Source organism: Nicotiana sylvestris, chromosome 6 (genome assembly GCF_000393655.2).
Source record: "Nicotiana sylvestris chromosome 6, ASM39365v2, whole genome shotgun sequence".
In the NCBI taxonomy this organism is placed as follows: domain Eukaryota; kingdom Viridiplantae; phylum Streptophyta; class Magnoliopsida; order Solanales; family Solanaceae; genus Nicotiana; species Nicotiana sylvestris.
Genome location: NC_091062.1, coordinates 154,908,261 through 154,980,349, shown reverse-complemented (window position 1 = coordinate 154,980,349; position 72,089 = coordinate 154,908,261). Strand labels below are relative to the sequence as shown.

General features: G+C 39.4%; 1 protein-coding gene and 1 long non-coding RNA gene across 2 annotated transcripts; one reads left to right on the top strand and one right to left on the bottom strand.

Annotated features, from left to right (window-relative positions):
- Positions 1 to 1,420: 1,420 nt before the first annotated feature.
- Positions 1,421 to 6,139, bottom strand: LOC138872077 (uncharacterized). Its single transcript, XR_011400497.1, has 2 exons — positions 5,663 to 6,139; positions 1,421 to 1,681 (listed from the first exon to the last, which is right to left on the bottom strand). It is a non-coding gene; the product is annotated as an uncharacterized lncRNA (long non-coding RNA).
- A 41,909-nt stretch (positions 6,140 to 48,048) lies between these two features.
- Positions 48,049 to 49,085, top strand: LOC138871509 (uncharacterized). The gene is made up of 2 exons (XM_070149391.1): positions 48,049 to 48,845; positions 49,028 to 49,085. Exons 1-2 carry the CDS (start codon positions 48,049 to 48,051, stop codon positions 49,083 to 49,085), a joined length of 855 nt encoding a protein of 284 aa, XP_070005492.1.
- The last annotated feature ends 23,004 nt before the right edge of the window (positions 49,086 to 72,089 follow it).

The window sequence follows — 72,089 nt, the reverse complement described above, 5'->3', positions numbered from 1 at the left end:
ACTAGCTCTGCTGAAATTGCTAATTCACTATATTTAGTCAAAACTTATTACTATTCTTTTACTAATCACCTGCTAGCATCATGTTTTCTTGCTCTGTTTTGAATAACTAAAGTGAATCATAAGGTTTATCCTAACTTCCCTCATTATCTGACCACATTCTTTTGTCGTACCCTATCATTCTTTTGAACTATGTACATGGATCACACTTAGGGAAATTTTATCTGTCTTAAATAAAATTGGAATATCTAACCCCAAAATTTCTATACACTTCAAATTCACTACAGACTATAAACCTCCGGCGTAACACATAGTCACATCATGTGAAGTGGAACTGTCATATATTTTATCTCACAATAATAGCCACTTCGTATACAAATTCGCTGACATGGTACTTTCTAGTTCTGATTTGAATAAATCTGAACAAGTTAAAATCATTCCTTAAAATTCAATGTCGCCTGCTCTTGGTTCTCATGTCGTACATCATATTATTCTTAGATATATTTCCCTTAGGCTATTTTCTGCCCAAAACAATAGTGATCAATTCTATGCCTGCTGCGGTTGAATTCTTAACCTGTTACATCGTGAGGTCTGACATGCGGATACACTGTCATACACATCTGATAATCACTTCATGCACTATCCGGTGAGTCTTGGGTCTTAATACCTAAAACATGAGAAGATTTTGCTATAATCACTGTTACTTATATTTTCTTTTAGCACCCGTAGGCATCACTGTATACTCCTAGGTCTCTAGAAATTTTGATACACTAAAAAATAGAGGTCTGGTAACTGAATAACAAACAACTAGCATACTGAATAACCATAAACCTGCTAACTGAAAGACCGTATAACTGGTAACTGAGGTAAACTGATAACCATAAGACATGATAATTGCTTTTGTACTTTCTGATAAGGTTATGCTCTAATTTGTAACACTATCCATTGCATCCCACCTTTTACATCCTCTAGAGTCTCGTATTTACCAACCTGTACTCCATAATTATACCTCAATGGGAAATTATCCTCTCTAGGACTTTAGGTTTCTCCTGCGTATCTTTTGGGCATTCAATACGTTTGGAATTCGATTGGAAGAAAAGGTTACCTTTTGCTATAAGCTTCATGGCACGATCTAGAGTAGAAAGAAATCAGACAATTCTAGATGTCTTGGTAGTTAACCATTTATATGAGTGGCCGACACACACATATAAAGGAAACTCCACTAGACACGGCTTCATAGACTCCCTAGGACACTTGAACCTAGTGCTCTGAGACCAAGCTTTGTCACACCCCGAACCTAGGCCTGGACATAACACGACACTCGGTGCCTGACTACATGTGACCGAGCGAACCAACTGGCTGGATGAATCCACATGTGGTATCATAACATAATGAATGCGGAAGATAAACTAACACATGCTGATATACTGAAAGTCTGGATGATATAAATCAAAGTGCGGAAATACTAATACAATTCTGAAACATATTTGTAGCCAACATAGCTTAATATAAAAAGTCTGAGACTCTGTGTAATTGTTACTCTAGTCTATGAAGCCTCTATTGAAGTACTGAAAACATTGACTATCTATAAATACTGAAAGGTTGTAAAATAATGATAATGCCCCGAAAGAACTGGGATCACCAAATAGATGGTACGAGAATCCTAGCGCTCTGCTTCGTCGACCTGTAAATCGTTACCAGCATCGTGAGATGCAGGCCCAGAGCAAAAAGGGACGTCAGTACATTTGAATTGTACTGGTATGTAAAACAACTGAAAGAAAGAATTATAACTGCTGAAACTGAAACTACGATGATAACTGAGAATTTATAATTGATAACTGAAATGATAACTATTCAAACTGAAACTGAAATGATAAAGATAACTGATAACTGATAACTGATAACTGGTAATTGAACTGATAACTGATAACTGATAAATGATAACTGAACTGATAACTGAATGGTAACTAATAATTGAACTAAAAGGAAGTAAGGATATGAATACTCCCTCTTCAGAATGATGAACAACCAGTTTATCTGAATATTAAACTACGGCCTCAGGCCCAATATATATATATATATATATATATATATATATATATATATATATATATATATATATATATATGTGCATAAGATGCGGCCTCAGGCCCAAGTATACATATACATAACTGCGACCTCAGGTCCAAAATACATAAAGCATAAACGGCGGCCTCAGGCCCAAAGATGCATAAAGCATAAACTGCAGCCTCAGACCCAAATATAAGTGTTCAACATTCAGGGATTTAAAATCAGGAACTGAGAATCATACTGCAATATATGATAGTGAAATACTGAATCACATTGAGTTACATAATACTGGAATACTGGATCACACTAGTTACATAATACTGAAATACTGAATAGGACTAGACTGAGACATGTATTCTTGAACTGGTAATGAACACTAAACTTCAATTGTTTATGGCATACTGAGTAATCTATACTAAGACTCGAGGGAATCAAACCCAAGTCTATATTGGATACACACTAAGCTCACAACGTTCAGAATGAAAGTCATGAACGAGTTATGAAGCTAGAGAATAGAAGCTCTACAACTATTCAAGGAACTAGGCTTAACTATATTTTTGAGGCAATTGATACGTCGTAAAATAAACGTAGTGTAGGGAGAATCATTAATATTCCCAAACATAGAGAATTAGCCTTACATACCTTAACTTCCTTCTCTTGAGCATAATACAACATTAGCCAACCCTTTCAAATTTAATCTATATCAATACAATTCAAAGGAATTCCAAATTAGCAACAATACCCATGTTTTGGTCACTTAGGCATTTTATCAAATACTTGGTGAGTATAAAGCTTCATAATCCCTATTAATGGTGTTCCTAATCCCAATAACACATTCTCTTGCTCTTGGATAAATTCTAAAGTCTCAAATGGTTATAATCAATATTATTCTTTATCACTCATAAGGTAAACAACACCCTTAACTAACAAAGTTCCATTAAATAAACATCTTTCAATCTCTATAATAGTTGTTTAATCAAATTGGGAACTTATGGTTTCCAATCACCATACCAAAAGTTCCAATAATTATTCATACCCATATTCCCTTAATAAATCCATACATGAAAGTATAAGGGTGTAGGATTACCTTTTTGGAAGAAATCTTGCAAAACCCTCCCTTGAGTTCCGGAAGAAATCCATGAAGATCTAAGTATTTTATGTGTAGATTTCATCAATACTAGTGTATAAATGATTGAATTCACCCCAAGATAATGGGGATTACTTACCTTGAAGATGGGAGGGGTTGGAGGTCTTGAGAGGGTAGAGGAAAACCCTAAAATTCGTCCAAATGAAGTGGGGCAAATAACCCCCGAAGGTTTTATATCAAAATAGGGTCGGGTTGACAAAAAAACAAAAATTTGCACAGCCGCGGTGCATGGGGCGGCGTGGTAATGAAACATGTGTTTAGAACCGATATTTGGAGGTGCTCTGTTAATTTACACAGTCGCAGCGCATGGGGCGGCGCGGTAGTGTAAAATTCTGCGCTGCTTTTGGTAATTTGGTAATCTAGACTCAAAGATCTTTCAGTTTATAGGTTGTGCATCACATAAAACCTTATATAAATGTAGTTATTCTCGTCCAAAGTATAGTCTTATGTGTGCTTATTTAGAATTTTAGTCTATCATGTAATTTTCCAACTTGGCTTAGACATAGGTCTTTCCTTAGACTCCAAATCACTTATGATATGCCTCGTATACTTATTATCATAACCAATTGATAACCACCACATTAATACTCATTTAATTCATCCACAATTGATCAAATTTACAGGATGTTACAAGCGTGCACATCCCCGAAGATGAGAAGAGAAGGATTTTGCAACAGTTTATATAAAATTCAAATAACATCAAAGCGGTAAAAATGACATTTAGCACATTAGACCCAAACATGCAATAAAATCAGATAATAAATAAAAGCCAAGTATAACAGTTATTCTAAGCTCAAAATCTTGAACCCTGAACCAAAGTTCTGGGTTATGGTCCCCAGCGGAGTCGCCAGAGCTGTCACACCTCCTTTTTACATCCCAAGGGCTATGTAAGGGAGTTTTTCCAATTAAAGTGACATTATTCGAAATGGAATTATTTATTTAAATTATCAGAGTCACCACTTGGGATAATTTATTTGCTGTCTCAAGTCACCGGTTTATTTTAAGATCCCAAGTCGAGGAAATTTGGACTTTATTTAAAAGTCTGCGAACCAGAAATTCTAGATAAGGAATTTTGTTAACCCGGGAGAAGGTGTTAGGCATTCTCGGGTTCTGTGGTTCTAGCACGGTCGCTTAAACTATTAAAAATGGCTTATTACCTGATTTACTACACATTTTAAGCCTATTGTGCATTTAAACTTATTAACCACTCTTAATTATTTAAAACCACTTTTTTAGGATTTATGTAATTATTTTTGGAACAAGTTACGATTGTCGTATACTTGCCGTTTTGGAACACCCCACAAACCACGCTACATGAAATGCACCCGCGATTCACGACAGGTGTATTTTATATTATTGTTCGAAGTTGTTATAATCGGGTTACATGAATGCACACCCGAATTTGGGAATTAGGTATCATGACTATGCCACGGGAACCGTACCCATAGTCACAATGATTTATTATAAAACGCACCTAAAGCAAGCTACGGATGTTCAAGGTTGTTTTCTATACCAAGTTAATATTAATGTGAGGGCCATAGCTTATGGATTTTTATTTGTGTATGGCACACCTCTATTTTTACAAGGATTGAATTAATTTCATGAGGGCCATGGGTTATTAAAGGGAAAATGGCACACCTCAAATATTTTACAAGAATTAACTAATTATATGAGGGCCATAGCTTAAGGGTTTTGTTTGGCATGGCACGCCTCAAATTATTTCAAAGGGGTTTATTATTCGAAGTTGTTATAATCGGGTTACATGAAATGCACCCCGAATTTGGGAATTAGGTATCATGACTATGTCACGGACACCGTACCTATACTCACGATGATTTATAATTACACTATGCCTAGAGCAAGATCATTGTGGGAGGTTGTCAATTCCTATGACCACCTTCAATTTTAGGCCCATTTGAATACAGCTCATTGCAACTACTATGGAAATGGGTGAATCGGCAAAAAGAAACGTGAGCCAAGATTGAATTAAATCAAATCGTAAGCTCTCTGCCTAGCTTAGTGTTTTACTTTTGTTACACATGTCCAGAGAATTATTTACATAGCAAATACAAAAACTTGAAGAAGAAATAGGGTATCATGATAAGATAGACTTTCGATACATGAGCAATATATTTAAAAAGTGATGAGCAAATAAATTTCAAAATCCACAACTACAAGATCTCTAAAAAGAAAAGACTACTCCGAGTTAATATAACCTAAACATGTAAATCTTTATCCGATATTAATCATCATAATACATGTTCATACTAAGCCTTCAAAGAGTCAACTATAATTAAAGAGGAAAACAAAAATTAATCACACAAAACTACAAAAGAAAGGCCAACTGAAAACCAATCCTACAAAAGAATAACGAAAAGAAAAGTTCTATTCATAGAAATACCTGAATGATATCTTAATGAAGACAATTAAAAGAAAAGGTAAACTTACATCAATGTTGCTGCTAGTCTTCAACTCACTTAAAATAACGGATTACATTGGATAAAATGAACCAAAAAATCGAGACGGACTCGACCAAAGCTAGTAGAAATTCAGCATCAACAGTAGCGCCGACAGAATTGAGAACCAAGTCGGTTCTTCTTACTTTTTTATAATTCCTTTTGAAAACTGAAAATTTCAGATTTCTTCAACTCAATCATCCATGGTTCTCTCTGAAAGCGATTTTTTCTTTTGGTTGATTTTGCGTGTGTGTATGATTGATGTGTGTATGTGTTTTGAGAAATGGAGAAGCCAGTAGAAGAAGGGAGCTGGGGGTTCGGCTTTTTCCTTATGTTGTTCTTAGGTTCCATGCGCCGTTTTCTCTGTCTATTTTTTAGAGAGGCAGAGTTCTTCATCTGATGTTTTCTCTATATTCTAGGTCTAAGGGTAAGGTCCTATGGAATAGGGATTAGGTGTTTTATTGAAGAGGAAATTGGGCTGGGGTGGATGGAAGGAAGATTGGGCAAGAGATGGGCCCAAAATCTAGCCCAATTTCGAATTTAAACCCCCCCCCCCCCCCCCGACAGAATTGAGAACCAAGTCGGTTCTTCTTCCTTTTTTATAATTCCTTTTGAAAACTGAAAATTTCAAATTTCTTCAACTCAATCATCCATGGCTCTCTCTGAAAGCGATTTTTTCTTTTGGTTGTTTTTGCGTGTGCGTATGATTGATGTGTGTGTGTGTTTTGAAAAATGGAGAAGCTAATAGAAGAAGGGAGCTGGGGGTTCGGCATTTTCCTTATGTTGTTCTTAGGTTCCATGCGCCGTTTTCTCTGTCTATTTTTAGAGAGGCAGAGTTCTTCATCTGATGTTTTCTCTATATCCTAGGTCTAAGGGTAAGGTCTTATGGAATTAGGGATTAGGTGTTTTATTGAAGAGGGAATTGGGCGGGGGTGGATGGAAGGAAGATTGGGCCCAAAAACTAGCCCAATTTCGAATTTTAATCCCCCCCCTAAATGCCATTCTTTCTTTCTTTATTAGGCTTTGCACAATTAACCACTTCATATTTCCAATTTTAATTTGAATCCCATTTTTGTGTGGCCAAATTAATTTATCGATTTTGCATAATTAATTAACTAACCTAAGAATGCATTTTTTATTTTACTTATTTAAAAGATGCATTTAGCAATGTAATTGAATCCTAAATGCAAATTAAACCTAAAATGGCATGAAATTAAAATGTGATAATTTTTATTATTTTTCTATGATTTTAAAATATTAAAGATGCATGAAATGCAACTAAATAAAGAAAAATTCCTAAAAATCAATTAAAATTATTTTTGATTCTTTTGGGAGTTATTTTCATGTAGGGCAAAAATTAGGTGCTCACATAAGCGAGTTTAATTAACGACCTCTAAGCGTGTTGCTACCCGTCCCTTCCTTATGGTCTTGGAGGAATTTAGGACCTCTAAATCTGGACAGTTCTAGACAACCTAAGGTTTTTAAAAGGTAAAAATCTAGGCGACAAGCAAAGAACATATAGGACGATCAGATCGGGAAAAAAAGCAGTTAAGGCTCATGTTTACCTCCACATGTACATAAGCAAATAAGCAGCACGCCTCAAACACAGATTTTGAAGAAATTCAGAAATCCTAAGAGCATGATATCTAGATGAATGTTATAGATTCAAGATATGCATAAGGAAAGTAGCAGAATCCTAACCAGTTTGCCTACTGGTTTTATAGCTTGTTAAGCCTGGATAATTTCACACATAAACAGAACCGGTTTCACAGTTTTAACACCCTAAGGCTTGCCTAAGTACGTATATTGCAGTCACGATTCTGGGAAACAGTTTGAAGGTATTTTACCCTATAGGCGTGCTTTCTAGTGACATTTAACAAGACACTGTATGAGGTTCCAGTTTTAGAACTTAAAACGCATGGTAATACCCTATGGACATGAATTCTATCTCTAATAGGTGAAACTGCTATTAGTTCTCATTAGACACGCATACATGACTGATCCAGTGTGACAACCAATTAAACCTTCATGCATGATTTCTAAAGAGACAGACTTGAATATATGTTGTAACGAAAAAAAACTGAATCTTAATTATTTTAGTCCCTATAGGCATGATATCTAATCATGTAAAGCAAAGTAGGCAGAACTTATTTCAACCAAAGCAAACCCTATAGGCATGTTATCTAACAAATACATTTGAACCAAAATGAACCCTATAGGCATGTTATCTACCCAGCTTTACCCACAGCACCATATAACTACCCTCTATTTTCACTAGTCACCCCAATATCTGTTTACAATCAATTATTATAGACCAATGATCAAATGAATTACCTAAGTAAAATATAAAATTAAGGTAGAGGGAGCCTGAAGTATGGCCAAAGCAAATCCTGGTGTATCAGGTCTTCAATAGTCTCAAATGCCCAAGATTCATTGTCACATTTGTGTCCAAGTGTGTCAGAATTCCCTAAGGACCTCAAGGATCCCCGGCAGTGCTCACACCCAGACTTTCTCAAATAGAGACTAATTATGTGCAGTGTGGAAGAGTCAGCCCTGATATGCCAGAGTTCAGAGAGATCTCAGGGACCTCTAAGCAATACGCATACCAGAGGGGCAGGACTTAATAACCTAAGAATAAGTGAGAGTGCTTGACATGATTTGAAAGAGTTTTGGTAAACACTATAGAGATGATTCCTAGAGGTGAATAGATTTTCTGAAAACCAGTACTAATTTGGAGGTAAAACAACTTGAGAAAAGTATGAAAAAACACTTTTAAGTCAAACAAAAATCACAGAACAACCATATTTAGAAACACTTGACAAGCAGGTTCCACACAAGGAGAGCGGGGTTGGGGACATATAGAATACACCTTAGTGTATAGTGGAGCACATAAATAACAGGGTGCATAGAATTCTCAAGAGGTTCTGCAGAACTAATAGGTCAGCTATAAGGTAGGTCATTGAGACATGGAGCAAGGATCACAATAAAGCCACATTGAAAACATATGAACACTGGACAGAATCAACAACACAACTAGAGATACCTGAGGGACTAGATGACTTAGCACGAGTAAAATAGAATGGGCAAGAACTTAAATGGACAGTAAATATACAGTAATCAAATAAGGCAAGAACAACTAATTAAGGTCATAAACATGGAAATAATCAAGAATCATGCACACGAATTTTTTAACAGAGCAAATCACTCAACAATTCTGGAAAGAACATATCAATTCCATAAACAAAATAGGTTGAGTAAACTTTTAGGAACACAGAGAAATTAGATGGAAAATAATTCAAAAAACCTAATTTAAAAACACTTAAAGAAGGAAAATAGCCATGGAAAACTTGAAAGTACGTCAACACACAGAGATTCGAATAACAGAAACCATAGAAATTGAAACCTGAAGTAGCATAATGTTTAAAAATCGGTTAGTAGTAGAGAAGTAAAAAACCTAAAAGAATAGTCATGGAAGTTTGAAAATACTTCAGATACCCAGAAGTTCGACCAACAAACAATAAGAAAAACAAACCCTAATATAAAAAAATATTAAAAAATCGATTAATCAGTAAAGAAATAAAGGAGCCTTAAGGAAAAAGCAATGACGAACTCAAATCGCTCCAGATCTACAAGGATCTAGACGGATTCAAGTCCAAATACTAAGTTTTGAAGAAAAGAGAAAGGGTAAAGAGAATATGGCCTTTGAATCAAAGATTTGAGCTATGAAACTTTGATATAAATCACTCACAGACCATAGACAGACTCTTGAAGAGTTTTAAACAAGATCTGGACCAGATCTCTTCGAGGTCCTTCCACAAATCCATACAATCAAGCAACCAGGGGAAATAGGAGACAAGTAGAGGCCTCGTACAGCCATGGGAAGCCATAGATCGAGTAGGAATCAAAGGGATTAGGGCTGGTTTTGGGTGGCGGTGGATAGGGTTTAGTCTGGTCTCAGAGAGAATTAGAGAGGGGAGGGTTTCAGGGGCGGCGGGTGTAGGCAAATGACTAGGGTTTGGGGGTCATTGGGACTAAAAAGGGAAAGGGGGAACTATGGCCATTGATCTCTATGATCAACGACCAGGATTAAAAGAATTTGGGGTCGGGTTAAATGTTATGGGTTTGGGATAGGTAGATTTGGGTTGGTGTGGGATTGAATTTGGGCATTTAATTAGGCTAGGTCCAAAATAGAAAAGGCTATTTGTTAAATACCTCTTTAATTGATAAAAATAATTTCTAAAAATAGTTAATAAATTATAAAAAATGATTTTCATGCCTATAAATGTTTTTAAATAATTACTTAATACTTTTAAAATATAAAAGGCTATTTTTCGGTAAAATAATATAATAATGCATGCATAGGCTATAATTGCAAAGTAATTGCAATTGCATCCTAAAAATACAAATGTGGTTATTTGTGCAATAATTGAAACTTAGTACAAGTGCAAATGATAAAATTAAGCCACAAAATTATTATAAAACTATTTGTGATGCAATCAGTGATTGTTTTATAAATAAAATGCCGGGATAAATTAATAAAAAATATTTTAAAAATGCATAAATTGTATGAAAAATACTAATTGATGCCAAGGCACAGTTTTGAAAATATTATGGGAAAAATTGGGTATCAACAATTATAACCCCTCGTAACACAGAAAAGTGGCTCATAGATCACTCTAGAACATGAATAAGCTCAACAACAATCGAATGGCATATCCTTCAACAATAGCAGTTCGGAGTCAACAAATTCGACCCGGTGCAGAACACACCTCCATGTTGGGCTTACCAATGAACCCCAAATCTGCTCTGGTCCCCCACGATAGATAAATAACCCTCCGAAAGTCTACAATGACTGAATCACAACACATACTAACCTCTGACTAACCTTGGCTACTTTTTACGGTCCATAACCTCGAAACAATCTACTCACGAGAACTCCCAGTCTCCAAATCCATAAAACATACGAATCACCATCTCTGATCTCAATTCCACCACCTGAATGCCCATACTTCTCCAATTACACAGTCACCCCACGAGGAATACTTCTAAAATTCTTCTGTACCACAAAGCAAAATTTGAACTCCAACAGTCGATCAAACAAGAGAGTGCTGCAATACTAATGAAGTATCCATAACTCCCACACATCACCCTTTCTGAAATGTATACTCTCATCAAGTCATACCAGTTAGTGATATCATTTACCTAGTCATCTGAAACTATCCATGCTGCCTAAACATTTATGACCTTCGTTTCAGAACTGAACCATGACCTTACACATGCAAATCTCAATCCTAATATAATATATCGCATATACCATGTCATCCCATGATAAATATAAGAACTTCATAATCCACTCCGAGTCACAAGCAACTACGTACTCAACTAGCCAAGAATTTTACATTTGATCCCATCTAGGAGAAAATCACTATACATCACATACTCCCCATGCCAATAGAAGATACACCTCTCTAACCGTGGTAGAAACCATCAAGAACTCTTCAAATCCCATTTGTTCAAAACCCAACCGTCAGGACTGAATCCTTCTAACCCAACAAAGCTACGCAGGTCACCAAAACTCAAGAGCATTGCCAAGAAACACCTGTAGAAACTCATTACCTCATAAACACCCAAAGAACTAATCATACTCATTACCATGTTTATCCCACCTACTGCCAAGCTATCCTATCTATCCGAGTTCCTTCTAAATTGCATTCACATTGATACTTCTCCTTGCCATAATACCTCAATCCTTAACCCAGACTCACCGCACGAGACCCTAACTTAAAATACACTGCCCTAAGGCTCATAAGCCGTTGAATGCTCTCTTAAGAACCCCAAAAGTACCACAACCGAGATACCCAATCCGAAGAGACCTTCTGTGAATTTCAAGTTGTTCATCTTACTTTCCTAATACTGAAATGTAGAATCCACAACGATGTAGAAATACTGCGAGCCTCGACACCATCCAATGTAACTCTCAGCTTCTAGCCACATAAAAACCCGCAAAAATTCTCAATTGCCTTATATAAATCTTGAATTCATTAGAACCGTTCTCGAGAGTTATCCATTTTGCTCAAATCTCAACTAGACTAATCAAACGGGCCGATCGACCTATGCCCCATTAGCACTCCAACACCCAAAGATGTAACCCCACCTTAATACAACTAGATAAATTTCTGCTCCACGCACATTATATCCTTCACTAATAACAACTCAAATCATTCTATGATTCTCATATACTCATAAAACCTAATAGAACTCGTATCCAGAAATTCCCTTTACTCGAGTCATCCTTGATCTCAACCTCTGCAAGTCATAACTGATTCACCAGTATACCTCAAACTGAAACTAATACGACACTTAGCCGTGCAATCAACTTATCAATAGCAGACTCCCCCACTTGGCTCAAAGTCATAGATCAAAACACATAAAAACTCATAATGCCCTTACTCTATCACCTGCCATAATACCATAGTGAGGTTTAACTAAATCCTTCATAAGCTCATGCAACACAAACCATCTAGTATTTCAAATCATCTGCAAATCTCGCATTCCCCCTCGTAACAGTCAATCCCACTCTCATAAGCGGTCCAAGCTCAAATTGCAACACGTATATTTCTCTGGTAAACGAGGACTCCCAATAAACAACATAGGGATCACACAAACCTCAGAACACCCCGCAAGAGATAACACACCTACTCCGCCTCAAACTAACATCTCTTTATACCCTTCCACCATTATAAACATCACGCAATCACTAAATCTTCTTGGGTTTGAACTAATAACACAACATGAAAATATACCTCACTCCATTACTATACTACATTAGAGGTCCTTCAACACACCCATAGCTCGAGGCCATACACCAACTCAAGATAGAAGTCAAACACCCAATAGTCCTTGCTACATCTTCAGCAAACTTTTCTTGTCACATTCAAACAATATGAACATAACTCGCAATCCAATCATACTCACCCCATAGTCATCCAGTCACAAATCCCACCAATAAGGACACAAATGGGCATATAAGTCCCAAATGCACATGCTCACACAATCGGAATCTCAGTGCTCAAGCTACAGTCAAAACTTGGCCTCAAACCCTCCAGACTGGCCCAACATCAACATATAGAAATCACATCTCGCACCTCATCTAAGGAATCACAAGCCGCCAATGCACAACTGATACCGAGCGCTCATGTGCGCGCACGAATGCGTGGAAGGAATTCAATGAGTTATACTTCAAGCTGAATCAATACCGCATGATAATGATTCAAGAATGTGGAATTTTCTTAAAGGTTATGCAGCCTCTCAAAGATAAGTACAGACATCTCCGTACTGATCCGCAAGACTCTACTAAACCCGCTCATGACTCGTGAGACCTATGTAACGTAGGCTCTGATACCAACTTGTCACGATCCAAAACAAACTCTGTCATGATGGCGCCTATCGTGGTACTAGGCAAGCCGACATATTACCAAAACAAAACAAGATTTTCAAATTCTAGATAATTTCCAAAGTTATTCAATATAGAAACTTCATAAGGAGTGTAAATAAAAAACAAAAGTGCGGAAAAGAAAGCCTGACATTGGGGTTCACTAGTCATGAGCATCTACTATAACTGTTTGACAATATCAAGACTAACATAGCCTGGAAATAACTAAATACAACTAAGGGAAGACAAAGAGAGAGTAAAGCAGAGCTGCGATTGTCAAACAGCTACCTTGCTAACTCTGATGGATCTACCACCGAATAATCAACATCCATTACCGGGTCTAGAAATACTTTGGTTTGCACACAAGGTGCAGGGAGTAACGTGAGTACACCAACTCAGTAAGTAACCAAAGTAAATAAAGACTGAGTCGTAGTGACGAGCAATAAAACATATACAATTCATATCATGAAATCTCAGTAGAATACAACAGGCTTTTAAAATCAAGGTTTGAATCAACTCAGCTCGTTTAAATCTAGTTTCAGTAAAACCGTTTAAAACATCTTTCAATAGTTTTCAAACAAAGTGATGAAACGATGGGTAAAAAAATGATGAAAACATAAACAGCCCCTTGGGCAAAACATCACTCGTGAACAGCCTCTCAGGCAAACATGAATCATAAACAGCCCTCGGGCAATCTCATAACAACTCATATACAGCCTCTTGGGTATACCTCGCAATCACTTGTAAACAGCCTCTCGAGCACAACATGAATCAAGAACATCACCTAAAAGCAAAACATCATATCAATCACTGAGGGTACCCGCGCTCACTGGGATGTGTAGACTCCGGAGGGGATCCTACAGCCCAAGTGCTATAACATGCCACCTCGTGGCATAAATCAATCAAGCCCTCGACCTCACTCAATCATGAATCAGTAAACATGCTGCGACGTATAGCCCGATCTCATAAATATCCTCACAAATCAGGCCTTCGGCCTCACTCAGTCATAAATCAGTAAGATATGTTGTGGCGTGCAGCCCGATCCCATAAATATCCTCACAAATCAAGCCCTCAGCTTCACTCAGTCATAAACCTCTCAAGCCACTCGGGCTCTCGGTAAAAATAGGGTACTCAACCCAAAACAATTTTATATGCATCAAAACAGAGTAATAAAGACTGAGTTATGAAAACAATAAGTATAACATGACTGAGTATAGATTTCTAATCGAAAACAGTGAGATGATAGTAAGAAAAAGGCCCCTAAGGGTCCAAACAGCTCTGGCACAAGGTGCAAGTATGGCATTCAGCCCAATTTATAGAAATTCTATCTAAAACACATAAGTATCATATAGTTTCATTCAAATACGTAACTTATAGTTGCCATGGGATGGACCAAGTCACAACCCCCAATGGTGCACGCCCGTCACCTTTCATGCGCGTCACCTCAAAATAGTAAACGATACGAAATTCGGGGTTTCATACCCTCAAGACTAGATTTACAATCGTTACTTACCTCAAACAAGCCTATTCCAATACCGAGCAAGCCAAGCGATGTTCCAAAAATACCATATCGCGTGTTCCGACCTCCGAACGACTCGAAACTAACCAAAAACAACTCAAATTCATCAAACAATGCTAAAGCAACCAATCCCAATCGGAAAAGGTCGAATCTTTAATCAAAAGCCCAAAATCGGCCAAAAAGCCCAACCCGAGCCCGCTTCTCAAAACCCAACAAAACTCATAAAATCCGATAACCCATTCAATTATGAGTCCAACCATACTAGTTTCATCTAATTTCGACTCCGAATCGATGTTCAAAACTTAAGAATTCACTTTATGAAACTTTAGGCAAAACCCCTCAAATTTCACTTTGAAATCATCAATCAAATGCTAAAAACGAAGATGGATTCATGAAATATAACCAAAACCGAATAGAGAACACTTATCCCAATTCATACGATGAAAATCACCTCCAAAATCGTCCAAATCCGAGCTCCCCAACCCAAAATATGACCAAATGAACAAACCCTAGTTTTATATTTTTTTTGCCAGCTATTCTACCTCGATTCTCATTCCAAATGATCCCGAAACTTGCTTTTGATGCCTCCAATAAATTTCTTATGAAATTTTAGTCAAGTTAGGCTCTTGATCACTCCATTTGACCTTATATTGAAGGAGATATGTTGGTTTCAATATTTGAAAATAGTGCAGATTTTTAAATACGAATTCAGTGGCAATTTCGTAATTAATCTGAAAGATCTGGCAACCCAATTCTTAGTAAAATGACCATAAAATCCTCATACGATGTCCAAAGTCGACGATTCTTTTTGCTATAGCTCCATAATTATGATACGCGTCTAATGCTTTAATAAAAACAAAAATTGAAACTCATTTGCTTAATGTAGTACCATTTATGCTTGAAAAACAGTGTCGAAACATTAAAAAAAACGAGCGCAACACAACCCAAACCTATCCGAAACTCACCTGAGCCCGTCGAGACACTGTTCAAACATACCAACAAGTCCCATATTACAACACGGACCTACTCGAGGCCTCAAAACGCACATAACAACATCGAAACGACGAATCATACCTCAATTCGAAATCAATGAACTTGAAACTTCAAACTTCCACAACTGATGCTGAAACATATCAAATCACATCCGATTGACCTCAAATTTTGCACACAAGTCACATTTGACATTACCGACATGATCCAACTTCCGGAATCAGAATCCGACCCCGATATCAAAAAGTCCACTCCCAGTCAAACTTTCCAAAATTCCAACTTTCGTTATTTCAAGCCAAATTCTACTACGGACCTCCAAATGACAATCCGGACACGATCCTAAGTCCAAAATCACCCAACGGAGCTAACGAAATAATCAGAAATCCAATTCGAGGTCAAATTCTAGAAAGTCAAAACTTGGTCAAACCTTTCAAATTTAAAGCTTCTAGCTGAGAATCATTATTCCAAATCAATTCCAAATAACCTGAAAACCAAAATCGATGATTCACATAAGTCATAATACTTCATACAGAGCTACTCATGCCCTCAAACAACCAAGCGAAGTACAAATGTTCAAAACGACCGGTTGGGTTGTTACAAATAATTTGACTAATTATCTGATTAATACATATTTAAACCTACTGTGTATTTTTACCTTTCTAACCGCTTTTAATAGAGTTTTGATTTCTTTTAGGATTTATGGAATTTATTTGAATAAGTTATTATGGCGGGCGCTCGTCTAGTTTTGTACATATTGCGAATCGCGTCACATGAAATGCACGCGCGGTTTACAACATGTTTATTTTTATCATTATTCGAAGTTATGGTCCAGTCACATAAAATGCACACCCGAATTGGAATTTATGTATCGTGACCATGTCATGAGAATTGTACCCATGGCCACGATGATTTATTAATCGTGCCTTAAGCAAGCTACTGTGTTCAAGAATATTTCATATTCCTTAGTCTTGTAAACTCATTGGTTATGAAGAAGAAGTATGGATAAAGTATATAATGTTTGAGAAAGATCCAAAGCAAATTGATAAGAACATTATTGAGATAAAGTGTCGATTAATAAGTTTACACTTGAGGATTGCGAATCTGGAAAGACACTATCTTAATTTAGTTTATTCAAATGCTTTATGAAATCTTTACTAGCTTACATGATTGATTTGAATTTATTCTCAATATTTGGATTCATTTGTAGTGAAACAAGGCAGGCTACTAATGTGATATTTTTAGCAATATTTATATTTCCCATAAACTTCACAGTAGAAACTGCTAAAAAAAACTTAATCTAATCTGGCCACATTACACGCTGATTCTTCTGGAAAAGAAGCAGACAATGGCTTCTGTCTAAAGCCCAATCTTTTGGTCCTCCATTTTACTGAGCAGTACTATTTTACATTCTATTCTCCTCCATGTCATCTTAAACACAAATCATTAATTCAAAGAATAGCATGTTACCTGAAAATGATTAACTAATCAACAAGCATTCAGGCTTCAACAATTCGAGTTTTAATTCAAATACACAGTAATACCACGGATTAACAGAAGAAGAATTCCGGGTAACTTCGAAACCTAAAACATGTTGAATCTATAAATCCAAATATAAACAAACATAATAACTCAGTTTTATTTAACTCTAACATAGAATTACAGTTTCAAACAGGTACATACCTAAAAAGCAGAAGAACATCAGAAGAAATGGACCAAAACAAAAGTTTGAGTTCAGCCACTAAACAACCGATTCAACAACAGAAATCAACACAAAGCTTCAACTTCGATTTCAAAAGCTTCTTTCAGTCGAACAGTTTTTAGAAGTTGCAAAAATTAAAAGAAAACTACAAGCTCAGCTTAGATAACTTGCAGAGATCGCTTTGTAGTTTAACCCTTTTGTTTCTACCATTTTTTCTTTAAATTTTGTTGTTTTCGAACTGAGGTCCAGAGCTTCAATTTCGGACCTGTTTTTTTTTTTTCGTGTGTATTTTGAGGATAACAGGTGAGGATTTATGTGTGTAAATGATAGTGAGGTTAGAATGGGCTTGAGTGATAGGGGAAGAAGAAGAAGAAAATGGCTGCTATATTTTTTTAGTATAGGGGAAAGGATGCGGCGGCTAATGGGTGAGAGAGGAAGAAGGGTTGCTAGGTTTTTTTTTTAATTTTTGGGGAGGGTTCATCTGATATCTTCTTTTAGGGTTTGGGAAAGTGAGTGTTTTAATTGGGAGGGGGAGCGGTTGTGTTATAACCCATGTTCGTCCTCCGTGAACTATCGTGACGGCACCTAGACTCTACGATTAGGTAAGCCTAACAAATACAGAAAAAGAACCAAAATACGGAAAAACTAATAAAAACTGAAGATAAACAATTATAGAAGTGTTTAAGATGCTGCTCGGCATATACTAATACAAGATCTCAAAAACTGAACAATTCCCAAAACCCGAAATCTCATGAAATCACAAGTTATGAATACTACATTGTGCTCTAACTCCAGAATGTCTAAATCAAGATAAATACAGAAGGTCTAAAACTATAAGAGAGAATGGAAAGGGACTCCTCGGTCTGCAGACACGGCAGATATACCTTGAAGTCTCTAGAGGATCGCCTCGCCTCAAGGGTAGTGGGACTGAGTCGAAGTACCTGGATCTGCACATGAAAAACATGCGTAGAAAGGGCATGCGTACACTATAACGGTACTCAGTAAGTGCCAAGCTTAACCTCAGTCGAGGAAGGTCAAGGCCGTACTGATTATAGCTGAAAAATGAGGTAAAATAGTATAGAACGACAATATAATATAATTAAATGCTAACAGAAATAAATAACACAGGATAATAAGAATAACAACAACTATGGTAGAGACAAAATAATCACAAAAGGAATACCGCTCAACATAGAGATAACAACCGGGGATCTCTTAGTATCCCGAGGATGTCTTAGTGTCCTCAATATGTGTGCTGGGGATCTCTCAATATCCCGAGGATATCTTAGTATCCTCAATATATATGTTGGGAATCTCTCGGTACCTCAAGGATCTCTTAGTATCCTCAATATACGTGATGTGGATCTCTCGGTATCCCGCACTATAGTCCAAGTCAATATATGTGCAGGGGATCTCCCGGGGATACCGTCCTGTAGTCCCAAAGTAAACACACAGCAGCAATATGAAGAATATTCAACTAAATTCAATCTCATACCAAGGTAAAACAGGTATTTCTAACCTAAAATGCTATACATAATCCAAATAAGGCAGTTTGAGCAAGTAAAGCAATTAAGTCAATTAGACATGCTTTCCTAGGCTAACAGCAGGCTTAAATTGCAAGTAGTATAGACAGGAAAGGAAACACAATTAAGGTTACTTAAATAAAATGGGATTTTCAACAATTAGCACAAGTACGCACTCGTCACATCGCGTACAAGGCATTTTAGATACCACCAAATACCAAATCCTAAGGGGAGGTCCCCCCCCCCAAGGTTAGGAAAGCCACATACCTCGAACCGGCTCAAAATCAATCTGAAACCATGTTCTTTCCATGACTACTCGACTCCAAATAATCTATTCAATTCAATTGCATAATGTAAATATAACTTCAAGTAACTTATTCCACAAATAAATTCTAAGCTAATACGCGAAATTAGGTAAAATAACCAAAATGCCCCTAGGGCTCACATATCGAAATTAGGTAAAAGTTACAAATTATGAACCCCCATTCACTTTCGAGTCTAACCATATCAAAATTATCCAAATCTGATATCAAATCCCCAATCAAAACTCAAAATTTATGTCTAAGAACTTTTCCAATTTTTTCCCAATTTCTCACCCCAAATTCGAAATTAGATGATGAATTCATGTTTAGATTAATGGGTTATAAGCAAAAAGGAGTTAAGAATCATTACCTAATTGATATCTTTGAAAATCCCTCAAAATCTCGCTCAAATCCGAGCTCCCAAGCTATAGTTTTGATAAAAATTGCCAAACCCTCGACTTCGAAATTTTATATTCTGCCCAGATAATTCCTTCTTCGCGGACGCGGAAGGACTCTCACATTCGCGAAGCACAACTTTGCTTGGTCTAGTCTTTTTTCATCGTGAATGCGATGTCCCTGTCGCGAACGCGGTGACCATCTTCCCCCTACTACGCGAACACATGACCATCTTCGTGAATGCATAGGTATAAGACCTCACAGCCTCGCGAACGCGGGAACACCTTTGTGAACGCTAAGCATTAAATTCCCACCAGCCCCAGCTCCTCTTCGCGAACGCGAGACCCTACTCGCGAACGCGAAGAAGGAAACCAGAATTGACCTGCTGCAATTTTTCTGCAATTCTCTAAGTTCCAAAAATGACCCGTTGAGCATCCGAAACACACCTGAGTCCCCCGGGACCTCAACCAAACATGCCAACTAATCTTAAAATATTATTCAAACTTGTTCCAACCTTCGGAATGCTCAAAACAATATCAAAACACCAATTTAACATCGGATTCAAGCCTAAGAACTCCAAAAACTCTCAAATTACGCTTTCGATCAAAAAGTCTATCAAACCTCGTCCGAATGACCTGAAATTTTGCAAGCACGTCACATTCAACACTACGGAGCTACTCCAACTTCCGGAATCTCATTCCGACCCCGATATCAAAATCTCACTATCGAACCGGGAACTTCAAAAATTCAACTTTCGGCATTTCAAACCTAAATAAGCTACGGACCTCCAAAATACAATTCGAACACACCCCTAAGCCCAAAATCACCAACAGAGCTAACGGAACCGACGGAATTCCATTCCGAGACCGTCTTCATACTGCTCCGACTACGGTCAAAATTCTAAAGCTTAAGCTCTTTTTTAGGGACTAAGTGTCCCAAAACACTCTGAAACTCAAAACCAAACATGCCGGCAAATCAAAATAGCAAAAAAAAATACGGGAAAAGCAGTTAATAGGGGATCAGGGCGTAAATTCTTAAAATAACCGGCCGGGTCGTTACAAGTTGGGCAAGGCGGGTGCTGGCTTGGACAGGTTTGGGGTGAGAATTGGCAATTGTGCCAATTAGATTTGTCTTTTGGCCCAATTTTAACTAAGACCAAACAAGCTATTTATTTCTTTTCTTTATTTTTTGTTCCCTTTTTAATTAAAAATCCTAATCATAATAATTAAGCACCTAATTTAATTCTTAAATCAAATCTATTTTGTGGGATTAAATCTAACATCTATTTTTAATATTAAATAATTGATTATCTTAAAACTAATGAAAGGAAATTGCTAATTTAAAACTAAAAGCTGAAAATATAAAAATGACTTGTATTTTTTGTGATTTTTGTTTGATAATGTATTTAACTAATATAATTAAATTCTAAATGCAATTAAAGACTAAAATGCTATGAGATGAAAAATTAAACATTTTTTATGATTTTCTTTTTATGGTTTATAACACTTCAAAATATGCAAGAATAAATGCAAAACAAATTGGATAAAAGTAAAGAAAACATCCTACAATTCTATGTAATAATTAAATAAAACTATTTTGGAATATTTTTAGGAGTAATTTGAATTAGGGCAAAAATTTGGTGCTCACAACTGCCCCTCTTTGCTCGGAAACATGAAGAATTTTCGGGCAAAGATAAAGTGAGCAATCATGAATAATTTTTGCCCGTTTGATACTCTATGGGAAGCATTTTTTGAAAAAGTTTGACCGAACCTTGCTTCGGAGGTTCCTTATATATCCTTACCTATAAAGGAATCAGGTCGGTGTAGTTGTGGAAGTTTTGGTAGTTGGGACTACCAAGAAGCTGTGATTTCACTATTGTTGTTGTTGTTACTGCTGGCTGAGTTCTTTATTACACCAAAGTCAAAATGAAAAAGAATAACTAAGCATATTAGCTACGAGTTACAAGATTCCTATCTATGAGTCTTGATCTTGAGTCTTGGCTGGTTCTTCACACAGACTCAGATCTGAACATTAATGCTTGTTAGTTGCAGGTGCTGGTTCATTATTCTTCAGCTTCTCGGATCAAAGCGGGACATGCAAAGCTTGTGACTTCAATCATGTCTTGAGCAGTCCACATCTTTTCTCCGCTTCTGCACTTTGAGTTCACTTCTTTTCTTTTTCTTCTTTTTCTTTTTCTTCTTTTCCTTCTATTTTGGATTGAGACTTCTTCTTTTGGTCATCTCGAACCCTATTCCTCGAGGTATAACCTGCTTAGGCACCGAAACAAATGAACAAACGAAATTTTCTGCCCTAGTTTTCACTAGAAAATTTCGTGAGTTATTTGTACCAAAACTCTATACTACTTCCTTATTGAAAGCAATAAACGTCAGGATTGTATACCCTTAGGAAAATAGAGACTAGGGAATGGAGACCCTATGTCTAAAGATCATCAATTAGGGAGTGGAAACCCTATGTTGGAAAATTGACTAGGGAGTGGAGACCCTCTGTCTAAAATAAAACCAACTAGGGAGTGGAGACCCTACGTTGGAAAAGCAACTAGGGAGATGAGACTCTATGTCTAAAATAAAAATCAACTAAGGAGTGGAAACTCTATGTTGGAAAAGCGACTAGGGTGTGGAGACACTATGTCTAAAAACAAAATCAACTAGGGAGTGGAGACCCTATGTCTAAAATAAAATGAACTAGGGAGTGGAGAGACACTATGTCTAAAATAAAATCAACTAGGAAGTGGAGACCCTATGTTGGAAAAGCGACTAGGAAGTGGAGACCCTATGTCTTAAATAAATATCAACTAGGGAGTAGAGACCTTATATTGGAAAAAACGACTAGGGAGTGGAGACCCTATGTCTGAAATAAAAATCAACTAGGGAGTGGAGACCCTATGTCTAAAATAAAAATCAACTAGGGAGTGAAGACCCTATCTTGGAAAAGCGACTAAGAAGTGGAGACTCTATGTCTAAAATAAAAATCAACTAGGGAGTGGAGACCCTATGTTGGAAAAGCGACTAGGGAGTGGAGACCCTATGTCTAAAAAATTATCAACTAGGGGAGTGGAGACCCTATGCTGGAAAATCATCAACTAGGGAGTGGAGACTCTATGTTGGCATCAACTAAGGAGTGGAGACCCTATGTTGAAAAATCATCAACTAGGGAGTGGAGACCCTATGTTGGAAAAGCGGCTAGGGAATGAAGACTCTATGTCTAAAAATCATCAACTATGGAGTGGAGAGCCTATGTCTAAAATAAACATCAACTAGGGAGTGAAGATCCTGTGTTGGAAAAACGACTAGGGGTGGAGACCCAATGTCTAAAAATAAAGTCAACTAGGGAGTGGAGACCCTATGTTGAAAAAATGCAGCTATGGATTGGAGACCCTATACTACCATGATTTTGAACTTTTCTTCCTTTTCTTTCTTTTTTTTCCTATCATTATCATCATCATTGTTTTTCTTTTTTTTGGTTTTCTTTCAGATAATGAGTAAATGCGGGAAAGAATTTTGGAGGAGAATTCCCTTTTTGGAGTTGTTGCTGCAAAGCTATTTCTAGCCCTTGCGTAGTTTCTTTTTGATTGCACCTGCTTCTTGCAAGGTTGCTTTAGGATTGCACATATTTCCTATTTTTTCAAACAAAGAACAATTTGTCAGTTTGAAACGGTGGTTGGTTTTGCAGCCTTGAGTGTTTCAGTCACTTGATCTCAGCCTGGCTCTTTTGATGATACTTTCAATTTTAATTGGTTCTTTCCTGAATACCGATTGCATTTCTGGCCTTGGAGAACCTCTGGCTTTTCCAAAACTTTACCATGACGGTTAGTCGCGTGGGACTTAACCTTTTCAACATTATTATGCCTTTGGGGACAATGACTTTGATTTTCTTCTTTCAAGAGTTTTTGATTTCGAAGCATCGGCCACCATGGCCAGTTGGAGTCGACTTGATGCCCCTGCCGAGGCTAGGTGCCTTCTTGAATATTAGCTTGTATCAGACAAAAGCCCTATAAATCAATCTTGCCATCCCTTCTTTGTCTTAGTTTCAAAATAGAGTTAGACATAAAGGGATTCAAAGAAAAACAAGCAATGAAATGGACAAATGAACTTATACGAGAGTTATCCCTTTCGGGGAAAGGAAAGAAGGACTTATCTGGAGTGCATGCGGACTTCAATGAACATGACATGCCTCTTGGACTAGATGCCTGATCTGTGTAAACCTTCCAACTCTCCAAAATTCATCATAACTTATACCTCAAAATTGAGAAACCTTCCAGGACTCTGTTGATGCCGATTGCTGCGAGGATCCCCTTTTCGATCAGTGGCGCCCTTTGCAGGTTTTCACCAGCTCACCTCTCTCATTTCTCTTCTCATCGTCGCCTTATAGTGCTCTTTGCGAGTTTTCACTAACAAGACTCTCATTTTCAATTTCTCTGCTTACCTCGCCTTACGGTGCCCATGAGGGTTTTCACCGATAAGACTCTCTTATTTTATTTCTCTCATGTGGTTGCATCATATCCAAGTAACAGTATCCCTCACTTATTGAACATTCTCACCGATTGATTGGAAGGACTTGAAATAATTTGGCTAAAAAGGATTTGGATTGAATTACAACTTTGGAACCTTTCAGGCGAAACCATCGCCCAATCATTTTAACATCTGCCCTAGTTTCAATTTTTGGAGAATTTGAATTTTTATTTTGGTGTGACTGAACCCCAGAGAGAGGCTGCCTATGTATCCTTTCGGAATCAAGTCAAACGTATTTCAAGGAACTTGTTTTTTGATTTTTTTTTTCTTTTCTTTTGTTTCTTTTTCCTTTTTTTAAAAAATTTTTCATTCATTTTCTTTTTGTCTTTTTTTTGTTTGTTTGTTTTTTTTCTTTTGTTTCTTCAATAACACTTACAGGTTCTAAAGAGGGCAATCAAAGAAAAGTAACCGGCTCAAAGGGTTTGCAAAGGGTTGATAGTATTTGAGTAGCGAGATAGAAAGCCTTCTTCATCCCAACCGGAGAACATTAATGTTATATAGAGGATCTAACATAGTACCTTTTGACTGCACCTACATTGACAGTTGTTTTAGGGACATTTTCTTTGATGTTCCCCAAGTACAACGCTCTCTTTTTGAAATACTCTTGTTGTAATGTACGGACCTTTCCAATTTGGAGCCAATTTTCCTTTAGTTGTTCCGATTCTTTATTTTATTTCCTTAAACCTATCTTCATTACATTTTGATTCTTGATTCATTATTTTTAAGTCTAATAGCGTTTTAGGGTCTGGGCATGAAGTCCGCAAGCATGTCATGTTATTGAAATCTGCATTAACAGCACTGAAAAGAGAATAAGAAAAATGACAAGATTAAGAAAAGAGACATTCCTGGACAATGAAATATTAATTTCATTTGATTTTTTATTTTATTTTTAAATTTTTGAATTTTAAAGATAGAAGGGTTTGCATCGGAAAGCAAGACAATAAAGTAAAACATCCGGATCACACCTTGAGATAATCCGGACGCAGAAAGGATAGCTAGATTGGCTACCGAGACTCCTGTCTGATGGGGAACTTTCAGGCTTGGCGACCGTTTTTTTGGTTTTTCTTCTGTATCGATAATAAATGCAATGGACTTCAGTGTCGGATCAAATTCCTCATCTTCACAAATTATTCCTACTATTGCCCTAGTGTTTGGAGCAGAAAATAGATTGTTCATCACATCAGGAGCCTCTTTGTCCTGAAGAACGATTCTTTCAGCTTCAATCAAGTCTTCAACTGCCTTCTTGAGGATCCAACAATCCTCCGTATTGTGTCTCACTGCTCCAGAGTGGTATTCACATCTAGCATCATCTCGGTGCGAGGAGGACTCGGGGTTTGGCCGATTTAGGGCAATTGGCTACAACAGATCTAGCCTAATTAGCTTTTGGGACAAGCTTGAATAGGATTCACCAATAGGGGTGAACTGATTCTTTCTGAAAGGCTCTCTTGGGTGAGGATTGTACTGGAGAACATTTGGTTGGGGATTATATGGATCTTGGTAAGGATGGACATTTCTGGGAGGTGGATCTCGGTTTTGTGTATAATGTTGTGGCCGTGTGCAAAGTTGTGTGTTCATCACCGCATAGAGAGGTGGTGCCATAACATAAGCAGCATCTTGAAAGGGATAATAGTGTGGTGGGACCTTAGGAAGCACATATGATTGGCTGAATGACCTGTCGGCCCCCCTTGAGCTTGAAGTTATCATGGCTCCTTCTTCTCTCCTATTTCTGTTCATCAAACCCTATGAACCATTCTGAGCAGCCTGTGATACTGCCTTAAAAGCAGCTTGACCAAGATTCGGCCTATTTTCAAAACATTTTCGACCATCTCCCCAATTTTGATAGCCTCAGCAACATGGTCTACCCATAGCAGACATCATGTTTTGGAAGTAGCCCGCCTCTTGGGCCTGTAGGAAGACCGTAACCATTTCAAATTCATCCATCGGAAGTTTTACCCTAGCGGTTTGCTCGCTCCATTTGATAGCATATTCATGGAAGCTTTCTGTTATTTTCTTTTTCAAATTGGACAAAGAATTTCTGTCGGGAGCGATGTCCACATTATACTGGAACTAGCAGAAAAAATCTCAGGCCAAATCGTCCCACACATGCCAATGAGTAATTTCTTGATCGATGTACCACTCAAAAGTAATTCCGATGATACTTTCTCCAAAATAGGCCATTAGCAGTTCCTTTTTTTCGCCAGCACCCCTCCGCTGGTTACAATATCATTTCAGATGAGTGATCGGGTCTCCGTGCCCGTCGTACTTTTCAAATTTTGGCATCTTGAAGCCAGCTGGCAGGAAGAGATGGGGAAACATATAGAGGTTAGACTATGAGTGTCACGACCCAATCGATGGGCCGCGACGGGCACCCGGTACCTTACTCAATTGAGTACCTACATAATGTATCTTTTCATGTCATACTATCATAGATAACTGAACCGGAAGGCTTCCGTGAGATAAGTAGAAATTAAACATATGATACCAACTTATACACAAGACATACGGGCCCATAAGACCAAAATAACCACTCGTATACTAAACATAGGTCGAGTGGCAGACAAGGCCATACAATCTTTTACGTACATGACATCTATCTACAAGCATCTAAGAATACATAATTTTCATAAAGGTCGGGATAGAGCCCTGCCATACTAAACAATACACGTCTAAATCATACTAACCAAACAAGTAACTCCAAAGCAAATGGAGTGCACCAACATCTTCCGCTGAGCTGATAACCTACTTTGAGGGCTCTCAACCTGTCTATCAGGACCTGTGGGCATGAAACGCAGCGTCCCCAGGAAAAAAAGATGTCAGTACGAATAATGTACCGAGTATGTAAGGCACATAAATAAGTACATAACAGATATGGAAGAAATATAGAGTAAATGACTCAACCTGTAAGTCTGGATAACTCTGTAAATCATGAAATACTTATAGTGTCATGCATATGCGTATGAATGTCATGTCGTGCATAGGTACATGTGTTCATAACATCATCAAGCCTCTAAGGGCATCCTATCTCAGCCACTGTGGGCAAAATCATTAATGTATACCAACTGATCAAGTGGTGGTGCTATTATAACGCCGTAACCTTTTTCCCATATCCCATATACATATACATACATATATATACGCGTATATAACGTCATCTGGTCATGGGTCAATATGCATGTATAAATGCATGAAATGCATATGAAATACGTTAATAAAATCTCTCTGTACCTCATAAGACCATTATGCCCCTGATTAATATCATGAAATAAACTTTAATAATAATAGATGATAGAATAATAAGACATATGTATTTTCTAAGACCCATGAACAAATGATAGAATAATAAGACATATCTAAATCAAGAACATAGGAACCTCTAGTATTTCTATGAATAGAGTCATTTATGGAAGTTGTGCATTTGCTCGTTTAGTTTGTATCGTATGGATCATGCCAAAAGGAAAGAAGGGATAGCCTTAACATACCTGAGTCGATTCTCTTGACAACCCCTCTAACTCACGTCAATTGAGACAACACGGAACAAGTCATATGAAAAGTTTGAAGCAACAACGTTGCTATGCAAAGATAATGTTGACTGAAATTTTTCCTTAAAGAATTGGCGACAACGTTTTGCATTAGGTAGTCTTGGTGGAAGATCTTTCTTAAGAGATGGAAATTAATATTACTATGTAAGGAATTGGCTGAAAACACTTAGAAAAAAATGTTACTTTGCTTTAATCCTTCCTTAAGAGATTCCAAATTTTATCCTTACTTTAAGGTAGGCCCCACATAACTAATGACTAAGCCACATAATAAACTTAAGTGTGACACCTCTCAATCCCAATTTAAGAGTCATTAAATTGTCTTTAAAGGGCTGCCACGTTTGGAGATGTAATATTTATCCAAATATTTGGATTAATTATCCACTAATCACTTGATTAACTTATTAATCTCCCATTAACAAATAATTAACCAATTACCCATATAATTAAGAACTATTTCAAATTACTTAAAATACTATTCACTTTTAACATACCTTATACACCTTACTATCATGGCCATGTGGTACCTTGTATGACACTAATCCATAAATACTAGGTATTTTAGCTCGGGCCATATTTTATCCCAATATGTCAAACTTGGACAAAAATTCATTTCCTTTGACTTGCTTCCTATCTCACCTTCACGAATTTACTCATCACTTGTTTGAAATAGCATACTCCTTAAAATCTCCAAATAATCTTTTCCTTGAACTGATGTCAATTACCTTACGACAAATTCAACGTACAATACTACAGGGTGCAACATCGTCATAATTTAATACTACGAATCGTAACATCATTGTAATATAATACTGCAAGGCGTAACATCATTGTAATATAATACTACAGGACGTAACATCATCTTAATATAATATTGCGGGACGTAATATCATCGTAATATTGCGGTGCGTAACATCATCCCCCCTGGAACATTCATCCTCGAATGTTGACTGATGATCTTATCATTTTCATAACTTATAGCTCTTGTGAATACATTAATACTCTCCTTGCCATTTAGGCAGTTGTTATGTGAATAAATCCAAAGGCTAGGTCATCCCCCCCCTTTAGGGCTTTTTCCCACTCCATGACTTGTGATCGAATTCCTTTCAATCTCGTAACTATTGCTACATTCTATCATACAGCCTCTACGATACTGACCTTGTAGGTGTGCATATGTGACTCTCCTCTCCTTTTTCCTCCAGCTTTTAGCCAATCTCTAGGTCTTACTTTGTAAACATATACAAGGCTTAATAGGATGTCTCTCTGGGCATCTATAGGTGTACTGAAGTTCTTCGGTCGCTACTTTTTAGAACTTGCGAATATGGCCATATCTTATTTCATAGATCTGGTTATCCATTCGTATGACTTTACTGCATCTACGTAGGCTATACTATACCATAATTCTTACTTCGATTTATCGTTATTGAGGTCTGCAACCAACTCCAGGTTACTCTTGTTGCTTATCCTTAAGACCGATGGTCTAATATCATCTCATACTATTGAACTTTTATCCATCTATTGTTGATTCATCATCTACTACTGATAACTTGATCTTTTATGTAACACCACCGCTAGGGCTCGCATCTCATCAGGGATATCAAGAGTAATTAGATTGATCCTATGGGTGATACTATATTTCCATAACTGTACTTTATAGCATCCCAATGTGACTCACCTTATATGGGTATTTTAGTCCCTTACAATTCATGAAATCCTCTTTTCCCCTTTTTTTTATCTTCTTCAAATTATTACTCAAGCAAAGGCCCAAACGTCATCCTTTATTTATGACAATTACACCTTCACTTTGCTACTAGGGCAGCATTCCATCTCTTTTAAATGCTACTAGTATTACACTCCTTTGAGTTCATTCAGGCTATATTGAGCTTTCTATAACTTAGAGGAACCATCAGCTCCTTTGTTTTCACGGGCTTAATCATGAGGACTTATCAATTTCGTCACCTTCTCATTGCCCTTTTCTTATCCTTACTCATGTCTTTCTAAAACCTTATCGTTCTATCATACTTTAGCTTGCGATCGATTTCCTTAGGCTTTTCTAGAACATCAAGCAAGACATCACATCGTCTCTAACTCTTCGTTTGCTCTCTAATTAGACCTTTCGGTATTTAGAAACCATAGGCTAGAAGGCATGCTACTGATGACGCTGCTATCATCCCTGGATACTGAATCCTAGCGTTTATAGTCTTTTACCTGAGGTATGGACCACTCTCATCCTTCAATACTTGAGTATTTCGTACGTTGTTCACCTTTACCTTACTTACTTTAAAATATCACCTTACATTCTTCTATCTTTGTTTCATAACCTCCCTCCCACATTAGTATAAATCACATCCACCATTTGAGGCTCTATTATAATACTTGCACCTCTAGTGCCCATACAATCCGGTGGGAGCTCCATACTGACTTCTTATGAGGCTGGTACTTCTTCTAACTGGCTTTATCGTATAGCCGTTATAGAATATAGTTGTTGTGTTATCTCTCTTGCACCTCTAATATTAAGAGTGATTGTGTTATGTTCTCAATCATGATTCCTATAACTTCTGGGTCCAATAATTAGATTCTTGATTTACTTCATTGATGTAACTCTTTAGTTTCCTCCTTCTTCTGATCGGCCTTTATGTCGGCTTAAATTATCTCCCGATCTGTGGTTCATGATATTAGTTATTCTGTTTATCCTTTCATGGCACTAAGGAATATTTATGATACACTCCTTTAACAATTCAATCCTTCGTCTATGACCTGGGCTCAATTCTTTCTCTTAACGTATACCAAAATCTTCTACGGCTGTATATGCTGCATGTATAAAACTCTAAACTCTTAAGTGTGTTCATAACGTAACTAACTTGGAATCTTTGATCGAATAATACCCTTCGTTCCTTCTTAGCTTTCTTTAACGTAAACTATTACTTTTTCTGGTCTTTCCGTCCCCTTATTGCGTGCATACTTAGATTATCTTAGTGCCCACACATGCCAGAGTTTTCGTGCAACTCATATGATCTCGAATATTACTTTTAATTTTATTTCCCGTTCATTAGCCACGGTAGGTGCCACTTTCCTTTGGAGTGCTTACAATATTGTTGTGAGACTGTTGTTACACGACCATTTCCTCTTTAGGTCATTGTGCTTAGGTTGAAGCCTTTTTCTTTATTTCCTCAACTAATCTTTTGTTGTAGTACTTAGGGAGAACCATTGACTCTCATAAAGCTGTGAGCTTATTACGGACCTTTTGATGTCCTTCCTTGCCTATAATCATCTGTAGTTGCTTACCTCTGTGTCCTTGTGCTTGTAGGGTTGCATCTGAATTAATATTTTTTACTACATTTATCTTGCATGATCTGTTGATTTGTCTGTAACTTCTTGTCTAGTCATGACTAGGCTCTTCCTGAAGCAACTACTAACTACTCGTCGACCCATTCTCATACCCATATTCCGCGTAATCTCTCTTGGGTTATTTCCTTTATCTAACTTACCTCTTGCACTGGCTTCTTATTTATCAATAACATTCCGGGCAGGAACCCTTACTTCCTTTTTCTGACATCGTGCTTACATAACGTTCTGGAATCATAGAATATTTGTAGGATTCGGATAAGTGCAATCTCATTCCTTTGTCATTTTATCGCATTCTTCATTTATCATTCCATAATTATTGGGTGTCTCCCAAGGAGATCTATTAGCATATTTGCAATATTCTTCGAAAATGTCAACTGACGCAATCAATCCATCCATCATTTTGGGTTACTCTAACCCCAGCCGGATCCTAATATCCCGTCCTCTCTTATACTACTTCTGTTAACCCCCATAGGGCATAACTGGAATATGAGTGACCAATTGTACATACCACTATTACTATTGAAGGTAACTCAAAATGCTTATATCTCTCTACCTGAGTTGAAAATACTGGCAATCTTCATTAACTGGGTACCTCGTACCCTTTTTCACCTTGCTTCTGTTACTTGTTGGAACTTATGTCTACTTTCCGATTATCTTTTTCCTTTTTTATCGTAAAAGTGGATAGGAATTCTTGCCTTAGGGATCCTTATCAAGAAGCTTACACATCTTAGTATACACATGATCTGCTAAATACTTCATATTTATCCATCATAATCATGATGCAAAAATCGTCATGTTTAGGAAATTGAGTTCTTACAACTGAGCTCTACCACATGATCTAGAATAAGAAGAAAAAGTGACAGTCCTAAATGCCCCGTAGCCTCCTACTTATAAGTGTGGTGCACGACACACCCATAAATAAGACTCTACTAGACACAGCTTATAGACTCCCTAGGACAGAACTGCTCTGATACCACTTTTGTCACAACCCAATCGATGGGCTGTGATGGGCACCCGGTAACATACTCAATCGAGTACCTACATAACGTATCTTTTCATGTCATACTATCATAGATAACTAAGCCGGAAGGCTGCCGTGAGTGTCATGACCCAGATTTCTCACCCTCGGGAGTCGCGATGACGCCTATTAGTGAAAGCTAGGCAAGCCAATGATTTCAATTGTTTACCCTTTTCATTTTTAATCCCTTAACAGTTGTAAATTAACATTTTATAAACAACGAAAATTAAATAAGTGGAAGAATGAAATTTAACAATTAAGTCAATACCAATACAAATCTATAACATAAACTACCTAGAACTGGTGTCACAATCTCACGGACTATCTAAGAAAACTACAAATAAAGTCTGAACAAGAAAGTACATGTCTGTCTTTGGAATATAAAAGAACAGAAAGAAACTAGATAGGGAGGGGACACCAAGGCTTGCAGACGCCTGCAAGTTTACCTCGGGTCTCCTGATGGACTGAAGGCAGCAACCCCTAGCTAAGGTAACTATGCTCCAGTACCGGGATCTACACACAGTATAGAGTGTAATATCAGCACAACCGACCCCATGTGCTAGTAAATGTTGAGCCTAACCTTGGCAAAGTAGTGACGAGGCTAGGACAAGACTACCAACTAAACCTATGCAGTTAAAGAATATATGTTACACCCCAAGTTTTCATACGTGAGAGTACATCGTAAGTCATTGATGTAAGCTCGGAAATGAGATTCTATTTGGAAGCAAATAAAGTAAGTTAATAATGTTACCTTGGAGGTTACAAATATTTAAGATCATGAATAACGATTACCAAGAGGGTTGGAAATCTTAGAAGCTAAACCAATTGAAGAAAATAAGTTTCGTCGAAAGTTGACAAGTTTCGAATGTTATAACATGTACTTTGGGGTGAGACTAGGGTTATTAACATGATAAGGAGGTTATTCTATGAGTTATTTTAGTCGTATGATATTCATTTTCTACATTTTGAAGGCAAGCAAGTTGTGGAACAAGAGTTGGCAAAGGTCATCACAAGTTACATTCATAAATTTGCTGAAATTTAGGTCAAATGTATCTGAGAATTTCTCCAAATATACTTGGAATAATGGGGTGTTCTACCTACCAAATTGAAGGTCTACGAGTCTAGTTTCTAACGCATTAAACCGTTTGTCAATACGACATCGGAGTAGAGAGATATTCGCATTTTCGCGAGACCGCGCAAGCAGCTCCCAATGGGACCCACTTAGGCGGTGGTTGACCTACTTCAATTTATAAACGATTTGGACGCCTATTTTTGCTCATTTTTCAACTAAAGTTCGTCTCCAAACTTCTCCTAACCCTCCTAAACATATATCACAAGGGTTTGAAGTGATTCCAAAGTGATTACACCATATTTCAACATCAAAACTTAGTTCTAGTGAAGAACAACACCTCTTTGAGGTTGTGTTGTCATTGAGGATTGTTGTTATGTTGGTTAAGTTGTTAGGATGATAAACTATAAGATAATACTTGGACTAGCTTAAGTCACTTCTATGGTGTTGTATTGCTATTAAGGGTTGTTGTAAAATGAATATAACTTGGATTTTGACTTGAAGTTACTGTAGGAGGTATGTATATTGTGTTCTTGCTTGTGCCTAAGGTTATCTTGATATTGATTAAGTTAAATGGATGGGCTAGACCTGAACTAGTGAATAAAGTTGCTAGTTGGAGATAGTTGAAGTTGTGGATTATTTTCGTTGTTATAAATATATGGTATAAGGCTGGAATCATTGATTAATGACTTCATTATCAAGTTAATGATACTTTTATGTTGAAGTAAGAAGTCTATAAGGATTGATAAGGGGTATACGGATTCCAATCGGAGTTTGCCGCTCGTCGTAATGTAGTTGTGACTTGTTGTGGTTATATGGTGTCTTGATATTGATAATTATGTATTGATGGATTGCTCTGGTCATTGTTGTTGGTATATGGTATTGGAGGAGGCCCTTGTTACAATGGAGATGCTGCCCAAATTTACGTAAACGAGCTACTAGCTTAAGTTATAGACTTAGCCTTTGCTCAGCACTGATTTTGAATCTCCTTATACTATGATAGATTGAGTTGACTTGTTTGAAGAGTTGCTTGGAAGGGATTAAGGACTCAACGGGTTTAAGGTATGTTAAGGCACTTTCTTCTTTCTTTTGGCATGGTCTAAAATGAAATGAACATAAACGATACGCTATTTCATAATGACTCTACTCCTAGCAACTAAGGTTGTCCATGTTGTTCTTTCCTTATAAAATTATTCTAAACAAGTGTGTATGATCCTTAAATCCTACTAAGGTTCATATTGATGGTAGGGATGTCCATAATGTTCTTAAGTCACTCCAAAAGGTTTAGAAGATGATTCCATGAGTCTAGCATGCATTATATATAGTATCTATTTTACTCTACCGAGCCGCGCTATAGTCGGCCGGGTACGGCACCTATTGTGCAACCACTGATCAGTTGGGTTTACCGAGCTCCACGTGGCCGGGTACGATTCTACCGAACCTTATGATGGTCGGGTACGCTTTTACCGAGTCCTCTTTGAGGCCGGGTACGATATGATGATGATGATGCCCACAGAGGCGAATGTTTTAAAAAGTTTATGTATATATATGTATTATGAATTTCATATCAGTAACCCCCAGAGGCACTCTGATGTTACAGGTTGTATCTCCTCTATCTCTCTCTTTACATTACTGTCCTTGTTTATGCTTTCCTACCTAACATACTCGGTACTTTATTCGTACTGACGTCCCTTTTGCCTGGGGACGCTGCATTTCATGCCTGCAGGTCCCGATTGATAGGTTGACAGTCCTCCTAGTAGGCTATCAGCTCAGCGAAGGTGTTGGTGCACTCCACTTGCTCCGGAGTTGCCTATTTGGTCAGTATGCTTTGGATATGTATTGATTGATATGGCGGGGCCCTGTCCCGACCTTTATGATTTTATGTACTCTTAGAGGCTTGTAGACATATGTCAGGTGTATGGATAATTGTATGGCCTTGTCGGCCTATGTTTCGAGTTTACTAATGGTCATGTCGGCCTTATAGGCCCGTATGTCACATATATTAGTTTGTATATCATGTTGGGTCTTCATATGTTGACTATTCCCTTATGTTTTATTCTTGTTATCTCAGGACGAGTTTTCTAGCTCATTTACTCATGATAACATGATAAGAAAGATATGTTACGTTGGTACTCGGTTGAGTAAGGCACCGGGTGCCCGTCGCGGCCCTTCGGTTTGGGTCGTGACAGAAGTGGTATCAGAGCAGTTCTGTCCTAGGGAGTCTACAAGCCGTGTCTAGTAGAGTCTTGTTTATGGGTGTGTTGTGCACCACACTTATAAGCAGGAGGCTACAGGGCATTTAGGTCTGTCACTCTTTCTTCTTACTCTAGATCGTGCAGTAGAGCTCAGTTGTAAGAATTCAAACTCCTAAATTCGACTTTAGTCATAATACAACGATACCTACTTCCACAAAGATAGTTGGTAAGAGATTACATGTGGATGTGAAAGAGTTGAGTCAGAGGAACTCGATTTCACATCATACTTATGATGAGTAAATATGAGGTCTTCAACAGATCGTGTGTGTACTAAGATGTGTATGCTTCTTAATAAGGAGCCTTAAGGCAAGGATATCTATTCACGAATATGGTGAAAATCTATGAGGGATTCAGAAGCTAGATACAAGTTTCAACAAGTAAAAGAAGTAAGGTGAAGAGGGGTACAAGGCACCCAGATAATGAAGATTATCAATATTTTCAAATCAGGCAGAGAAATATAAGCATTTTGGTACCTTCATCAATGACAGAGGTAAGTACAATTGGCCACACCCATCTCAGTTATGTTCTATGGGAGCTAACAGATATTATTTAAGAGAAAGATGGGATATCAGGATCCAGTTGGAGTTAGAGTAACCCAAAAATTGTGGATAGGTTGTTATTATTAACCAATGTTTCCGAAAGATGGTACAAATGTGGTAAAAGATATCCTTCTAAGACACCCAGATGGTGAACTCTAGAGTAGTACAATCAGATACGAATACTGGAATATTCAAAAATTTCAGAATATAGGCAGTGGGATCCTAGAAGGGACAAATATTTACCTTAGTATGACTCTAGCCCCGAGTAAAAAAAAAGAATGTTAGGCATTCTAATGAGATGAAGCTAGGGGAGCTTATAGGGAAAGAACTTTTTGTTGAAGTTTTCAGAATAAAGTGATAGACAAAAAGAATATTATCCGGAGAATAAGAAGAAAATAAATGAAGCATCATGAGTAAGATGTGATATAGGGGTGATAACAGTAAATCAAAATATGACACGATGACAGAGTCTATAGTCAAAGTGAAGGAAAATACAAGAGGTGACAAGCCTTAAGGCAATAAAAGAGTATAAGCCATAAAATCATATTTTTATTTCGAGAAATGAGTTGGTGACTTCAACGTGATTACCAGGAGGAAAGGTTAGACCCCAGAGTAATAAAAATCAGTATGGGCTGGTGAACAAGATAAAACCGAACATGAATTAGGGACCGGAGGATTTGATAATGGTCGACATCGTGAGAATTTCAAAGATCGTGCTCCAAACAATAATAGAATAGACAACAGACGAATAACCTTTAAAGGTTATTTAGGAAGTCGCTTACCTAAAGCAAGCACTCTGAGCAGAGTTAATCTTAAGGGACTAAATGTGCCAGTTACCGTAGGTGTCACCTTCGTGCGTAAGAAATTTAGTTATCCCTGGTACAGAAGGTTACCATAAGGTGATTAAGGTTCATTGATAATGTGAAAAGACGCCGAATATGAAAAGGTAAAACAAGTATAGGTAGATCGTCGTAGTACTAAATCTTAGTACTCCCCTGAAGGGGGGAATATGGTGTGATATGGTATTAAGTCGGAGTTAAGCGGTTCAGTTAACTATGGAATGGTAAAGGAAGAATGTGGTAAAAAGGAGAAAGGGATGATGTTGCATTTATTCAGTTCCTGCAGATATGTTGCGAATCCAGAACATTATACAAGCACGACACCGGGGAGAGGCAGTAAAAGTTTCTGGCCAGGATGTTATTGATAAATAAGTATGAATGGACATTTGATACATCTGGAGCTAGTGGTGAGAGATAAGTTAAGACAAAGGTTATATCCCAAGAGGGATTATGCAGAATATATATATATATATATATATATATATATATATATATATATATATATATATGAGAATGGACCAACGAGTAATTAGTAGTTGATTTAGGAAGAGCCCAGTTATGGCTAGACAAGAGGTCACGGATAAATCAATAGATCATGCAAGATAAATGTAGTGAACTGCAGCATAATGAATTTAGTCTCGCAGATACAAGATCGCAATCATTTGAAAAAAATTCAGATAGGAGTTGAGGCAATTAAAGGTACCACTTTTAAAGGTTTATGAAAATAAGAGAGAGTGTCACTAAGGAGACAATAAAAATTTGAGCTTAGAAGTAACCCTACGAGCACAAAGGCATAAATTTATGTAACTAAGGATTATTATAGGCAAGTAAGAATAACGAAAATTACCTTCGGGTGTACGATATATCAAGCTCGCAACTTTACAAGAGCCAGAAGGTCTCCCTAAGTACTACAATGAAAGACTAGTTGAGGAAATAAGGAAGAAGGTTTCCACCTAAGCATAGTGAGCTAGAGAGTAAATGATCCTGTAACAACAGTCTCACTACAATATTGTATACACTCCATAAGAAAGTGGCACCTATCATGGCTAATGAATGGTAAAAAAAGAAGCTATCAAAGGTGATGTTTGAGATCATATAAGGTACAAGAAATTATAGTATTCGTGGGCAAAAAGGACAAGCCAAGTATTCATGCAACAAGTGATAGAACGACCATCAAAAGTAATTGCTTACATTTAAGGACAACTGAGAAGGCACAAAAGGAAATTTATGGTGCTATCAAGTTAAAGGAAGGTTGGGAGTAGTATAAATAGATCGGTGTAGGTCCTAAGGTAAAGTATTTTAGAGCAAAAAGGTTTTAGGTAGATAGGAGTAAGGATATGAAAAGATGAGTGAGAAGGTGACGAGAATATGTATGTCCTCGGGATTAAACCCATCAAAACAAGGGAGCTGATGATTTCCATATGAATAAAAAACTCTATACAGCCTGAATGAACCCAGAGGAGTCTAAGACTAGGTGCATTTAGAAGAGATGGAATGTTGCCCTGGCGGTAGAATAAGGGTGTAATTGTGATAGATAAGAGGATGATTCTTAGGCCTTTGATTGAGTAATGATTTAACGAGAAAGGGATTTCATTAATTGCACGGGATTAGAATACCCCCATAAGATGAATCGCGTTGGGATGCAATGAAATATGGTTATTGAAGTATAGTATTATCCCTAGGTGGATCAGGAAAATCACTTCAGATGTTCCCCAATAAGATGTGAGCCCTAGTGACAGTGTATTACGTAAGAGGTTGCAAGTTATCAGTGATAGATTATAGATCAACATTAAGGTGAATAAACAATAGATGGGTACAAGTTCCAAAGTATGAGATGAGATTTGTTTGTTATTCTTAAGATGAATAAAAATGAGGAAGCACTAAAGGACTTAGATTTATACATATAGGATAAGCAGCGAGAGAGTAACCTGGAGTTGGGTAGCAAGTCTCGGTAATTATAAAATGAAGTAAGTTTTATGGTATAGTATAACCTACCTAGATGTAGTAAATCCATAAGGATAGATATGCAAGGCTATGAAACAAGAGATAGCAATAGTCTTAAGTTCGATAAAGTACCAAGCGAAAGACATCAATACACCTATAGATGCCTAGAGGGACAGCTTTTCATAATTCTGTATATGTTCATACGGTGAGGCTTATAGATTGGCTAAAAGATGGAGGAAAAAGGGAAGACGAGTCGCTAGGCACTCATATAAGGACACAGTCGTACATACTGCATGATATAAGGTAGCAAATGTTACGATGTTGGAAAAATTCCGACCACATGTCATGGCGTGACAAAGAGGCCTAAAAGGGGGGAATGCCCAAGCGTTTGGATTTATTCACAAAACTGTTGCTTAGATGGCAAGATGAACATTAAAGTATTCGTAAGAGCCATAGTTTATGAAATTGATAAGTGCATCAGTCAACATTCGAGGACGAATGTTCCAAAGGGGGAATGATGTTACACCCCAAGTTTTCATACGTGAGAGTACATCGTAAGTCATTGATGTAAGCTCGGAAATGAGATTCTATTTGGAAGAAAATAAAGTAAGTTAATAATGTTACCTTGGAGGTTACAAATATTTAAGATCATGAATAACGATTACCAAGAGGGTTGGAAATCTTAGAAGCTAAACCAATTGAAGAAAATAAGTTTCGTCGAAAGTTGACAAGTTTCGAATGTTATAACATGTACTTTGGGGTGAGACTAGGGTTATTAACATGATAAGGAGGTTATTCTATGAGTTATTTTAGTCGTATGATATTCATTTTCTACATTTTGAAGGCAAGCAAGTTGTGGAACAAGAGTTGGCAAAGGTCATCACAAGTTACATTCATAAATTTGCTGAAATTTAGGTCAAATGTATCTGAGAATTTCTCCAAATATACTTGGAATAATGGGGTGTTCTACCTACCAAATTGAAGGTCTATGAGTCTAGTTTCTAACGCATTAAACCGTTTGTCAATACGACATCGGAGTAGAGAGATATTCGCATTTTCGCGAGACCGCGCAAGCAGCTCCCAATGGGACCCACTTAGGCGGTGGTTGACCTACTTCAATTTATAAACGATTTGGACGCCTATTTTTGCTCATTTTTCAACTAAAGTTCGTCTCCAAACTTCTCCTAACCCTCCTAAACATATATCACAAGGGTTTGAAGTGATTCCAAAGTGATTACACCATATTTCAACATCAAAACTTAGTTCTAGTGAAGAACAACACCTCTTTGAGGTTGTGTTGTCATTGAGGATTGTTGTGGGCTGTATTTGGATGAAATTCCAAGTTGTTGTTGCTGCTGTATAAGGTGAGTATAACAACCTACTAATTGTGCTTAAGCTTGCTTGTATGTTGGTTAAGTTGTTAGGATGATAAACTATAAGATAATACTTGGACTAGCTTAAGTCACTTCTATGGTGTTGTATTGCTATTAAGGGTTGTTGTAAAATGAATATAACTTGGATTTTGACTTGAAGTTACTGTAGGAGGTATGTATATTGTGTTCTTGCTTGTGCCTAAGGTTATCTTGATATTGATTAAGTTAAATGGATGGGCTAGACCTGAACTAGTGAATAAAGTTGCTAGTTGGAGATAGTTGAAGTTGTGGATTATTTTCGTTGTTATAAATATATGGTATAAGGCTGGAATCATTGATTAATGACTTCATTATCAAGTTAATGATACTTTTATGTTGAAGTAAGAAGTCTATAAGGATTGATAAGGGGTATACGGATTCCAATCGGAGTTTGCCGCTCGTCGTAATGTAGTTGTGACTTGTTGTGGTTATATGGTGTCTTGATATTGATAATTATGTATTGATGGATTGCTCTGGTCATTGTTGTTGGTATATGGTATTGGAGGAGGCCCTTGTTACAATGGAGATGCTGCCCAAATTTACGTAAACGAGCTACTAGCTTAAGTTATAGACTTAGCCTTTGCTCAGCACTGATTTTGAATCTCCTTATACTATGATAGATTGAGTTGACTTGTTTGAAGAGTTGCTTGGAAGGGATTAAGGACTCAACGGGTTTAAGGTATGTTAAGGCACTTTCTTCTTTCTTTTGGCATGGTCTAAAATGAAATGAACATAAACGATACGCTATTTCATAATGACTCTACTCCTAGCAACTAAGGTTGTCCATGTTGTTCTTTCCTTATAAAATTATTCTAAACAAGTGTGTATGATCCTTAAATCCTACTAAGGTTCATATTGATGGTAGGGATGTCCATAATGTTCTTAAGTCACTCCAAAAGGTTTAGAAGATGATTCCATGAGTCTAGCATGCATTATATATAGTATCTATTTTACTCTACCGAGCCGCGCTATAGTCGGCCGGGTACGGCACCTATTGTGCAACCACTGATCAGTTGGGTTTACCGAGCTCCACGTGGCCGGGTACGATTCTACCGAACCTTATGATGGTCGGGTACGCTTTTACCGAGTCCTCTTTGAGGCCAGGTACGATATGATGATGATGATGCCCACAGAGGCGAATGTTTTAAAAAGTTTATGTATATATATGTATTATGCATTTCATATCAGTAACCCCCAGAGGCACTCTGATGTTACAGGTTGTATCTCCTCTATCTCTCTCTTTACATTACTGTTCTTGTTTATGCTTTCCTGCCTAACATACTCGGTACTTTATTCGTACTGACGTCCCTTTTGCCTGGGGACGCTGCATTTCATGCCTGCAGGTCCCGATTGATAGGTTGACAGTCCTCCTAGTAGGCTATCAGCTCAGCGAAGGTGTTGGTGCACTCCACTTGCTCCGGAGTTGCCTATTTGGTCAGTATGCTTTGGATATGTATTGATTGATATGGCGGGGCCCTGTCCCGACCTTTATGATTTTATGTACTCTTAGAGGCTTGTAGACATATGTCAGGTGTATGGATAATTGTATGGCCTTGTCGGCCTATGTTTCGAGTTTACTAATGGTCATGTCGGCCTTATAGGCCCGTATGTCACATATATTAGTTTGTATATCATGTTGGGTCTTCATATGTTGACTATTCCCTTATGTTTTATTCTTGTTATCTCAGGACGAGTTTTCTAGCTCATTTACTCATGATAACATGATAAGAAAGATATGTTACGTTGGTACTCGGTTGAGTAAGGCACCGGGTGCCCGTCGCGGCCCTTCGGTTTGGGTCGTGACAATATACGACAAGTAATAATAACGAAAACCAACAGTTAAAGATGTGAAGGGGAACATGCTACGGGGGAATATAAATTACCAATGGTAACTCAGGAGAAAAACATAAAGAACAATTTAATGTTCGCATCAGTAAGAATAAGGAAACAGTAACAAATCAATATCCACTTTTATCCTTTATTATTGCGGCGCGCAACCCAATCCAAATCATAAAACATGGTTGCAGCGTGCAACCTGATCCATATCATATATCACTGTTGCGGCGTGCTACCCGATCCAATCATATATCACTATTGCGGTGCAACCCAACCCCTCATGTCCTCCCTTATTACTCCATGTTGCGATGTGCAACTCGATCCCATATAATATTGTTGTGGTGTGCAACCCGATCCCAATATACAATTCAACACCAATCACGAAAGAATCCCGACAAAGGAACAATAAGGGAACACCAATATCCCGGCAAGGGAATCAGCTATAACCAAACTTGTTCCAACATTTAACTTCACAAAAGAAACCTCAACTAGAACCAATACTCAACCATAAGCAATTACCACGAGAATAATCATAATTCTTGCCCAACACAGAGAATCAACAACTTAGGCATTTGTAGTGCTTATTAAGAACACAACGATTTCAATTTAAGACTTACGGGCATGCTTGACAACGACGTATAGATACTCGTCACCACACCTATACGTCGTACACTACGCTAGCACATAGCAAATAAAGCACAATACATATTTCCTCAAGCTAAGGTTAGGCTAAACACTTCCCTCGAACTTCCACGGCCAACTCAAGCCTCAAACACTGCTTTTCCTTTAGAATTCACTTCCAAATTACATGTATCTAGTCCAAATTAATTTAACAACATCAATAAATGCTAAAGAATTCATAGCTAATGCTTAATTATAGGGTTTCTATCATTTTCCCCAAAAAGTCAAAAATCGACCCCGGGCTCGCTTGGTCAAAACTCGAGGTTTGGACCAAAACCCGATCACCCATTCACCTAGGAGCCCAAATATCCAATTAGTTTCAAAATCCGACCCCAAAATGAGGTCTATATTCTAATTATTCAAAAAGCCTTAAGTCTACCCAAAATCCCAAATTCTACCATGGAAGAACAATATTTAGGCCTAGAAATCTAATGGGTGTTGATGGAAAATGAAGAAAATGGGTTTAGAAACACATACCTATGATTTGGTGTTGATTTTGCTCTTCAAAATCGCCTAGGTTTTGATTTTGGGGAAGGAGATGTGAGAAAATATTTTTTTCCCGTTTCTGTTACTATTTAAAAGACTTGGGTGACAGTGTTAATCGCGTTTCGAGAACACTGTCATGATCGCGAAGAGCTACCAGAAGTGGACTTACGTGATCACGAGTTGTCCTACGCGTTCGTGAAAGGTTGGCCCCCCTGACCTTCATGTTCGCGGACCTGTGTACGCGTTCGAGTAGAAGAACGACAACATCCCATCCCCAACTCTAATTTACTATACTCGTTCGCGGGAAATGGGTCGCGTTCGTGTAGAGCAGCCCCCGAGTGCTCCGCGTTCGCATCCCTATCTTCGCATTCTCGTAGAAAAAATTCACCCCATCCCCAATTTCCCTTTTGTAATCGCGAGAATGGCTTCGCGATCGTGAAGCACAAAATATCTATGCATCAGAAGCAGCAGTTTTGCAACTTTTCTATGTGTAAAAACCTTCTGAAACTCTCCCAAGCCCTCGGGTGTGACGATCCGGCCGGCTGTCTTAAGAATTAATGCCCCGATCCCCTATTAACTACTTCCCCAAGTTTAATTCTGCTAATTTGATTTGCCGAGATATTCGATTTTGAGTTTCGGAGAGTTTTGGAACACTTAGTCCCTAAATGAGAGCTTAAGTGTTGGAAAGTTGACCGTAGTCGGAACAGTGTGAAGACGGCCTCGGAATGGAAATCTGATGGTTCTGTTAGCTCCGTTATGTGATTTTGGTGTTAGGAGCATGTTCGGAGTGTGTTTTGGAGGTCCGTAGCTAATTTAGGCTTGAAATGCCGAAAGTTGAATATTGGAAGTTTCCGGTTCGATAGTGAAATTTTGATCCGAGGATCGGAATGAAATTCCGGAAGTTGTAGTAGTTTAGTCATGCCATTTAGGATGTGTGTACAAAATGTCAGGTTATTCGGACGTGGTTTGGTTAGGTTTTGATCGAAAGCGTATTTTGAGGAAAAATTGGAGTTCTTAAGCTTAAACCCCTGATTATTTCGAGTTTTCGATGTTATTTTAGGTGTTTTAAGGATTGGTACAAGTTTGAATAAGGTATTAGGTGATATTGGTACTTTTGGTTGAGGTCCCGGAGGCTTCGGGGTGATTTTGGATGGTTGACGGAAGAATTTTGAAGTTGAAGAGTTGCAGATTTTTGTTGCTTCTGGTATTTTTGCATCTGCGGTTTAAGGACCGTAGATGCAGCTTTGGAGACCGTAGAAGCGGAATCTGAGTGTCCCTTCAGTGTCCGCAGATGCAAAAGTTCCACCGCAGATGCAGTTTCGCATCTGCAAAAGTCGTATCGCAGATGCGGCTCCTGTGCCATTTAATGAAAGTCGCAGATGCGACCAATGTTCTGCAGAAGCGGGACCGCAGATGAAGTCCCTTGACCGCAGATGTAGAAATCACTAGGCTGAAATATGAAATTCAAGGATTTAGTTTCAAAAGTTAGAAAAATCGAATTGGAGCACGGGAGAGGGCGATTTTGAGAGGGATTTGAAGAGAAGATCATTGGGTAACGATTCTTTACCCCTTTCTAGTTATATTCCATCAATCTATAGTTAATTTCATCGTCTAAATTCGTATTGGGGATTAAAAATTGGGAAAAATTGGAAAACACTTCTTAGGCGAATTATTTAGTTTTGATTGGGTTGTTAACATCCAATTTGAGAGATTTTTATATGGTTAGACTCGTGAGAGTACGAGGTTTCCGAAAATGTTAATTTCACCCGATTTCGAGACGTTGGCCTGAGGGGTGTTTTGGTAATTTTACCTAATTTCGCGTCTTAGCTTTGAATTAAATCATAGAATCAGTTGCTTGAGATGTTATTTACGATATGTAATTGAATTGAATAGATTTGGGTCATTTAGAGTCGGATACTCGTGGCAAACGTGTGGTTTCGAGTTGATTTTGGAGTCGGTTTGAGGTAAGTGGCTTGTCTAACCTTGTGTGGGGGACTTTCTCCTTAGGATTGGTATTGTGATAATTGAAATGCCTTGTACGTGAGGCGGCGAGTGCGTACTTGTGCTAATTGTTGAAAATCCGATTTTCATTAAGTAACTTTAATTGTGTTTCCCCTTTCTATTTATTCTACTTGCACTTTTAAACCTGCTGTTAGTTAGAGAAACATGTCTAATTGACTTAATTGCTCTATTTGCTTTAACTGCCTTAATTGAATTATGTGAAGCATGCTAGATTAGAATTACCTGTTTACCTGATACGAAACTAAATTTAATAGAGTATTCCTTGTGCCATTGTTGTGTGTTTTACTTTGGGACTACGGGACGGCATCCCGGGAGATCCCCTGTACGTATTTACGATTTGAGCTGAAGTGCAGGATACCGAGAGATCCCCAGCACGTACATTGTGGATACCAAGAGATCCCTATCATACATTGAGGATACCAAGAGATCCTCGGGAAACCATGAGATCCCTATCATACATTGAGGATACCAAGAGATCCTCGGGATACTAAGAGATCCCTATCATACATTGAGGATACCAAGAGATCCTCGGGATACCGAGAGATCCCTAGCATATATTAAGGATACCAAGAGATCCTCGGAATACCAAGAGATCCCTATCATACATTGAGGATACCAAGAGATCCTCGGGATACCGAGAGATCCCTAGTATATATTGAGGATACTAAGAGATCCTCGGGATACCAAGAGATCCCTAGCATATATTGAGGATACCAAGAGATCCCTAGCATATATTGAGGATACCAAGAGATCCTCGGGATACCAAGAGATCCCCGATTATCATCCTTGTTATGAGTGGTACTTCCTGGTCTTTGCCATTATTTCTGTTCCTGTTATTGTATTCCTTATTACCCTGCGTAGATTCTTACTGTAAATTTTCAACTATACTACTTATCTTATACTGTAATGTCTCATATTCTCTATATTTATTTAATCTCAGTAGGGCCCTGACCTTCCTCGTCACTACCCAACCGAGGTTAGGCTTGACACTTACTAAGTACCGCTGTGGTGTACTCATGCCCCTTCTGCGCATGTTTTTCCATGTGCAGATCCAGGTACCGCTGATCAGGCCTACTATCGTTGAGAGAGGTGACTGCTTAATGACTCCAAGGTACATCTTCCGCATTCACAGACCAAGGAGTCCTTTTCTATTCGTGCCTGTAGTATTTAGCCTTTCTGTACTTTTTTGTTCTTTATTTGAAATTTCGGAGTTAGAGCTATGTAGTATTTCTTTTCTTAGCTTGTGATTCATGGGTTTCTGGGTCTTGGATTTATGTTTGTTGGTGAGAGTTAAACATGGTGTATGCCGAGTGGCACATTTATACATTGATATTGCTTTATTCTTGTTTTAAATTGTTTTACGTTCGCAAGTTTGGTTTTCTTCCCCAAAGTTAGGCTTACCTAGTCGTAGAGACTAGGTGCCATCACGATGGTTCACGAAGGGCGAACCAGGGTCGTGACAAGTTGGTATCAGAGCTCTGGGTTCATAGGAGTCATGGATCACAAGCCTGTTTATTAGAGTCTCACTGATCGGTATAGAGACGTCTATACTTATCTACGAGAGGCCATGTAACTGTTAGGAAAATTCCCCTTCATTTGATTTCCTTGTCGTGCGATAATTTTTGACATCACAATTCTAAACTTCTATCTTCTATTCTCTCACAGATGGTGAGGACACGTGCTACTCGAGATGATCAAGCACCCGTACCCCCTACTGCAGTCATCAGAGGCCAGGGCCGGGGTAGAGGCCGAGGACGCGCATATGGTGCAGCGAGAGAACCTGTGCGAGCTGCCGGCGAGGTACCACTAACAGATCCAGGCAGAGTCCAGGCACCTGACACGCCTACTGCCGCTACTACTCCAGCCCTTCAGGAGACGTTGCCTCAGTTCATGACTATGTACACCACCTTGGCTCAGGCAGGGTTGCTTCCCCTTACTGCAACCACATCCCAGGCCGAGGGAGGAGCCCAGACTCCCGCCGCCCGCACTCCTGAGCAGAGAGTTCAGGTGGAGCAAGTCCCAGAGATCAATCCTATACCGTCTGTAGTTCCAGTTTATCTCGATGATGGGTCAGCTGCTTCAGAGGACGAGCAGCGGAGACTTGAGAGATTCAAGAAGTATGATCCTCCCGTATTCAGTGGATTAGCATTAGACGATGCCTTGGGATTTCTATAGGAGTGCCAACGTATTCTTTGCACTATGGGTATAGCCAAATCTAGCGGGGTTTCCTTTACTGCCTTCCAGCTTCGGGAAGCCGCCTAAGATTGATGGCGCACTTATGAGATAGACAGTCTAGACGAGGCTGCTTCACTGATCTGGACCCAATTCTCAGATATGTTTATGAGAGAGTTTGTCCCTCAGAGCCTCAGAGATGCATGGCACGCAGAGTTTGAGCATTTACGCCAGGGTGCTATGATCGTTTCAGAGTATGCTATCCGTTATACCAGATTGGCTAGGCATGCACCGGCCGTGGTTGCTACTCTCTGCGAGAGGGTTCGCCGGTTTATTGAGGGTCTTATCCCACCTATCAGATCTAGCATGGCTTGAGAGTTGGAGAAGGACATTCCTTACCAGCAGGTAGTGAGCATTGCTAGGAGGGTCGAGGGTATGCTCTCTAGGGAGCGAGAGGAGAGGGAGGCCAAGAGGTCTCGAGAGTCGGGCCACTACTCTAGTGCCCATACCCCAGCAACAGGTCGTCATGGTAGGGGTTATATGTGTCGCCCCATTCATTCAGCTCTTCTAGCAGCCAATAGTGCTCCAGCTCCTCCTAGGCCTCAGGAGCCTTACTATGCACCTCCGGTTTCTAGCGTGCCTCCTGCGCGGGGTGCTTTCAGAGGTCAGTCCAGCAAACCTAGACCTAGCCAGTCACAGCCACCACGTCCTCCCAGAGCTTGTTTCGAGTGTGGTGGCACCCGCCATGTGGTGAGGTATTGCCCTAGACTTGGGAGGAGTGCACCTTCAAAGACTTCTCAACCACAGAGTGCTCTACAGAGTTCTCAGGCTATGATCACAGCTCCAGATGCTACCCCATCTGCCCAGCTAGCTAGGGGCGGAGGTTGGGGAGGTAGAGGTCGCCCTCGAGGGGGAGGCCAGGCCAGATATTATGCTATTCCTGCTCGTACCGAGGTTGTTGCCTCCGATTCTGTTATCACAGGTATTATACTGATTTTTTATATCGATGCATCGGTTCTATTTGATCCAAGCTCTACTTACTCTTATGTGTCTTTTTATTTTGCTCCGCATTTGGGTGTACCCCGAGATTCCTTGAGTTCTCCTGTATATGTTTCTACTCCTGTGGGGGATTCTCTTATTGTGGACCGCGTTTATCAGTCATGTTTGGTTACTATTCGTGGTTTTGAGACTAGGGCAGATTTATTGTTACTCAGCATGGTTGATTTTGATGTTATCTTGGGCATGGACTGGTTGTCGCCCCATTATGCTATTCTTGATTGTCACGCCAAGACCGTGATGCTGGATATGCCAGGTATTCCGCATGTTGAGTGGAGTGATACTTTAGATCACACTCCCAATAAAGTTATCTCTTTCCTTAAAGCTCATCATGTGGTTGAGAAGGGGTGTTCCGCGTATTTAGCTTATGTGAGAGATGTCAGTTTTGATGCCCCTTCTGTTGATTCGGTCCCAGTGTTACGGGATTATCCTTATGTGTTTCCAGCTGATCTTCCGGGCATGCCGCCTGATAGAGACATTGATTTTGGCATTAATTTGTTGCTGGTCACTCAGCCTATTTCTATCCCTCCGTATCGTATGGCTCCTCCTGAGTTGAAGGAGTTGAAGGATCAGTTACAGGAACTGCTTGATAAGGGTTTTATTCGACCCAGTGTTTCACCTTGGGGTGATCCTGTCTTGTTTGTGTAGAAAAAAGGATGGTTTTATGCGTATGTGCATCGATTATCGGAAGTTGAACAAGGTTACCGTGAAGAACCGTTATCTTTTGCCTCGTATTGATGATCTGTTTGACCAGCTTCAGGGCGCACGAGTGTTTTCTAAGATTGATTTGTGCTCAGGTTACCATCAGTTGATGATTCGGGAACTATATATCCCGAAGACTTCTTTCAGGAGTCGGTATTGTCATTACGAGTTCCTTGTTATGTCATTTGGGCTGACAAATGCCCCAACAGCCTTTATGCATTTGATGTACAGTGTGTTTCAGCCGTATCTTGACTCGTTCGTCATTGTCTTTATTGATGATATTCTGGTGTATTCTCGGAGTCGGGAAGATCATGAGCAGCACCAGAGGAATGTGCTTCAGACTCTGAGAGAGAAGAAGTTATATGCTAAATTCTCGAAATGTGAGTCTTGGTTGGATTCAGTTTCATTGTTAGGCCACGTGGTATCGAGTGAGGGCATTCAGGTGGATCCGAAAAAGATAGAGGTCGTGAAGAGTTGGCCTAGACCATCCTCAGCTACGGAGATCCACAGTTTCCTTGGTTTGGCGGGTTACTACCGTCGTTTTGTGGGGGGGTTTTCATCGATTGCAGACCTATGACTAGGTTGACCCAGAAGGGTGCTCCGTTTCAGTGGACGGGGGAGTATGAGGCGAGCTTTCAGAAGCTCAAGACAGCTTTGACCACAACCCCAATTTTGATACTGCCTATAGGTTCGGGGTCTTATACAGTCTATTGTGATGCCTCGAGGGTTGACCTCAAAGCAGTGTTGATGTAGGATGGTAGGGTGATTGCCTACGCATCCAGACAGTTGAAGATACATGAGAAGAACTACCCTGTCCACGACCTTGAGTTAGCTACCATTGTTCACGCTCTGAAGATTTGGCGCCATTATTTACACGGGGTTCCCTGTGATATTTATATTGACCATCAGAGCTTGCATCATTTGTTTAAGAAAAAGGACCTAAATTTGCGCCACAGGAGGTGGTTAGAGTTGCTAAAGGATTATGACATTACTATTCTGTATCACCCAGGCAAGGCCAATGTAGTGGCTGATGCTTTGAGTCGTCGGGCAGAGAGTTTGGGGAGTTTGGCTTATTTACCAGCATCAGAGAGGCCTATGGCGATGGATATTCAGGCCTTAGCCAGCCAGTTTGTGAGATTGGATCTTTCGAAGCCCAGTCGGATTCTAACTTGCGTGGTTTCTCGGTCTTCTTTATTGGATCGTATCAGGGAGCGGCAGTATGATGACCCTCATTTTCTTGTCCTCAAGGACAAGGTTCAGCATGGTGATGCTAGGGATGTAACCATTGGTGATGATGCGGTATTGAGGATGCAGGGTCGGATTTGTGTACCCAATGTTGAGGGGCTTCGGGAGTTGATTCTGGAGGAGGCACAAAACTCGCGGTATTCCATCCATCTGGGTGCCGCGAAGATGTATAAGGATTTGAGGCAGCACTATTGGTGGAGGCGGATAAAGAAAGATAGTTGGATATGTAGCTAGGTGCCTCAATTGTCAGCAGGTGAAGTATGAGCACCAGAGACCGGGTGGGTTGCTTCAGCAGATAGAGATTCCGGAATGGAAGTGGGAGCGAATCACCATGGACTTTGTAGTTGGACTCCCACGGACCTTGGAGAAGTTTGATGCCATTTGGGTGATTGTATATCGGCTGACCAAGTCCGCTCATTTTATTCCTATGTGTACTACCTATTCTTAGAAGCGGTTGGCGGAGATTTATATCTGGGGGATCGTTCGTCTGCATGGTATTCCAGTTTCTATAATTTTAGATAGAGGTACTCAGTTTACATCACGGTTCTAGAGGGCCATTCAGTAGGAGTTGGGTACTCGAGTGGAGTTGAGCACAACATTTCACCCCTAGACGGACGGATAGTCCGAGCGCACTATTCAGATTCTTGAGGATATGCTCCGTGCGTGTGTGATTGAGTTTGGAGGGTCTTGGGATCAGTTCTTGCCATTGCCAGAGTTTGCGTACAATAATAATTATCAGTCCAGCATTCAGATGGTGCCGTATGAGGCTTTATATGGTAGGAGGTGTAAATCTCCAGTGAGTTGGTTTGAGTCGTATGAGGCCAGGCTATTGGGCACAGATTTGGTTCAAGATGCTTTGGAAAAGGTTAAGGTGATTCAGGATAGACTCCGTACAGCCCAGTCCAGACAGAAGAGCTACGCGGACTGGAAGGTTCGTGATATTTCATATATGGTCGGAGAGCGGGTTCTGCTTCGGGTTTCGCCTATGAAGGGCGTTATGAGATTTGGGAAGAAAGGGAAGTTGAGTCCGAGATTTATTGGCCCTTTTGAGATATTGATGCGTGTTGGGGAGGTTGCTTATGAGCTTGCCTTACCTCCCAGCTTGGCAGGAGTTCATCCGTTATTTCATGTTTCGATTCTCCGGAGATATCACGGTGACCCATCGCACGTGTTGGATTTCAGTTCAGTCCAGTTGGACAAGGATCTATCCTATGTTCAGGAGCCGGTGGCTATATTGGACAGGCAGGTCAGAAAATTGAGGTCAAAGAACGTTGCTTCAATTAAGGTTTAGTGGCGGGGTCAGCCGGCCGAAGAGGCGACCTCGGAGACCGAGTAGGATATGTGCAGCCTTTACCCTCATCTTTTCACTACTTCAGGTATGTCTCTATGCTCGTTCGAGGACGAACGAATATTTAAGTGTAGGAGGATGTGACAACCCGGCCGGTCGTCTTAAGAATTAACACCCCGATCCCCTATTAACTGCTTCCCCAAGTTTAATTCTGCTAATTTGGTTCGCCGATATGTTCGATTTTAAGTTTCGGAGAGTTTTGGGACACTTAGTCCCTAAATAAGAGCTTAAGTGTTGGAAAGTTGACCGTAGTCGAAACAGTATGAAGACGGCCTCGGAATGGAAATCTGATGGTTCTGTTAGCCCCGTTAGGTGATTTTGGGGTTAGGAGCGTGTCCGGAGTGTGTTTTGAAGGTTCGTAGCTAATTTAGGCTTGAAATGCCCAAAGTTGAATTTTGAAAGTTTCCGGTTCGATAGTGAGATTTTGATCCGAGGGTCGGAATGGAATTTCGGAAGTTGCAGTAGTTTCGTCATGTCATTTGGGACGTGTGTACAAAATTTCAGGTCATTCGGACGTGGTTTGGTTAGTTTTTTTTATCAAAAGCGTATTTTGAGGAAAAATTGGAGTTCTTAGGCTTAAACCCTTGATTAATTCGAGTTTCCGATGTTGTTTTAGGTGTTTTAAGGATTGGTACAAGTTTGAATAAGATATTAGGTGATATTGGTGCTTTTGGTTGAGGTTTTGGAGGCTTCGGGGTGATCTCGGATGGTTGACGGAAGAATTTTGAAGTTGAAGAGTTGCAGATTTTTGCTGCTTCTGGTATTTTCGCATCTGCGGTTTAAGGACCGCAGATGCGGCTTTGGAGACCGTAGAAGCGGAATTTGGGTGTCCCTTCAGTGTCCGCAGATGCGGAAGTTCCGCCGTAGATGCGGTTTCGCATCTGCGAAAGTAGTATCGCAGATGCGGCTCCTGTGCCATTTAATGAAAGTCGTAGATGCGGCTCCTGTGCCATTTAATGAAAGTCGCAGATGCGACCAATGTTCCGCAGAAGCGGGACCACAGATGCGGAAATCACTGGGCTGAAATATGAAATTCAAGGGTTTAGTTTCAAAAGTTAGAAAAATAGAATTGGAGCTCGGGAGAGGGCGATTTTGAGAGGGATTTAAAGAGAAGATCATTAGGTAACGATTCTTTACCCCTTTCTAGTTATATTCCATCAATGTATAGTTAATTTCATCGTCTAAATTCATATTGGGAAAAATTGGAAGAAACTTCTTAGGCCGAATTATTGAGTTTTGAATGGGTTGTTGACATCCGATTTGAGAGATTTTTATATGGTTAGACTCGTGAGAGTACGAGGTTTCCGAAAATGTTAATTTCACCCGATTTCGAGACATTGGCTTGAGGGGCGTTTTGGTCATTTTACCTAATTTCGCTTCTTAGCTTTGAATTAAATCGTAGAATCAGTTGCTTGAGATGTTATTTACGATATGTAATTGAATTAAATAGATTTGGGCCATTTGGAGTCGGATACTCGTGGCAAACGTGTGGTTTCGAGTTAATTTTGGAGCCGATTCGAGGTAAGTGGCTTGTCTAACCTTGTGTGGGGGGCTTTCTCCTTAGGATTGGTATTGTGATAATTGAAATGCCTTGTACGTGAGGCGGCGAGTGGGTACTTGTGCTAATTATTGAAAAATTGATTTTCATTAAGTAACTTTAATTGTGTTTCCCCTTTCTATTTATTCTACTTGCACTTTTAAACCTGTTGTTAGTTAGAGAAACATGTCTATTGACTTAATTGCTCTATTTGCTATAACTGCCTTAATTGAATTATGTGAAGCATGCTAGATTAGAATTACCTGTTTACTTGATACGAAACTGAATTTAATAGAGTATTCCTTGTGCCATTGTTGTGTGTTTTACTTTGGGACTACGGGACGGCATCCTGGGAGATCCCTTGTACGTATTTATGATTTGAGCTGAAGTGCGGGATACCGAGAGATCCCCAGCACGTACATTGTGGATACCAAGAGATCCCTATCATACATTGAGGATACCAAGAGATCCTCGGGATACCATAAGATCCCTATCATACATTGAGGATACCAAGAGATCCTCGGGATACTAAGAGATCTCTATCATACATTGAGGATACCAAGAGATCCTCGGAATACCGAGAGATCCCTAGCATATATTGAGGATACCAAGAGATCCACGGGATACCAAGAGATCCCTATCATACATTGAGGATACCAAGAGATCCTCGGGATACCGAGAGATCCCTAGCATATATTGAAGATACTAAGAGATTCTGGGGATACCAAGAGATCCCTAGCATATATTGAGGATACCAAGAGATCCTTGGGATACCAAGAGATCCCTGGTTATCATCCTTGTTATGAGTGGTACTTCCTGGTGTTTACCATTATTTCTGTTCCCGTTATTATACTCCTTATTACCCTGCGTAGATTCTTACTGTAAATTTTCAACTGTACTGCTTATCTTATACTATCATGTCTCATATTCTCTATATTTATTTAATCTCAGTACGACCCTGACCTTCCTCGTCAGTATCCAACTGAGGTTAGGCTTGGCACTTACTAAGTGCCGCTGTGGTGTACTCATGCCCCTTTTGTGCATGTTTTTCCATGTGCAGATCCAGGTACCGCTGATCAGTCCTACTATCATTGAGAGAGGTGACTGCTTAAAGACTCCAAGGTACATCTGCTGCATTCGCAGACCAAGGAGTCCCTTTCTATTCCTGCCTGTAGTATTTAGCCTTCTTGTACTTTTCTGTTCTTTATTTGAAATTCCGGAGTTAGAGCTATGTAGTATTTCTTTTCCTGTTTGTGATTCATGGGTTTCTGGGTCTTGAATTTATGTTTGGTGTTGAGAGTTAAACTTGGTGTATGCCAAGCGGCTCATTTATACATTGATATTGCTTTATTCCTGTTTTAAATTGTTTTACGTCCGCAAGTTTGGTTTTCTTCCGCAAAGTTAGGCTTACCTAGTCATAGAGACTAGGTGCCATCCCGATGGTTCACGAAGGGCAAACCAGGGTTGTGACATCGGGGCTCCAAACCAAACATGCATACTAACTCAAACATATCATATGGACTTACTCGTGCGATCAAATCTCCAAATTAACATCTTTAACAATGAATTTAGCGTCAAAATCAAAGAAAAATCTCAAGAACTTCTTAAGTTCAAATTTTAACAATCGAGGATTCGATTCACATCATATTAAGTCCGTTTCTTACCAAATTTTATAGGCTCGACCAAAATACCATATAAGACCTGTACTGGGTTCCGGAACCAAAATACGGGCCCGATACCATCAATTTCAAATACATTTAAATTTTCAAAAACTCTTAAAATTTTAGTTAAACAATTCTCTTCAAAAATTTGTTTCTCGGGCTTGGGATCTCGGAATTCAATTTTGGGCATACGCCCAGGTCCCATATTTTTCCACGGACCCTTCGGGACCGTCAAATCACGGGTTCGGGTCCGTTTACCTAAAATATTGACCGAAGTCAACTTAAATTCAATTTTAAAGGCTAAATTAGCATTTTCATCAAATTTTCATATAAAAGCATTCTGGATATACGCCCGGACTGTGCACGCAAATCGAGGTAAGATAAAAGGAGGCTTTTAAGGTTTCGGAACACAGAGTTTACTTGTAATTCAAGTGATGACCTTTTGGGTCATCAGAGTGAGATAAATAGAATTCAACATATGATACCAACTTATACACAACACATACGGGCCCATAAGACCAAAATAACCACTCGTATACTGAACATAGTCCGACAAGTTCATATAATCTTTTACGTACATGACATATGTCTACAAGCCTATAAGAATACATAATTTTTATAAAGGTCGGGACAGTTCCCCGTCATACCAAACAATACACGTCTAAATCATACTAACCAAACAAGCAACTATGAAGCAAATGGAGCGCACCAACATCTTCCGCTGAGCTGATAGCCTACTTGGAGGGCTCTCAACCTGTCAATTTATGTGGTTTAAATTATTTTTTTGCGTAAAGACTAGAAATATAGTGCCTTTTAGGGTAGTAAAATGTAATGCCTTTTAGCGTAGTAAAATGTAGTATCTTTTAGGGTAGTATACTGTAGTGCCTTTTAGCGTAGTAAAATATAGTACCTTTTAGCGTAGTTTCCCTGTAGTTTAAGTATCTCTTATACTCAAAAATACGCCAAATAACTGATAGATCAAATACAAACTTTGTCCAATTATAGTCAACATATATTTGGTGCTACTAGGCCGCAAATATCGAGCCTGGAACCCATATATGAATCTTTAATAATTAAATATTGTATAATTAGAAAAATTAATTATCTAATTTACAAACAAATATATAAAATTATAAAACTAACACATAAAAGAATTCAGGATAAATTGGTGCTGCTTGGCTCCAAATATAGAGCTTGGAACCCATTTGTGAATATTTAATTATTAATTTATAAACTAACATTTAAAATAATAAAACTAACACATAGAATAAATTGGTGCTACTGGGCTCCAAATATGGAGCCTGGAACCCATTTGTGAATATTAAATTATAAAAATTAAATATTTAATTTACAAACTAACATGTAAAATAAGAAAACTAATACATAGAATAAATTGGTGCTACTGGACTCTAAATATCGATCCTAGAACCCATATATGAATATTTAATTATAAGAATTAAATATTTAATTTACAAACTAACATGCAAAATAATAAAACTAACACATAGAATAAAGTGGTGCTACTGGACTCCAAATATCGAGTTTGGAACCCATATGTGAATATTTAATTTTAAAAATTAATTACTAGGTAACAAACTAACATATAAAATCTATCTATTATTAAAAGGAAAGAAGTCAGCCATGAGAATTTGCCAAGTGTCGCGTTAAGAAAATGCCATGCGGAAATTTTAGGAGAATATTAGTTAAATTAGGTAAAATTATCTTTTTTCTTTAATTTGAATTTCAAAAAAATAAAATACTATTCTGAAACCAACACATAATATAACTCCTTGCGCGTCTTTGGCCTAATAAATATCAACTTCTACCGTTTTCGCGCTTCAGACCCACGATGCTCTGACATCGCAAACTCAAACTGCTTAGTAAAAACTGTTTTCCTCTTCTCAACAAAAGTCGATCTTTTTTGAACTCCCACTTTATCTATCAAAATCATGAAACCACCTCATTTTCCAACTTATTTCTTTCAAAAAGACATAATAATCCACTTTCACGGATTCTTCTCCATGGAGAATGAAACTGTCACGACCCTAGTTCACCAACCGTGAACATGTCATGACGGCACCTTGTCTCCGTGACCAGGTAAGCCTAACACTTGCGGAAACATAATAATTGCGTAAAAATAAAATACCATATTTAATTATCTAAAAAGGAAATTGTACTGAATGCCGCTCGGCATATACGACTCAATATCTCAAGACTAAAACAATCCCAAAACCCGGAAACTCACGGGAAAACACAGGCTACAAAAATGTATAGTGAGGCTCCAAACTCCAGAATATCTAACAAATGGAAGGAAAGAGAAGTAAGTACAAAAGATAGAATAAAGAGGGAGACTCGTCGGTCTGCGGACGCAGCAGATCTACCTCGAAGTCTCCGTAGTCCTCCTGCCTCACTGATAGTGCGCCTGAGTATAGGTACTTGGATCTGCACATGAAAGCATGCGTAGAAGAGGCGTGAGTACACCACAGCGGTACTCAGTAAGTGCCAAGCCTAACCTCGGTTGGGTAGTGACGAGGAAGGTCGGGGCCCTACTGAGGTTATATAAAATATAAAGATGTCAGGATAAGATAAGCAGTGCAATTGAGAACCTACAGTAAGAATCTATGCAGGATAATAAGAGTACAATAATGGAAACAATGATGAAAGCAAACCATAAGGAAAGTAACCGGGGATCCCTAAGTATCCCGAGGATCTCTCGGTATCCTCAATATAAGCCAGGGATCTCTTTGTATCCCGAGGATCTCTTGGTATCCTCAATATATACTAGGGATCTTTTGGTATCCCGAGGATCTCTCGGTATCCTCAATATAAGCCAGCGATCTCTTGGTATCCCGAGAATCTCTTGGTATCCTCAATATATGTGCGGGGGATCTCCCGGGAATCTAACCCGTAGTCCCAAAGTAAATGTGCAGGGGGAATCTAACCCGTAGTCCCAATTTAAAACACAGAGCAGCAACACAAGAATATTAAATTAAACGCTAATTTCATACCAAGTAAACATTTACTTCTAGCCTAACATGCTTCACGTAATGCAATTCAGGCAATTTAAGCAAATAGGCAATTAAGTCAACTAAACATGCCTTTCTAGACTAGCAACATGCTAAATTAACAAGAAAAATAAAACAAGAAAAGACCTCAATTGAAATACTTAAGGAAAAACCGGATTTTCAACAATTAGCTCAAGTACGCACTCGTCACCTCACGTACAGGGCATTTCAATTATCAAATATAACACATCCTAAGGGGAAAGGTCCCCCACACAAGGTTAGACAAGCCACTTACCTCGAATGCTCCAAACTCAACTCACGCTTCTAGAATAGCTTTACCCCTCGAATTCACCAACCAACCGCTCGAATCTAGTCACAAATTGCTTGAATGCATTAATAATTACTATTGGAACTAACCCCAATTCATAAAAATAGTTTTTACAAGGTTTTTCCCAAAAAGGTCAAAAATACCCCCGGACCCATGTGGTCGAATTCGAGGTTCGGACCAAAACCCAGTTACCCATTCTCCCACGAATCCAAATATATGTTTTGTTTTGAAATCGGACCCCAAATTGAGGTCCAACTTCTCAATTTGTAGAAAACCTAGGTTTTACCCAAAACACCCAATTTCCCCATGAAAATCTTTGATTTGAAGTTGAAATCATGTTAAAAGATGTTAAGAAGTGAAGAAATTAAGTTAGAAATCACTTACCAATCGTTTTGGAGAAGAAAAGTTGTTTGGAAAATCGCCTCTTAGGTTTTGGGTTTTTGAAAAGTGGAAAAATGACTGAAAATCCCGAGTTTATATACTTTGCTGGGGGCTGGCGCGGACCACGCAAAAACGTACCGCGGCCGCGCCGAGGGAGGGAAGAAGTGGGCTTTCACTGAACCCACCCAGCGTGGACCGCACTGATTTGGTGCACAGCCGCGCTGGTCGACCCTTTGAACTCCACCACGCGGACCGCACAGAAAAGCACCGCGACCGCGTGGCTGCCAGCGCGGACCGTGCGGAAATGACCGCGGCCGCACTAGGGCCTGCAACATCTGAACCTTCATTTTTTTAAGCCTAAGACCTCCCGGGCCCCACTCAAAACTCACCCGAGCCCTCGGGGCTCCAAACCAAACATTCATATGATCTCGAAAACACCTTATGGACTTACTCGTGCGATCAAATCACCAAAAACGACATCATATACATAGGATCAAGCCTCGAAACACATGATTTTCTTTCAACTTTCATAAAACTCAAATTCCCCATTTTAAGTCTGAAACACGTCATATGACGTCCGTTTTTAGCCAAACTTTACAGATAGTGCTTAAAACATATTTAAGACTCGTACCGGGCGTCGGAACCAAAATACAAGCCCGATACCATAGTTTTCTGATCAATTTTCTTCTTTATTTTCCTTAATTAATTTCAGAACACAATTTCACACAAAAATTCATTTCTCGGGCTTAGGACCTCGAAATTTGGTTCCGGGCACACTCCCAGGTCCCATATTTTTCTACGGACCCTCCGGGACCGTCAAATCACAGGTCCGGGTCCGTTTACCCAAAATGTTGACCGAAGTCAATATTATGCATATTAATATCAAAATTCATCAAATATTTCACATAATTTGCATATTTCAACATAAAAGCTTTCCGTCTACGCGCCCGAACTATGCATGCAAATCGAGGCAACTAACAACGAGGTTTTCAAGGCCTCGGAAGCACGGAACAAGGAAGAATTACGGTGATGACCCTTTGGGTCGTCACATTCTCCACCTCTAAAATAATCGTTCATCCTCGAACGGACAAAAGAAAGAAGTACCTGAGTCGGGAAATAAATGAGGATAACGGCTCCACATATCAGACTCGGACTCCCAGGTCGATGCCTCGGGAGGCTGACCTCTCCACTGAACATGCACTGAAGGAAAACTCTTCGACCTCAACTGTCGAACTTGCCGGTCTAGAATAGCCACCGACTCCTCCTCATAGGACAGATCCTTGTCCAATTGGACAGTGCTGAAATCCAACACGTGCGATGGATCGTCGTGATACTTCCGGAGCATAGATACATGAAACACAGGATGCACAACTGACAAGCTAGGTGGCAAGGTAAGTCTATAAGCCACCTCTCCCACACGATCAAGAATCTCAAATGGACCGATAAACCTAGGGCTGAGCTTGCCCTTCTCCCTAAATCTCATCACGCCCTTCATAGGCGATACATAGAGCAATACCCGCTCACCAACCATGAAAGCAACATCTCTGACCTTGTGGTCTGCATGACTCTTTTGTCTGGACTGAGCTGTATGAAGTCTATCCTGAATAATCCAGACTTTATCCAAGGCCTCCTGAACCAAATCAGTACCCAATAATCGAGCCTCTCCCGGCTCAAACCATCCAACTGGAGATCTACACCGTCTCCCATATAAAGCCTCATACGGTGCCATCTGAATACTGGACTGATAGCTGTTGTTGTAAGCAAACTCCGCTAAAGGCAAAAACTGGTCCCACGAGCCTCCAAAATCAATAACACAGGATCAGAGCATATCTTCAAGAATCTGAATAGCCCTCTCGGACTAACCGTCCGTCTGGGGATGAAATGTTGTGCTCAACTGCACCTGGGTGCCTAACTCTCGCTGAACTGCTCTCCAGAAATGCGAGGTAAACTTCGGACCCCGGTCCGAAATGATAGATATGGGCACCCCATGAAGGCGTACGATCTCCCTGATGTAAATCTCAGCTAATCTCTCGAATGAATAGGTGGCTGCAACGGGAATAAAATGCACTGACTTGGTCAGCCTATCAACAATAACCCAAACCGCGTCAAACTTCTTCCGAGTCAACGGAAGTCTAGTAACGAAGTCCATAGTGATTCGCTCCCATTTCCACTCGGGAAGCTCAATCCTCTGAAATGACCCACCAGGTCTCTGATGCTCATACTTAACCTGCTGATAATTCAAACACCGTGCCACATATGCCACAATATCTTTCTTCATTCTACGCCACCAATAATGTTGCCGTAAATCCTGATACATCTTCGCGGCACCCGGATGAATAGAGTACAGGGAGCTATGGGCCTCCTCTAAAATCAATTCCCGAAGCCCATCCACGTTAGGCACACAGACTCGACCCTGCAATCTCAATACACCATTATCTCCCAAGGTCACTTTCTTGGAACTGCCGATCACGGATATGCTCCAATAATGAAGAACGAGCGACCGTGCAAGCTAATACTCGACTAGGCTAAGAAATGTCCAACCTCACAAACTGATTTACCAAAGCCTGAATTTCCAAAGCAAGCGGTCTCTCACCGACCGGGATATAAGCAAGACTGCCCATACTGGCTGACTTCCTACTCAAGGCATCGGCCACCACATTGGCCTTTCCCGGGTAATATAAGATAGTGATGTCATAATCTTTCAACAATTCCAACCACCTCCTCTACCTCAAATTCAACTCCTTTTGCTTGAACAAATACTGAAGACTCTTATGATCCGTGAACACCTTACACGTCACACCATATAAGTAATGGCGCCAAATCTTTAAGGCGTGAACAATGGCGGCTAACTCAAGGTCGTGAACAGGGTAGTTCTTCTCATGTATCTTCAACTGTCTGGACGCGTAGGCAATCACCCTACCATCCTGCATCAACACCGCTCCGAGGCCAACCCTCGAGGCATCACAATAGACTGTATAAGACCCTGAACTCGTAGGCAGTATCAAAATTGGGGTTGTGGTCAAGGTTGTCTTGAGCTTCTGAAAGCTCGCCTCACACTCCACCATCCACTGAAATGGAGCACCCTTCTGGGTCAACCTGGTCATAGGGGCTGCAATGGATGAAAACCCCTCCACAAAACGACGGTAGTAGCTAGCCAAACCAAGGAAACTGCGGATCTCGGTAGCTGAGGATGGTCTGGGCCAACTTTGCACGGCCTCTACCTTCTTTGGATCCACCTGAATACCTTCACTCAAAATCACGTGGCCTAAGAATACCACTGAATCCAACCAAAACTCAGATTTCGAGAACTTAGCATATAACTTCTTCTCTCTCAGAGTCTGAAGCACAGTTCCCAGGTGCTGCTCATGATCTTCCCGACTCTAGGAATACACCAGAATATCATCAATAAAGACAATGATGAACAAGTCAAGATATGGCCGGAACACACTGTGCATCAAATGCATAAAGGCTGCTGGGGCATTGGTCAGCCCAAATGACATAACAAGGAACTCGTAATGGCCATACCGAGTCCTAAAAGCGGTCTTCGGGATATCTGGTTCTCGAATCTTCAACTGATGGTAACCTGAGCGCAAATCAATCTTAGAAAACACCCGTGCGCCCTGAAGTTGGTCAAATAGATCATCGATATGAGGCAAAGGATAACGGTTCTTAACTGTAACTTTGTTCAACTGGCGATAATCAATACACATACGCATAGAACCATCTTTTTTCTTTACAAACAAGACAAGAGCACCCCAAGGCGATACACTGGGCCGAATAAAACCCTTATCAAGTAATTCTTGCAACTGATCTTTTAACTCATTCAACTCAGGAGGAGCCATACGATATGGGAGAATAGAAATGGGCTGAGTGCCCGGCAACAGATCAATGCTGAAATCAATATCTCTATCAGGCGGCATGCCTAGAAGATCAACTGGAAACACATCGGGAAAATCCCGTACTACTGGAACTGAATCAACTGAAGGAGTATCTTTACTGACGTCTCTCACATAAGCTAAATACGTGGCACACCCCTTTCCAACCATACGCTGAGCTTTAAGAAAAGATATAACTCTACTAGGAGTGTGATCTAAAGTACCACTCCACTCAACACGCGGAATACCTGGGATAGCCAGCGTCACAGTCTTGGCGTGACAATCAAGAATAGCATAATGGGGCGACAACCAGTCCATGCCCAGAATAATATCAAAATAAACCATGTTGAGTAACAATAGATCTGCTCTGGTCTCAAAACCATGAATAGTGACCAAACACGACTGATAAACGCGGTCCACAACAATAGAATCTCCCGCCGGAGTAGATACATAAACAGGAGAACTCAACAAATCTCGGGCTACACCCAAATGCGGATCAAAATAAGAAGACACATAAGAATAAGTGGATCCTGGATCGAATAGAACTGATGCATCTCTGTGACAAACCAATATAATACTTGTGATGACGGAATCGGAGGCAACAGCCTCGGTACGGGCAGGAAGGGCACAGTATCTGGCCTGGCCTCCCCCTCTAGGGCGACCTCTACCTCCCCGACCTCCACCTCTAGCTGGCTTAGGTGGGGTAGCAACTGGAGCTGTAACCATAGCCTGAGAACTTTGCGGGGCACGCTATGGTTGAGAAGTGTGTGGAGGTGCACCCCTCCTAAGTCTAGGGCAATCCCTCACCATGTGGCGTGTGTCACCACACTCGAAACAAGCTCTAGGGGGACGTGGTGGCTGTGACTGGCTAGGGCCAGGTCTGCTAGAATGTCCTTTGAAAGAACCTCGCGCAGGCAGCGTGCTAGAAACTAGAGGTGCATAATATGGCTCCTGAGATCTGGGAGGAGCTGGAGCATTGCTGGTTGCCGGAAGAGCTGAATGAACGGGGCGACTCATATAGCCCCTACCATGATGACCTGCAGCTGGGGTACGGGCACCAGAAAAATGGCCCGACTCACGAGACCTCTTGGCCTCCCTCTCCTCTCTCTCCCTAGCATGCATACCCTCAACCCTCCTAGAAATGCTCACTACCTGCTGATAAGAAATATTCATCTCCAACTCACGAGCCATGCTAGATCTGATGGGAGGAATAAACCCCTCAATAAACCAGCGAACCCTCTCGCGGACAGTAGCAACCAAGGCTGGTGCATGCCTAGCCAATCTGGTGTAACGGATAGCATACTCTAAAATAGTCATAACACCCTGGCGCAAATGCTCAAACTCTGCATGCCATACATCTCTGAGGCTCTGAGGGACGAACTCTCTCAAAAACATGTCTGAGAACTGGGTCCAAGTCAGTGAAGCAGCCTCATTTGGACTGTCTAACTCATAGGTGCGCCACCACTCATAGGTGGCTCCCCGAAGTTAGAAAGCAGTGAAGGAAACCCCGCTCGATCCGGTAATACCCATAGTATGAAGAATGCGGTGGCAATCCTCCAGAAATCCCAAGGCATCATCTGTCGCTAGTCCACTGAAAACCGGAGGATCTTACTTCTTGAACCTCTTGAGTCTCCGCTGCTCATCCTCAGAAGCAGCTGCCCCATCCTCGGGCGGAACTGGTACTGCAGTCTGTACAAGAATGATCTCTGGGACCTGCTCAACCTGCACTCGCTGCTCAGAAGTGCGGGCGGCGGGAGTCTGTGCCCCTCCCCCGGCCTGGGATGTGGCTGCAGCAAGGGGAAGCAACCCTGCTTGAGCCAGCGTGGTGTACATACACATAAACTGTGCCAATGTCTCCTGAAGGGCTGGAGTTGTAGTGGTTGTAGGCATGTCGGGTGCCTGAACTCCAGCTGGATCTGCTAGCAGTACCTCAGTGGCAGCTCGCGCAGGTGCTCTGGCTGCACCCCATGCACGTCCACGACCTCTGCCCCGACCCCTACCTCTGACGGCTGCAGGAGGGGGTGCGGGTGCCTGATCGTCCCGAGTAGCACGTGTCCTCACCATATGTGAGAGAATAGAAGACATAAGTTTAGAATTGATGTCAAAAATATCGCACGACAAGGAGATCAATGAAGTGAAGAATTTTTTTCCTAAACAGTTACATAGCCTCTCGTAGATAAGTACAGACGTCTCCGTACCGATCAGCGAGACTCTAATAAACCGGCTTGTGTTCCGTGACTCCTATGAACCTAGGGCTTTGATACCAACTTGTCACGACCCTAGTTCACCAACCGTGAACATGTCATGACGACACCTAGTCTCCGTGACCAGGTAAGGCTAACACTTGTGGAAACATAATAATTGCGGAAAAATAGAATACCATATTTAATTATCTAAAAAGGAAATTGTACTGAATGCCGCTCGGCATATACGACTCAACATCTCAAGACTAAAATAATCCCAAAACCCGGAAACTCACGGGAAAACACAGGCTACAGAAATGTATAGTGAGGCTCCAAACTCCAGAATATATAACAAATGAAAGGAAAGAGAACTAAGTACAAAAGATAGAATAAAGAGGGAGTGTCGTCGGTCTGCAGACGCAGCAGATCTACCTCGAAGTCTCCACAGTCCTCCTGCCTCACAAATAGTGCGCCTGAGTAGAGGTACCTGGATCTGCACATGAAAGCATGTGCAGAAGAGGCGTGAGTACACCACAACAGTACTCAGTAAGTGCCAAGCCTAACCTCGGTTGGGTAGTGACGAGGAAGGTCAGGGCCCTACTGAGGTTATATAAAATATAAAGATGTCAGGATAAGATAAGAAGTGCAATTGAAAACCTACAGTAAGAATCTATGCAGGATAATAAGAGTAAAATAAAGGAAACAATGATGAAAGCACACCATAAGGAAAGTAACCGGGGATCCTTAAGTATCCCGAGGATCTCTTAGTATCCTCGACATGTACTAGGGATCTCTTGGTATCCCGAGGATCTCTCGGTATCCTCAATATAAGCCAAGGATCTCTTGGTATCCCGAGGATCTCTTGGTATCCTCAATATGTACTAGGGATCTCTTGGTATCCCGAGGATCTCTCGGTATCCTCAATATAAGCCAGGGATCTCTTGGTATCCCGAGGATCTCTTGGTATCCTCAATATATGTGCGGGGGATCTCCCAGGAATCTAACCCGTAGTCCCAAAGTAAATGTGCAGGGGGAATCTCCCGGGAATCTAACCCATAGTCCCAATTTAAAACACAGAGCAGCAACACAAGAATATTAAATTAAACGCTAATTTCGTACCAAGTAAACATTTACTTCTAGCCTAACATGCTTCACGTAATGCAATTCAGGCAATTTAAGCAAATAGGCAATTAAGTCAACTAAACATGCCTTTCTAGACTAGCAACATGCTAAATTCACAAGTAGAATAAAACAAGAAAAGAACTCAATTGAAATACTTAAGGAAAAACCGGATTTTCAACAATTAGCTCAAGTACGCGCTCGTCACCTCACGTACAGGGCATTTCAATTATCAAATATAGCACATCCTAAGGGGAAAGTCCCCCACACAAGGTGAGACAAGCCACTTACCTCGAATGCTCCAAACTCAACTAACGCTTCTAGAATAGCTTTACCCCTCGAATTCACCACCCAACCGCTCGAATCTAGTCACAAATTGCTTGAATGCATTAATAATTACTATTGGAACTAACCCCAATGCATAAAAATAGTTTTTACAAGGTTTTTCCCAAAAAGGTCAAAAATACCTCCGAACCCACGTGGTGAAACTTGAGGTTCGGACCAAAACCCGGTTACCCATTCTCCCACGAATCCAAATATATGTTTTGTTTTGAAATCGGACCCCAAATTGAGGTCCAACTTCTCAATTTGTAGAAAACCTAGGTTCTACCCAAAACACCCAATTTCCCCATGAAAATCTTTGATTTGAAGTTGAAATCATGTTAAAAGATGTTAAGAAGTGAAGAAATTAAGTTAGAAATCACTTACCAATCGTTTTGGAGAAGAAAAGTTGTTTGGAAAATCGCCTCTTAGGTTTTGGGTTTTTGAAAAGTGGAAAAATGACTGAAAATCCCGAGTTTATATACTTTGCTGGGAGCTGGCGCGGACCGCGCAGAAACGTACCGCGGCCGCGCCGAGAGAGGGAAGAAGTGGGCTTTCTCTGAACCCACCCAGCGTGGACCGCACTGATTTGGTGCGTCGACCCTCTGAACTCCACCACGCGGACCGCACAGAAAAGCACCGCGGCCGCGTGGCTGCCAGCGCGGACCGCGCGGAAATGTCCGCGGTCATACTGGGGCCTGCAACATCTGAACCTGCATTTTTTAAGCCTAAGACCTCCCGGGCCCCACTCAAAACTCACCCGATCCCTCGGGGCTCAAAACCAAACATTCATATGATCTCGAAAACACCTTACGGACTTACTCGTGCGATCATATCGCCAAAAACGACATCATATACATATGATCAAGCCTCGAAACACATAATTTTCTTTCAACTTTCATAAAACTCAAATTCCCCATTTTAAGCCCGAAACACGTCATATGACGTCCATGTTTAGCTAAACATTACAGATAGTGCTTAAAACATATTTAAGACTCGTACCGGGCGTATGAACCAAAATACAAGCCCGATACCACAGTTTTCTGATCAATTTTCTTCTTCCTTTTCTTTAATTAATTTCAGAACACAATTTCACACAAAAATTCATTTCTCGGGCTTGGGACCTCGGAATTTGATTCCGGGCACACTCCCAAGTCCCATATTTTTCTACGGACCCTCCGGGACCGTCGAATCACAGGTTCGGGTCCGTTTACCCAAAATGTTGACCGAAGTCAATATTATGCATATTAATATCAAAATTCATCAAATATTTTACATAATTCGCATATTTCAATATAAAAGCTTTCCGGCTACGCGCCCAGACTACGCACTCAAATCGAGGCAACTTACAGCGAGGTTTTCAAGGCCTCAAAAGCACGGAACAAGGAAGAATTACGGTGAACAACCCCCTTCCACATCAAGCAGATACATTAATTAGAAACGGCGCAAAAAAATTTCGATTACCAAAGGTTTGTTCTTTCATCATCATTACTATCTCTTCAAATAATTTTTATGTATTTTTTGTTTGCAAGCAAATAACTATTCCACCGGGTCTATAACTTCTCAGACAAAGTTGATTCAACTGCTTTTCTTTTTCAAGAACAATAAAACTTCAAACTAAGTTCAGTTTGCAATTTGACATGGAAGATCAGAAAAAAATTGTAAGAAAAATAAAATAGATTTACGGAAAGTCTTAACTGCTTTTTCTTTTCATCCAATAACAATGGTATGAACTTTTTCCCTCTTTTTTCTTTGTTTGGTTTACATTAAATTTTTCTTCTATAGTACTTTTTAGATATGTTCTATATTGCCAAGTTGTGACAAAAATTATGGACCACAAAAATTTCTGCCTAACATTTCCCCAAGCAGAAGGAGGTAGACCGAAACTCTTACCATGTAGGAATATAAGTGCTTTGTAACTGTTGGATATTGGGTTTGGGTCACGGGTCGCCCATATGGACTAACCATACTGATTTAGAGGAGATAAAACCTAAAAGAGGTTACCCAGGGAGTTAAATAAATATATAATGGGAACGTGCAATTGTAAGAGTAGCAGTTTTTCCTTTCTTGAAATCTATCTCTCTCCTATATATATCTTACTTCCTCAACAGAGAAAGATACGACGAAATAATTCTCCCTAAAAGAAAAGAAACACAGTGTGATAAACAAAGACAATGTATTTAGTTCGAGAACAAGGATTTTGTTTACAAGAGAGACAAAATTGGATTCGGGCAAATGAACAGATTCTGCAAAATCTTCCTTTGTTGTTAACAGGTACGCAAATTTGATGTTTTTGTTACTCGATTTTAACTATCAGTAACTATAGCAATACTTAAGTTCTTTGTAACTATAGCAATACTTACAAAGGAAAAGAAATTTGTAATAGAAAGATTTTCACTTGAATTGTGTTGGAGTCCCTAACAAGAACAACCGAATCTTGATTAAAAAAAATATAGTTTCTCTTAATAGTATTCATGTTCAAACTCATTTTTTAAGGATGTGTAATCAATGTCTTTTATTTTACGGAGAATGTTGGTCTCACAATTGGTAGAGGGAATGGTCTCGAAAAGGATAAAACAGTTCTTCCTTTGTCTGATATAATAAGTTATAAATGGTCAGTTTCAAATTACATATAAGGTTGTTAATTATTAATTCAAGTTTGAGTTATAACATGATTCCCTTAATTTTGTGATAATCATGAATAGTTTTCAAGTCCAGGATAAGTTATTGTTTCTTCATCAGAAGTCTTGATCACCTTCTTTACACGAGGGTCTATCGGAAACAGTCTCTTTGCACTTTCAGGGTAGGAGTGAGACCGCGTACATCCTACCCTATCCAGACCCCACTTGTGGGATTATACTGGGTGGTAGTTGTTGTTATTGTTGTTCATCACAAGTCACAACCACTTGCATATAAACCAAAGTCCCTTCACCTACGACATTTACGAAATAGTTTGTCTTTCTTCATATCTTATTTCTTAATTTCTATCTAATTATTATCTATAATTATTTGGAAGAGCTAGAATCTTAAGTTAAATGAAAATCTTAATTTCTTTATCACAGACTTTGGAAGTTGTTCATCTTCAAATACAAAACATGGCAAGGGTAATGGCCAGTTGGTTCACGAGAGCACAGTTTCAACTCATTATGCAATATAAAACATTAAGTCTTAAAATTGCTACTTCAAAAGACCATTTAAGTTGTTTTGGTAAGTGCTCAAATCTTTTGAATAATTTAAAATAGATTAACATAAATTTGTAAAATATGATTTAATGTAGGTGGAATCCAATAGAATTCTCAGTGATTGCCTTTGATTAAGACATTTTTTTTGGTAGAATAATCTTCAGATTAAGATTCAAACTTGTAATTTACTTTTTTCAACACTAGTGGGAGGAAAAGTTGATGTTTATGTCAACCAACGAAGGGATCGAGAAAATTCAGAGTGTCTAGGCAGAATTATCATCAACTCGAAAGCTTATTACAACTAGATGGATTTACTCCAAAATTTGCACAATTGTACATTTATGATACAAAAATGACATGAAAAATAGAATTCATACTACCAGGTTAGTAAAATCCAGTGCTTATTTTTTGTGTGGATAAAGGCTTAAGAAATAGCCATTCTCACCTTCTTTTCTTGAATTTCCTTAACCGTGAGAGATGCCTATTCTATTGGGTGTGGCACAAAAGAGCCTCAACTATTTTCTATGAATTTTTCTATTAAATATATTTATTATATTGTTACTTTTTTATCAGATGTCAATTTGTGTCACAAACGTTCCTTTTCAACATTATATTCAAATACATGTTCATCCTTATTAAATTCAAATACATATTCCTTAATCCTCTAGATTCTTGGTGAAAATCGGTTATTTGCGATTCAGCATGTGCTTTAGGTATGTGCCATTGGCATTTCTTTCTGAAACTTGTGCTTTTAAGGGCCATAAAATATTTTTTCAAAATGCAAGTTTATTTTCGTGCATCAAATTCACTCTCACAAGCTTATACGGTAGAATCACTTGGTTGACATTCCCAAAATGATAAGTTTGTCAAATCCTGATCTTTAAAGGAAAAACATGCCAATTATTACAACTATTGGTATATAGTAGAAACCCAAAACATGAGGCAGGTGTAAAGTTCCAAAAAGTATGCAAGAACTTTGGGGCGAGACAAAAATTAGCAAATTATACAGTACACTTTGAGCAAAGTTGGTGTGTATTTGGATTTACTTTCTATAAAATTAAAATTGTATTGATTTCAATTTTTTCTTATACCTTTTTAAATTTTTTACAGGTGAAAACTATTACATTTGCATAACTCAACACATTTCTATTTTATTTATTTTTTCATCTTGATAAGCACAAAACAGAATACCGCGTTGGTCAAGAGCAAGAAATAGAGATGCTAAGGTAAATTTGGTTGACATCAAGTCTATAAGTTATTCTTAAAATTTTCAATAGTCTATGGGTCACTAACATTTTTATTTCTTCGCGCAAGTAGGCAAAAACTTATCTAAGAATGTAAAGCCCCAAAAATTTGCTTTACTTCATTAGTTTGAAGTTTAAGTAAATGTTATTTATGCTATATCGTGATTTTCTCTTTGTTTGGAACATATAATATGTGTGGATTATGCACTTAAATATTATAAAGATAAAAAACTTCATAATATATAACAAGCCAATAAATATTATAAAACCGGATTTTTATCATGCTTCTTTGTGACTACCGTATTATTCAAATAAATTTTGTTACTATTTTTTATTTTCATAAATCTCCACGCAACGCGCGGGTATAAATACTAGTTATAACAAAACTAACACATGAAAGAATTTAGGATATCTTGGTGCTACTGGGCCTCAACTATCTAGCCTGGAACCCATATGTGAATATTTAATTATAAAATTTAATTATTTAATTTATAAACTAACATATAAAATTATAATAAAACTAACACATGGAAGAATTTAGGATATCTTGGTGCTACTGGGCCACAAATATCTAGCCTGGAACCCTTATGTGAATACATCATAATTAAATATTATATAATTATAAAATTTAATTATTTAATTTAAAAACAAACATTTAAAATTATAAAACTAACATGTAATTAATGTTGTTTAATTTACAGTAAACGACATGGATGTGCCGCCTATTCATCCCGGACCATACAACAATGCACTACTCTCGTTACAGGGCGATCATAGATCCGCCTACATATGGGAGGGTGAGTTACTGACCGATACTCTCCATGCCAGGAAAGTGGATGACATGTGGGACTTTCTGCATGACAGAGTTCTCCATGACCGTGTAGTCGCATGCCTGGGGGACACGAGTTTCTACAGGATGATTGAGATCAGGCGGTTGCAGCTCGATTGGGCTTTGCTCACGGCCTTGATAGAGCAGTGGCGACCGGAGACGCACACATTCCACCTGCCCATTCGTGAGGCCACCATCACACTACAGGACGTGGAGGTGTTATATGAGCTGCCCGTAGATGGACTGCCCATTTCTCTACCGAAGGGCATGAGAGAGATGACACGTGTGTAGTACCTGGGACGACTATTCGACTGTACTACATGGGACCAGTCATTTTCTGTTGACGACTATTCGACTGTGGTTGGAGGCATTGCATACTAAGATCGATGGCGCTACACCATTAGATCCAGAGTTGCTCCTTCTAGCTAGGAGGTGGGTATGCCAGTGGGGAATTTCTCGCGAGTACAAGGCTCGATATAATCTCTCTTTGTGCAGGGATATATTGGATTTGTTGGATGGCGCACATGTAAATTAATACCTAAGTTTACTTGTCATTTCTTCAAACAGAAGTTGTGTATACTGACGTTTTATGTTCTTCCTTAATAGTTCATATAGATGTCATACAATGACGCGCTGATAGCTGGCTTGCCCGATTGTTGCTCGGCCGGCCGTGATATCTGGGCCTCTTTTGTCCTGTTGTCCTGCCTTGATATTGTGGAGCATCATTCCACCAAACGGGTACTTCGCCAGTTTGGCAGGCTGCAGCTCATACCGACAGTGCCTACCTGGGAAGCCACACATTACCAGTGGGATGATCGTCACAGGGTGGACGACGCATATTTGGCATGGCTACAGG

Coding starts and splice junctions, on each gene's coding strand:
- LOC138871509 (XM_070149391.1), top strand. CDS start 48,049: ATGATCACAGCTCCAGATGCTACCCCATCTGCCCAGCTAGCTAGGGGC. Junction 48,846..49,027: donor TTGAAGGAGTTGAAGGATCA/GTTACAGGAACT, acceptor CTGTTTGACCAG/CTTCAGGGCGCACGAGTGTT.